This window comes from Nothobranchius furzeri, chromosome 2, assembly GCF_043380555.1.
Source record: "Nothobranchius furzeri strain GRZ-AD chromosome 2, NfurGRZ-RIMD1, whole genome shotgun sequence".
Classification (NCBI taxonomy): domain Eukaryota; kingdom Metazoa; phylum Chordata; class Actinopteri; order Cyprinodontiformes; family Nothobranchiidae; genus Nothobranchius; species Nothobranchius furzeri.
The window spans coordinates 44168507-44240595 of NC_091742.1; the positions used below are offsets into that span (position 1 = coordinate 44168507).

A 72089-nucleotide genomic window follows, 5' to 3' on the forward strand; every position below is an offset into this window, starting at 1 on the left:
TTGAAGATTAAGAATGAATGGATTCAGAATACCCAAAGAATATGGAGGTGGGTGAGGGAAAAAATAGGGGCTCCCCGTACAATATCACGTGTGCTAAAGATCTCTAAGAAGATGGACTTCGGCCCCAATAAAACAGATGTGAAATTTAAAGTATGGGCAAAAAGGGGACTAGTGACGTTACACCAGCTGTTTGAGGGGGAAACGATAAAATCCTTTAGACAATTGCAGAATGAGTTCGGCCTGGACTCCAATGACTTTTTTCAGTTTTTACAAGTACGAGATTATGTTTTAACAAGGGCAGAAAAGGAGGATTGAATGACAACCCCCGGACCGATAGAAATTTGTTGACAAAGGCGGCGGAGGAAAAAAACTAAAGAGAAAATAATATCAAATATATACAAGCATCTACAACAACAGTTATCAGATGATGTGCTAGATCTGGAACAAAAATGGGAATTAGAGATAAATACAATAATTGATGACAAAGACTGGGAGGAGGCATGTGAAAGAAATTTTAAGATTATGAATAGTCCAATTTGGAACAAGTTTAACTGGAAAGTTAAAATGAGATTTTTTAATACACCAGTACAAATTTTCTAAAGAGATAAGTCAAAAACCAATTTGTGTTGGAGAAGTTGTAAACAGATACGGGACCATTTACATATTTTCTGGGATGGCCTAAAGTTATGTGGTATATGGGCGCCCCCCTGGGTGTGGCAGCCTCGTTACAGCAGCTCTGCTCATTCTGAGCTTCTTTTTTCCCTTTTCTTCTCTCCCGTATCTTTTTATTAATATTAGATTCGACAATCATGCTATTCCATCTGGAGCCGGCTCTGGTGGTTTTTTTGAGATTTCTTTACTTTTTTTATCTGTGCTTGGGGAAGAGGAGCAGAGATCCCTTGTCTACAGCAGGGATCAGCTGTTAGTGTTGCGTTCAACAGCGGCACTGCCAGTGGATAGACTCGAAATCCCCGGCGAGCTGAGGAGGAAAAGACGAGGATGTCGTGCTGGGAAGGAGCGCCGTCGCCCGAGAAGGAGACGTTATCGATCATCTCTTCCTTCTGTAATTATTGGAAATGTAAGATCTCTGCCCAATGAGATGGATGAGCTCTCATTGCTAACTCGATCACAAAGGGAGTACCGGCAGTGCAGCATTATGATGCTAACGGAGTCGTGGCTAACACCGCTAATCCCGGATGCGTGCGTGACACTACAGGGATTTCAGATGCTGCGTGCGGACAGAACAAGTGAAAGCGGTAAGAGGAAAGGTGGGGGACTAATGGTGTTTGTGAATGACAGCTGGTGTAATCCTGGGCATATCACAGTGAAAGAACAACTTTGCAGCAGAGACATTGAGGTGCTAGCAGTTAGCATGCGTCCGTACTATCTGCCCCGGGAATTCTCGCATGTTATCGCGATAACAGTGTATGTCCCTCCCTCAGCTAATGCCGAGGCAGCCTGTGAGTCTCTTCACTCTGTGGTTAGCAGACTGCAAACGCAATCCCCGAGAGCCTTCTTTATAATATCTGGGGACATTAATCATGCCTCACTGGACTCTACGATGCCCACCTTCACCCAGTATGTGACCTGCCCGACCAGGGGAAATAAAACACTGGACCTACTGTATGCCAATGCTGAAAAGGCATATAGTTCATCACCTTTCCCTCCTCTGGGCAGATCTGATCACAACCTGGTGTATCTTGCTCCTGTGTATGAGCCTTTGGTGCGAAGGGAGCCACCAGCCACCCGCACAATACAGAGATGTTCGGAGGAGAGCGAGGAGGTCCTTAGGGATTGTTTTGATACAACTGTATGGGGGGTGTTCTGTGAAGATCATGGAGATGAAATTGACAGCCTCACTGCATGCATTACAGATTATATTAATTTTTGTGTGGATAGCATTATCCCTATCAGGACTGTACGGTGTTTCTCTAATAACAAACCCTGGATTACTCCTGAAATAAAAAAAGCCCTCAAGCAGAAGAAGCGGGCCTTCAAACTCAGAGACAAGGAGGAGTTGAAAAGAGTGCAGAGAGAACTGAGGAGACTGATAAGGAATGGGAAGGACACCTACAGGCAGAGGATGGAGAACCAGCTTCAGCAAAGCAATGTGAGTGAAGTCTGGAGAGGCCTTAGAACCATCTCAGGTCATAAACATCAGAACTCTCTGCCTGTGAGGGATGTGAGGTGGGCTAATGAACTGAATCAATTCTTTAATAGATTTGACTCGGCTACGAGGCGGACCTCAACGTCGGCTGCTGACTCTCCCACCCTCTCTACCACTGTTTTACCTCTGACCTCTCACCCCTCCTCACCTTCAGTAACAGTATCTAGTACACACTTTACACAAGGCCCCGGCTGGTCCCTCTCTACCACACAGGTGAGGGGGGAAATGAGGAGGATAAATGGCAGGAAGGCAGCGGGTCCAGATGGTATCAGCGCATGGGTGGTCAGGTCCTGCGCGGACCAACTGTGTGAGGTAATCGGGCACCTTTTCAACCTGAGCCTGAGGCTGGGAAGAGTCCCAAAGCTCTGGAAAACATCTTGTGTAGTTCCGGTGCCAAAGACTTCACGCCCCAAGGATTTTAACAGCTACAGGCCGGTGACTCTAACATCCCATCTGATGAAGACTCTGGAGCGGTTGGTTCTGGTTTGGCTTTGGCGCCTAGTGGGCTCTTCACTGGACCCGCTTCAGTTTGCCTATCAAACTGGCATTGGTGCTGATGATGCGGTCATCCACCTCCTGCATCGCTCGCTCGCTCACCTGGAGACTGTTGGGAGTACTGTGAGGATCATGTTTTTTGACTTCTCCAGTGCCTTCAATACCATTCTTCCCTCGGTTCTGAAGAACAAACTGGTGAACGCTGGAGTGGATCATCACTTCGCTACCTGGATTCTGGACTACCTTTCTGACCGATCACAGTATGTAAGGACTCAGGGCTGTGTGTCGGATAGTGTCATCTGCAGCACGGGGGCCCCCCAGGGAACGGTTCTGGCTCCGTTCCTTTTTACCATCTATACTGCGGACTTCTCCTATAACTCTACTCAGTGCTTCTTGCAGAAGTTCTGGGATGACTCTGCAATTGTAGCTCTCATCAAGGATGGGGATGACAAGGAGTACAGGAGACTGACTCAGGATTTTGTGGACTGGTGCCAGTTGAACTATCTACAGATTAATGCCAGCAAAACTAAGGAGCTGGTGGTAGACTTTCGTAGGCATAAGCATTCCTCGCTTCAACCATTGAGCATACAGGGCATGGACATTGAGACTGTGGACAGTTACAGGTACCTTGGGGTCCATCTGAACAATAAACTGGACTGGACTCATAAGGGCAGGGCGGTGTACAGAAAAGGGCAGAGTAGGCTGTACCTACTACGGAGACTGAGGTCATTTGGAGTTGTGGGCCCTCTCCTGAAGACCTTTTATGACTCTGTGGTGGCCTCGGCCATCTTTTATGGTGTGGTCTGCTGGGGCAGCAGCATCTCTGCGGGGGATAGGAAGAGACTGAACAGACTGATCCGCAGGGCCAGTTCTGTTCTAGGATGCCCCCTGGACCCTGTGGAGGTGGAGAGTGACAGGAGAATGACAGCTAAACTGTCATCAATGTTGGATAATATCTCCCATCCCATGCAGGTGACTTTGACAGCTATGAGCAGCTCCTTTATTGGGAGACTGCGGCACCCAAGGTGTGGGACAGAGAGATTCCGTAGGTCTTTCCTCCCCACTGCTGTCAGACTTTACAACAAATCTGTTGGATGAAGTGTACTCTGTATTTCTAGCTGTATCTAGTATGGTTATTATTTTTAACCCATTCTTAAGGTATAAATTGTCTCTTGTATTGAGTTTATTTTATCTCATTGCGATCGATCTTATTGTATTTTAGTGTTTTTCTCCCTCTGCTGCAAAACTTTTACTTTTACTTTGCTTTTACTTGGCTGTAAACGAAACAAATTTCCCACTTGTGGGACTAATAAAGGTCATCTTATCTTATCTTATCTTAAAAACCTTTTGGCTAAGGATACAGAATGAGATAAGGTCTATATAAGAAATATGGATGCCACTTGATCCAAAATATTTTATCATAGGCCTTCCATTTCAGGGATGGCCGGATAGAAGAGAAGCTCAACTCCTGCAAATATTCCTATTAGTAGCAAAGAAGATGATAACTAGGGCTTGGTTACAAGTGACACTCCCGAGTCTTCAGCTCTGGCAAGGCGGCCTAAGAGATATATACCAGATGGAAAGAATAACTGCAAGAGAGGAGATGTTTAATAGCAGTAAACCACTTTGGATGGACTTGAACCTCCTTTAACCCCCCACACACAGATGGGACGAGGAGTAGAGCCCTGCACGGGCCTAAAATCTGAGCCCGTGTCCGGCCCGGCCCGAGGGGGTGGAGCCCCAGCCCGAACCGGCCCGAAAAGGTTTTCAGGATTCTCTGGCCCGGCCCGAGCCCAAGCCCGACTTTTTTTAACCAACTAAATGAAAACAAAGTGCGTCAATCCTGACCAATGTGTTAAAAGATGTGCAGGATCCGAGCGTCGCAGAAGCGCATGCGGGAAGGTTCCTCCCACTGAAGCGAGTGTTTTCCAAACCCTGTCTCTCAGAGAGACTTGTCACTTAGAAAATGTTCCCTGATTATGAAACTTTGGCTGAATAGCGCTTGTTCCTGTCTCCAATGTGCGACACATCCAGGAGCCGTCTGAGGAGAAGCCCAGAATCTCACATCCTCTTCAGCTCATGAGCGCATATGATTACGCACAAGCGTGACCCAACACGGTCTCACAGTAAGACTGGGTTGGAACTGTTCAGGTTTACGCAGACAATCTTCACATAGAATTGACTTACAGATATAAAATTAATTCAGTAAAATATAAAGCATTTTATTTAAATATCCATTCATTATTTTACAAGCACATCGGCAGATGGATGGAAAAGCCGCGGGTTGCCGATCCCTGCTCTAGTTCAAGATATCATTAAAATTCCAAAAGTGCTGAAAAGATTAAAAATGGGGCTTTCCGTGCATATACAATACATTATGGTAGCCACCGGGATTTCCTGTCTTGAGCGCAACGAATCACAACACAGATTCAGAGACGTGCTGAGTTTGTCATCCAAAATGCTCCGTTTTATAACTTTTGAATGGTTGATCAGATTCAAATAATTCCAACGGTTCCTAAAAGTACATAAAAGCAGCTTTCCAACGATCTATAGCATGAAGCAATCAGAGTTAGAGAAAATATCGCTACGAGGGGAAATCCTGCTGTATAGCCTGATTGAAACGGAGCGCAGCGCTGCGGTGAAAGCGGATAACCTATAAAATGACATGTTGAGGACGCAAACTCAATACATCTCTTTTATTGTGAGGTAATAATTTCTCCGAGTTTTGCGGTTGCGGGCGGGAGTAGACATGCACGCTGCAGGTGCGGGCGGGAGTAGACATGCACGCTGCAGGTGCGGGCGGGAGTAGACATGCACGCTGCAGGTGCGGGCGGGAGTAGACATGCACGCTGCAGGTGCGGGCAGGAGTGTAACACACACGTTGCGGTTGCAGGCTGTAATGGTCAGAAATTCAGCGGGAGCGGAGCGGGATGAAGAAAACAGTCCCGCACAGGGCTCTACTGCTGCGTTTAAGTGTTTTAATTTTTTTAATGATTTCGAATAAAAATAAAGGCGCCCGGCCCGGCCCGTGTCCGAGGTAATTACACAGTCGTTGGCCCGAAGCCCGGCCCGAGGGCCGTCGGGCCGGGCCGACCCGAGGGCCTAGGGCTTCAGTGCAGGGCTCTAACGAGGAGATAAGATGCAAGATGAGGACAACAGAAGAAGGGGACAGATAACTAAATATCAAGCAGTAATGTCTTCAAACATATTTCTGATTTTACTTTTCCTTTTTTTTCTAATAAGAATTGCGGCCGGTTCATAAAGTTCTTATTGTATGTGTTTTACTGCATTTAATATTGTACATGGAAAAGAACGATGTTGTCAAGCATGAATAAACGATGTTCAAAAAAAATGAAAACAGAATTAAATGCAAAGAATCAAAACTACATGTGAGCAAATGTGAGTACGAATCTAAAAGCTGTGAATGAAAATTCTTGTTAATACAAGTCAAATTTCTGACTTAGAAAATTTTCTGCCTGTGGATACGAATTCAGTTTGTGGGTACAATGAAAAAAAAATACATGCCATATATACCACCTTACCTCATCCGATCACATGGCTTCGTCTACCACTGCTATACAGATGACACCCAGCTCTGTCATTCCCGCCGGATGACCACACAGTCTGCACAAATCTCTGACTGTCTCTCTGACATATCAAGATGGATGAAATCTATGGGATTAGATTTGTGCCAATAGGATCAAGAAAAACACTTTGGAGAGCAAACAAATTTTAAGACATTGAGAGAAAAAACATTGGTTTCAAAAGAAAAACTTACGATCTGAATCAGATACTTAAAATGATCAAGAAAAACACTTTGACAGTCAAACAAAAATTAAGAAATTGACAGAACAAAAATATTGACTAAAGGAAAAAAAAACATGTTTCAAAAGTAAAACTTACTATCTGAATCAACTTCTTAAAATGAGTAACAAAGTATGTTTCCTTTTTCTGTTTGCCTCTATGTGTTTTTGTTATCAATTTCCTTAGTTTTGTTCTCGCTGCTCAGAGCTTTGCTCTCACTACCAGATTTGCACTTACACTGTCTGGCTTTCTCCTTTGCAATCCCTGAGTTTTTGGTTGCAGTTCTGACACAACCCTTTCGGGTGGGTGGGACTTCTGAGAAGTCCTCTCCCATAGGACAGTGGTTTCTCTTGAGTGACAGTTCAGTGACCTGGAAGTGATGTAGCCTCCAAGACATTTTTTTTCCACCTGGTCAACAACATGAATTTTGAGCCCGAAACAGGTTATTTCTGCTGTCTGTGGTGTCTACTGAGGATCTAAAGTGAGTATTGATAATATATTTTATCTTTTCTTAGTTAATCTGTAAGTTAAGCGACTTTTTAAGTTGGTTTTAACCAGACGCTAGCTCACTAGCTAGCTGCTAAGCAAGCCATTGTGCTAGCCTCAGGACAATGGTCTACTGTTCCAGAGAGACGTATTAAAAACTCATCTTAACATATTCATTACTGGTTTCATGGAAAAAATTATTGCAGTTTATGTTAATAAGTTTGCTAATTTTTCAGGAACCTGTGGAACATCAGAGACTTTGCAGCTATTAGAGCTAACCTGTGTACTGCTAACTTGCTACAGAGGAAGCAGCAGAAAGCTGAGCTAACAGGCTGTTTTGCAGGTAAATACTCTTTTAGTGGAACTGCAGGACTTTTATGGTATAACTCGGAATCTACATGAGCTATTGTGGGAAGACTTTTAAACTACATTTACATACAGATACATGTATTTTTTATTCCATGTTACTTGGACGGACGAAACAAGTTCATAGTTCTGCCTGCTCCTTTTTCAGTGAAACAAATGGATTTTATGATGTAACTCTGACTGAATAATTATGTAAGTGAGTGTGTTTGATAATACATTTCTTTCCAGTATACAGATCTGACATTTGTTTGTCAGAACGAGACAAATCAGATTCAATGTGCTTTCTGTCACGTGCTCTGTATTCTCCATCAAAAGAATGTTATCCAGGACAGATAATCAATAATGAGTTAAATACATGCTTTTAATTAATTTTTACATAAAATCTATATTTTTGTCTAAAAGCTATTTTTTATTCATTTATTCTTTCTTTTTAGATTGAAAACTACTGCATTGCATTACAATGGAAGTGCTACACAGCCACATGCATCAACTGCAGCTGGTGAGCTAAGACACACCATAGTGTACACAAAGTAGACTGCTGACAAGGGATGTAAGAAAATATCAATATGACAATATTTTTGTTCTGTCAATTTCTTAATTTTTGTTTGACCGTCAAAGTGTTTTTCTTGATCATTTTAAGAATCTGATTCAGATCGTAAGTTTTTCTTTTGAAACCAATGTTTTTTCTCTCAATGTCTTAAAATTTGTTTGCTCTCCAAAGTGTTTTTCTTGATCCTATTGGCACAAATCTAATCCCATAGAAATCTCACCATCTCTAACTCAAACTGTCTAAAACTGAATAACTTGTCATCCCATTGAAACCATCCATATGGCACAATATCTCAATCTAAAATGACTCCCAATCTCTGACTCCTTCAAAGCCAGTTCGAAATTTGGGAGTTGTGAGTGATCTGACCGTACCTAACTCAATGTGCCACCCAGCTCCTGGTGCAATCTACTGTCATTGCCCACCTTGACTACTGCAATGCCCTTCTAACTGGCCTTCCAGCCTGCACTGTGAGACCTCTTAAAATGGTCCAGAATGCAGCAGCACGTCTGGTCTTCAATCAGCCTATAAGACCACATCCCCCCTCTGTTCATAGAGCTCTATTGGCTACCACTAGCTGCACGCATCAAATAAAATTGCTAACAGTAGCACACAAAGTCCTGGATGGAACAGCTCACATCTACCTGAATTCTCTTGTAAAGGCTTATGTTAAGGCCTGGCTGCTCCGGTCATCAAAGGACCGTCAGCTAGCTGTGCCTACACCACGCTCAGGACAATCCAGACTCTTTTCATGTGTCCTTCCACAGATGTGGAATGACCTACCAAACACTACCAGAACAGGGGCGTCCTTGTCGATTTTCAAGAAACTCCTGAACACCCAACTCTTCGGGGAGCATCTTCTAAACTAGCACCATCCCTGCACTCGTCCCCAACTCTACTGTCTACTCATTGTTCACGTCCCTCTACGATTCATTATGCTGCCTCACTGCATCCTAGGCTTGACTGAAAATTGTTTGTTGTTAGCCTCAAGGGCAACCTGCTGGCTTCATTATCACTTGTATGTCGCTTGGACAAAAGCATCTGCTAAATACATAAACATAAACATAATGTCAACACACACACACCATATTTACACATTCTCTAGTATGAGACACCTAGCATTAAAAACATGCCTGCCAGTGCTGCTGGAGTGTCATCAGATTATCCATCCAAGCGGGAAAGTTGCCTAAAGACAACCAGAACAGCTTCAAAAGCCCACCCTTTAGCTCTGCTCTTAACATTCAGAATACAGAAATTGTGTGTTTTTGAAGTGCAGACATGACTTTTATCTTAAACCAGTCCAGCAGCAACTGTGTTACTAGGTGAAACAAAAATGGTCAGTCAGACAGGTGTAGTGACATGAATGGCCTCATTTGTGACCCAAAGGTCACGCTTCCTCAGCTAGGCCGAGCTGTCCTGGCTGTACTTCTATTCACAGATTATCCATCACAGGAGACACAAGTCTGCTGTATCTTACTCTGTTCCATCCGCAAGACGAAGGACACTTCAAGATTTTAAAGAATCATTTTTAATAAACTCTTTTAACTGTCTATTACAAGGTTCATTATAAATGTATTTAATTACTGAAATGAATTATTATTCTTTGGTTAATAATAATAATAATTTATGATAATCAGTAATGTTTAAGGTCATGTGCACTTACACACACCATGCAGGACACAGAAATCAGGTTAAAGATAACTGCACTCACATGTCTTTGCTCCATAACCAAAGCTTTCTATCTCTGAGAGGGCGTGTCCTGAGGTTTGTTAAAACCTAAACTCCTCAGTTCAAGTTCAGTTCTTGAGCTCACCAAAATCTCTGAGGATCGGGTCGGCCGCTCGACCTCTACTAAGCTGTTCTGTCACACTGATAGGATTGCTTCAACAAGAAACGCCATCTGCAACCAGCTGACGCAAAACTCCTTCAGAGTTAATTTAAGACGCAAACCATCCACCTGTGTGCCTGCGGCAACTCTAGGACCAGAGAGTCTGTACCACTCGGGTCTTCTCTACCGGACAGAGTACCCAGAGGCTAAAAACATCCTCCCTTGACCTCCGGATCCACACAGAGGGTCGTCTGAACGGTGAGGTAGAACACAGATTGTGTCTGTATGCTGTTCCCCTTTAAGAAACACTCTGGTTAGCTGCAAAACAACTCTTTCACTCAGAACGAGTTTTCTGTCTCTGATAAAGACCTTCTGAGATTACATTCACACATCCAACACCCACACACTTCATTTTTAGTTCATCCAGATACAGGTTGCTTTAATACCAAGTTTTAATATCAAAGCTTTTATAAATTGTCATCTTTAAATTGTTAGTAATAAATTCTTTACTTTTTAAACCTGACTCTTCTTTGAAATGAAACACAGAGTGGTGTATATTTGGTCACTGAACGAGCAAAAATCTCTTTAAGTCTTCTGAGTTAAAAAATAAACTTTTTCTATTAATTTAAATCTCTTAAATTAAATATTAGTCTTTGGATTAAATATAGACCAAGCCAGTTGGTGTATGAACTTCTATCGATTATATAAATATCCGTGGGTATATTTATATATAATATAAGTTTCATTTGCCAAGTTATTTGATCTTTCTCAGGATTTAGCAAAGCTGATAGCAACAGCGTTAAATCCTAGTTATGTAGATTTACTACGCTACACAGGATACACCCTACACTCTTTTCACTTCTAAAGGGCAGTTGAACCTGAATAACCACTGAATGTAAGTTCAAAGATCTCTACTGGGGGCAAATTCCCTGCAGAGAGACTTTCTGTACGATATGTACAATCAGGTCAGGTGCTGGATTAAAAGTAAAGCCACATTTAAAATACAGTAAAAGAAGACACAGCAGTAACTCCGTACAAAGTACTAGTTAAAACATCTTCACCAGTCAGAAGAAAGAGAAGCACGTCTTTTAGCATGATCACCCCATCAGCAGGAATTCTACAAACACTGTGGTACAAAATAACAAGAGCTGGACGCAGAATACTGTTTCCAGATTCACACACCTCTTCTTTTTAGCTCTGCTCCACCGGGAGTGGAAATGTAACAACACTCTGCTTGCTGTTCATCCCTACGTTACTGTCCGCACAAGCTTCCTATGTTCCTCCTCGGAGGTTCAGCAGGCTGTTATAACTCTTACCAGGATTTATTTTTGTTTAATTGGCCTGCCACTGAGCACAGAAAAATGTGCTTCTTCTCCAAGTTGGTTTTATTGTTTATTTAATTTTTTATTATGTTGGCTTTAGGGTGGTGCAGTGGTTAGAGCTGTTGCCTTGCAGCAAGAAGGTCCTGGGTTCGCTTCCCGGCCTGGGATCTTTCTGCGTGGAGTTTGCATGTTCTCCCTGTGCATGCGTGGATTCTCTCCGGGTACTCCGGCTTCCTCCCACAGTCCAGAAACATTAACATGTTAGGTTGATTGGTCTGTCTAAATTGTCCTTAGGTGTGTGTGTGTGTGTGCATGATTGTTTGTCCTGTGTGTCTCTGTGTTGCCCTGCGATGGACTGGCTCTCTGTCCAGGGTGTACCCCGCCTGATTGCCCATTGACTGTTGGAAATAGGCACCAGCCCCCGACCACTGCCCCCACCCCCCACCCCCACCCCGCGAACCCACGTGGACAAAGCGGGTTCAGACAATCGATGGATTATGTTGACTTTAGTGGATCCTACTGCAGTAGAAGATTAAACAAACACTGCTGTTTCTAATCCTGAACAGCTTGTTTTAGAGTGATCTACAAAAACTGCATATTTGCTGCTTCATCTGTTTTACATTGTTCGTGCTGGATGTTATGCAAGATGGAAAGCTTAAGCATTACATTTGAACAAACGGGTACAAAATGGAGTCAAATTTTGTAGACTTTTACATAAACACTTTTCTTGCCTCCAGTAAGTAAACTGGCATGACATTCAGCCTTCTTCTGTTGTCCTTACACACAGAGAATGTGAATGGTACATAGAAAGAACCGATCGTCACTTCCAGCTGTCATGCTCAGTGCACAGTTAAAGTTTAACCATCTGTTCCCACAAATGACCTTTAATTTAGATGCCTAAATGAGGGGAAAATGAGGAAGCGTGGCTGAATGCTCACTCACATCCAATTGTACTATTGAAGAAACAAATGTTATTTACAGAGACAAATAGCACCAGGGACACATGTTTGTGTCAGCTGGTGTGCACCTGGCCATGTTGAAAAGCTGCCCAGAACCACTGTAGTTATCTGCAGATGGCTAAGGTAAGCTTTCAACCAGTGCTTAATTTGAGCCGGATTTTGCCGGAACAAGATCGGGGAACTATTTTATTTTGAAAGGACAATTCCGGCAACTGTCTGCTAGGATCTGGCAACTCACGCGACAAACTTGTGCTATACACAGGATTTGGATTACAGGTGAGCAAAAGGGAGCTCCTTGAAGCCCTCAACACATCCGGGCGGAGCCCAAAAACGATCCTGGTTCTAATATTACATTATCTATGTGGACTCTCCAGGGATTATTTTGAGCTGACAGGCGCAGAGCTCTGTTCGATGACGCGCTCCAGACAGATGCGTCCTGAGAACGGCCACAGTACCATTCTCAAAGTGTCGCCACCTCAAAAACAAAGTTAACACGCCGGCTCATTTCCTTTTATGATTTCTGTCTTTTATTTGTGCCTGATGCGTTTCGCTGCTGCGGAGCGGAGCACATCACCTGTTTTGTCCTCCGGTGACTTCACCGCACCGATGCGGCCGGTGCGCGGCACACACTCCGCTATATTTGCGGTCGGTAGATCTTCTTGAACTGCAGTTTAAAGGAAACTTATGAGGTGAAAACACATTAAGCCAGGTGGTTTTTCTTTAGGATTGAAAGGAGATGCAGGAAGATAATAAACAGAGACAGGACAGAAAAATAGTCCAATAAAAACAAGTTAGTTTTTGTACCTGGTGGTTGCAGCAAACAGACACAGAAGGTAATCAGAAGTGAGGAACAGAAAATTAAATAATTCTTTCAATGTTTAGAGCAACATGAACTCTGAGACGCTGCAGGAGCACCAGTGAGTTTGCGGCCGCTGCGCAGGGGGAGAGGGCTGAAGCAGGGGAATAGTAAAGATGCAAAAACCTACCGTTGTTGAAAGAGATGTGTTGAACTTAGAAAATGTGGGTGCAATATCAGTATTTGCTTTCCGGGAATATTTGATTAACAAATTAAGCACTGCTTTCAACAACCTTCCCAGCAACCAGCAGCTCACACATGGAGACTTTCTGTACTCACAAAATGCTATATCATGAGAATTCATTGAGGGTACATGACAAAAGAACCATCATACTTCACTTGTTATCAGTGGTGGCTGGTAAGTTGTTTTTTTTTGGTGGGGGGCATTATAACAGGTGTTGTGCAGAAAGGACCATGCCTGCCGAGATTTGCATGCCCTTTTGTGGGAAGGCAGCGTATTAATGCATTTGTACTACTACATGTTTCTTATCCATTTGCTTCCTTACAAAATTATAGCTTATGGGCATATCAGGGCTGTACAGTGCAACATATATGTCGCACGTTCGATGAAAAAAACTGTGCGATAAACTATTTTTAGCCGTAGCACTCGTGCAACACCTTTTCAAGTTACCTTGAACCGAGGTAAGTTGTGTTGGGAATGCCTTATTCTGGAGCACAGTGTGCTATTAGGTGCTGTGGAGGAAAATAGAGAAATCAGCAAAAGACACAAAGGCAGAAACGGTTCAAAGTTTGGGATGAAAACTCTACAAGCGGAAGAAAAGTCCTCACCATCCTTTTTATTCTTAGCTGTCTGCAGCACTGATTTGAGTCTGCTATGCTCCATACACGGCAGAAATATATGGCAAGCCACTGTAGTATTTAATTAAAAAATGTGTCTATCTGCAAACATAATTTTAAAAAGATTATTGCTAACCTGTACATAATAGATATGTCACCACTCCTTTTCAGCAGTAGAAATGAAATATTATAACCATTTCCAGTACCACTGAACATCTTAATGAAATACAATACATTTTACTGATCATAGTTTAACTGTGGATATATTTTTATATATGTTTTTTGAATAAGATGAGTCTATTATGTCCCTCAACTCACAAGAATAAGATGGATAGGAGGGAGTAATAAAAATAGTAAGCGTGAATGAGAATAACCAAGTTCAATACTCTTAAAAGAGGAGTTTATTAAAAGAAATGTAGCTCTCGTCTTAGGTGTAGGGAGAGAGAATAATAAAGAACAAAAATGACCATCCTAAATAACTGGAATAACGAACAAAGGATCTCTAAGTAGACGCTTCCAGTTGTTCATCCGTGTGAGGCTGTAGCATCTGGGCCTTCAGGTGCTTGAGGCGGAATCCTAACAGCAGCAGGCTCAAGCTTCCTGGTCTGTAGTTCAAGTTCTTGGAGCCATGTCCAACTCGTGGCGTAGTTTTCGTTCAAGAGCGTGCTCATTAGCCTCGATGTGTAAACGAGCTAGTCGTAGCTTCAGGCGAGCCCCGACTAGCGGGGAACGAGGAGGACTCTGACCTGGTGAAGACGAATCTAAGGAGAATGTTTCCGTTATTTTTCTTTTTCGATCCTCTTCCTCATGGGTCACCGGAGGTGACGAGGGGCGAGACACGGTTTCTGAAGACGGAGGGAGGATATCATTTGACACCAGGAAATCCACAACGAGCTGACGTAGGGCGTCTTTGGTCAGTTGCTTCAGGACGAGCAGACTGAAGTGAGCGGCAACCTGCTGCAGGTTGGATTTTCAACAACTCTCCAGCAGCTGGCGCGAGGGAGCCTCCACAAATGCCTGCACGTCAAAAGATGCCATGAAAATATCTGCTTCGCCTCTAAGAGACATAAAACAAGTTTAGTCCCAAACACAGTAAAATTAAAAATGTATTTATAAAACCGGGATTTAAGGTTAATAAGAGGAACAATTCCTGGATGAGCCCCCACTTTATTACATCCCTCAGCTTGCTGAAAATCGATGGATATTAGGGAGTAATAAAAATAGTAAGAGTGAATGAGAATAACCAATTTCAATACTCTTAAAGGGGAGCTTATTAAAATAAACGTAGATCAAATTCTGGGTGTAGGGAGAGTGAATAATAGATAACTAAAATGACCATCTTAAATAATTGGAATAACAAACAAAGGATCTCTAAGAACAAAAAGTGCCAGCTCTCAGGACTGGGATAAATAAGAATTAACACAAAGCCCACTACAAAAGCTCCAACCAAAAGGGTGAGCAGAGTCTCTCCTGAGGAATACAATAAAAAAATACTACCTCAAAGTAGTCACTTATCTTCATCAGCTTTGTCTCTTAACACAAAAATAGGCCTTTATTAGTTGGACTCAAAACCACTCAGGTTACCAAGAGCTCAGACTATTAAGTCTACACACGAGAGGAAGAGAGGAGTGAGAACACTTCCATGCCCACACTCTTCTGGTTTCTCCCTGAAGCATCTCCAGGTGCTCCCTTTAAACAGGGAGATCTGCAATTGTAACCTATGGCACCTGAGACTTTGCTGGAGAGGAAGGCGGGGCTGCTGCTGAGGCCATCTAGTGGCCTGAACAGGTGGCGTCTTTAACAGAGTGATATTAATACAAACCTAAACTATGTCTGTGAAGGTTCTCAGTCACCCAGGTCATTGTAGTCTAATGAGCTTTGAAAGAAAAGCGTCTGGACTTCTTTGAGTTGCTTGAAGACGTTTCACCTCTCATCCGAGAGGCTTCTTCAGTTCTAAGGTCAAATGGTGGAGAGTCCCAGATTTAAACCCAGTGGGAGTTTCCCCCCGAAGAGGGAACAAAAGACCCCGTGATGATCTTCTACATCAGACCTGGGCATTTTACGGCCCGCGGGCCACATCCGGCCCTTTGGTTGACTTTGACCGGCCCGCATAAGGTTAATTGGAAATTACAAAATAAATGTATTTTCTCATTTTACCTCATGCATGGGCTAAGGCTGCATTGCTTTTATTTTGAAGTTGTTTTTTACGTGCACAATGACGCAATACGTATAGCAACAAGTGCCCGCGGTTGACATGGTGATTGTAGCCTGAGAAATGTCCGCTCATGCAAAAAAAAAAAAAAAAAAAAAAAAAAAAGATGCCGAATGCAGGATTTTCAACAAAAATTGGACTGCTAAGTATTTTTTTTACTGAAGTCGGAGGTAAAGCCGTGTGTTTGGTTTGCGGGGAGGAGATTGCCGTGTTTAAGGACTACAATTTGAGTCGGCATTACGACAAGAAACACTCGGAAAAATACAAGAACTTGTCTGATGCTGAGAGCTGAGAGGGCACGGACATCCGAAGCTTTGCTTGCAAAGTTGCAAAAGCAGCAAGGCTGTTTTACTAAGCTTCACACATCCAGGGATGCAGCAGCCAGGACCAGCTTTGTGATATCCCACAAAATAGCTAAAAACAGCAAGCCGTTTTCGGAGGGAGAGTTTGTCAAAGAGTGCATGGTGGACTCTGCCGCACTAATATGCCCTGAAAAAAAAAGGCGCATTTGAGCAAATCCCGCTGTCCAGGCGAACCGTGACCAGGAGGATCGAGGACATTGCGGGGAACCTGGAGCTTCAGCTGCAACGTGAAGTGGCAAGTTTTGACTTTTTCTCATTAGACGGGAGCTGTGATGTCCGCGACACAGCCCAGCTGCTCGTATTTGTCCGGGGATAACGGACTTCAAGCTCACAGAGGAGCGGGCAGCAATGCGGTGGATGAAAGGGACAACGACAGGGAGTGATGTTTCTACAGAGGTAAATGCGTGCACGGACACTCTGGGATTGAAATGGGAGAGACTGTCAGGTGTCACAACAGACGGTTGTCCAAATCTTAAGCCGGGCGTACACTGTGCGACTTTTTCACTTTTTTGAGCCGATTTTCCAGTCGTGCGAGAATCCACGACATCGGGGCGAGTTTTGCGCCGAGCGGTCGTGTAGTGTACAGGGGGTTACGAGAGGCGATTAACACCACGTGACCAGCCGCCGATCAGCAGTCGTGAGGTCGCACTCTGGTGTGTTTAATATTTCGCTCGTCCCTCGTGAGGGTATCGCACTGTTGAAGCGGCGCTGCGAGCAGCTGCGACCCAAAAAGTATCAGAACCGCTCACGGCGCATGCGCTCGCAATCCTGCATCAACGCCGGTCGCTCGCTATTTCCCTAATAACACACGCTGTTCGTTTTTGTTCCTACACGTTTTTTTTACTCACAAAGATTGTCAAGAAAGCGTGTTTGTCGTGTTCATGTCAAATTAAACTGATCACAAAACACAGATTTACTTTCTTTATTTCGTTTTCCTCATCCAACCCCTATAAATCCCTGTGTGTCCTCCTGCAGCACTCCCGAAGGACAACAGGCAAGACAAGACAAAAAACTCTGACGTGTTGAGTAAAAACTGCTATTTTTAGCACATTTTTAGGGCCGACGTGTTGCTACCAGACGTACAGTGTGAGCAGTCAGGTCGCATCCGAGAACTGGGTCGTACAGTGTGAGCACACGACTCGTGAGATCTGCTCTGCGAGGAAGTCGTACACTTTGAGCTGAAGCTGAGTGCTGCGAGTGAAAAAGTTGCACAGTGTACGTCCGGCTTTACATGGAAAAATGTCGGACTTTTGAAACGCATGCAAGATAAAGTGACAGAAATCGATGCAGATCAAAAATAGGTGTTTTTGCATTGAATTATACACCAACATGTGTTGTGCAAGTCAGTGCTAAAAATCAACCATGTTACTGATGTTGTTACTAAAATAATAAACTTCATCAGGGCGCGGGCGATGGATCACAGACAGTTTGTGGCTCTTTTGGAGGACTCCACACAGCTGTCAGCTGGCTCAGCCTGGGGAAAGTGCTGAAGAGGGTTTGGGACTTGAAAGCAGAGATTCAGGATCTCTGCTGGATTTCTACTCTTCTCTTAAGGAGGACTTTCCAAACCTGAGGAGACATGCTCAGAAGATGTTGGTTCTCTTCGGCTCTACCTACATTTGTGAACAAACATTTTCAATGATGAAGTTTACAAAATCCAGGTATAGATCCTCTCTCACTGATGATCATTTGTCAGCTGTGCTTCGCATCTCCACCTCAGACATTCAACCTGACTTTGATGCACTCGTTAAAGCCCAGCAGAGACTAGATTTCTCTCACTGAATAAGAAAAAAATCACTTAAAAACACAAAATAAGGTGTTTGGACCACAAATGTAGGCAACTAGCAGTGAACTGGGACACTTTTTTTAAACCTCTTTCTCAAGATCACAGTTCAGTGATTTTATTTTACAGACAATACTGTGTGTCTGTAGAATGCTAAGAACCTCTTTCCAACAATATTTGAAACTCAGAATGTGTTTTGGAGTGAATGTGACTGAAACTGTTAACTAATATAAGTCACACATGTTTAACAAAAACCAAATGTGCACACTTTGTTTACCATTGCCTTGGGAAATTTGAATAAATCACATTTTTGTAAGACAACCTCACTTTTTCCTTTTTGCTCATTTATAACATATAGTCTACTCTTACCAGCTTGAAGAAACAATGGTATTTACTGCTTTTTATAAAGAAATACCATTAATATTATGCATAATTGACTTCAGCCTTTTGGCCTGGCCCTCCACAATATTTTCTATTTCTCATGTGGCCCCATGGAAAAAATAATTGCCCACCCCTGTTCTACATAAACACATGAGCCAAGGTGTGAGGGTGGGTGTGGGTCCTATTCAGCCAGAGTTTCGGGTGAGCTCATTGTGAAGCCTGGCCCCACCCTATCATGTGAATTCCTGAGGTCAGGTGGCCCAGGATATGCGTGGGCGTTGAGGCATCTGGGAAGGGATCTCAAAACTGGATTATAGATGGCAGACAGTTGGTGTCGTAAACCACCGCCTCTGTTCAAAGATGGTTGCTCACAGTGGACATAAATGACTTCCTTTACTCCTCTTTCAAACCATCTGTCCTCTCTGTCCAAAATGTGAACGTTGGCATCCTTGAAAGAGTGACCTTTGTCCTTTAGATGCAGATGAACTGCTGAGTCCTGTCCCGTGGAGGTGGCTCTTCTATGTTGTGCCATGCGCTTGTGAAGTGGCTGTTTGGTTTCTCCGATGTACAGGTCTGGGCATTCCTTGCTGCACATTGTTCAGTTTGTGTTTAGGAGTTTTGTCTTTCGGGTGAACCAGTTTCTGCCTGAGTGTATTGCTGGGCCTGAAGTACACTGGTATGTTGTGTTTGGAGAAAACCCTCCTGAGTTTCTCTGATACACCGGCTACATAGGGGATGACAAGGTCGTTGCGTCTGTCTTTCTTTTCCTCCCTCGCTGGTGTCTGGTCTTCTTTTCTGTGCATCTTTGCTGACTTTATAAATGCCCAATTAGGATAGCCACATGTTTTAAGTGATTCCTTTATATGTGTGTGTTCCTCTTAGGTGTGTTCTTACTGTGTCATAGTTCTAATTCTATGCTTTCGTTCTTTTTTAAACACAGAAACAGTTTTGTTTACCTGTTTTGTAGCTACAGTTTCGCCGACGGCTGCCGGCTTCTTCGAGAAGGGTCTGGCTGCGGCCGCTCCATAGCAACCGTGTGTTCCTTCTTTTTCCCTTCTGGCTTAGAGGGAACATGTTCTGCCCGGTGGTGTAAGGTCTTGATTACTCCAAGTTTGTGTTCCAGAGTGTGATGTGAGTCGAAGGGGAGGTACTGGTCCGTGTGTGTGGGCTTCCGGTACACTTCAATGTTGAGGTTGCCATTTTCTTCAAGGTGCACAGCGCAGTCCAGGAAAGGCAAGCAGTTGTCCTTTATGTTTTCCCTGGTGAACTTGATGTTTTTGTCCACGGCATTGATGTGCGTAGTGAAGGATTCCACTTCTTGTGTTTTGATTTTGACCCAGGTGTGATCCACATATCTGTACCCAGCCACTGGTACAGATATGGTACTTATTTGTGCCTGATGCGTTTCGTTGCTGTGGAGCGGGGCGATCACCTTGTCCTCCGGTGACGCACCCAAGGCCAGATTAACCATATGGGCAACTGGGCAATTGCCCAGGGCCCACAAACTCTAAAGGGCCCAAGGCAGCAAGGGCACGAGCAAAATACTGTAGGCCTATCTGTAACCTCCTGCTTTATATTAAACTAGTGTGACCATACGTCCTGTTTTCCCCGGACATGTCCACTTTTCACTCTCTGCCCGGGCATCCGGACTGGGGGTTCTTGTATTGATGAAAATGTCCGGCTTTTCATCCAGGAGCAGGGATCGAATTATGGGGGAGCTGTATATCCTACACATCCAGGGGAGCCGGAAAAAAGTTTTCTACCTATATTACATCATTTATGGACTCTTTTGAGCAGAGAGCAGCACAGCGTGTTGTTGTGCAGCGCTCCAGGCTGCTGCGTCCAGCGCAAGGCCCATTCTCAAAGTGGCGCAACCAAAAAAACTATCATTAGCACACGATCATTCATGTCCGCACATGTTCTCTACTTTCTGTCTTATTTGTGCCTGAAGCGCTCTGCTACTGCGGAGCTCATCACCTGCGCTGCGGTGATTTCACCTCACTGACGCAGCATCGAAACGCGCTCTCCGCTTTGCGGTCAGGAGATCCCTTTGATCTGCTCAGAAGTAACTGATGAGGTGAAAAAGTAAGAATCCAAGCAGCAACTTTTCTGGAGAATTAAGAGGAGATGCAGGAAGATGAGAGACAGTCAGGACAGGAAATAGTTAAATGAAAACAAGAAAACAAAACAAAGTGTTGAAAAGTAAAATAGATTTATCTCCACTACACGTTTTTACCTGTATAAAACAACAAGTTATACACATGTAATATTTACACATCTGATACAATTCAGATCACCTTCAAAACTCAGTCACACACCCAGGGCCGTTTCAAGGCATTTTGGGGGCTGAGGCAAAACGCCCCGCCCCCCCCATAACTGGGCTCCCCAGAAGCCTCTGTGCAATCCAAACCCCTCTCCAGTAGTGTTAGTTATACAGTGTTTGTAAAAGCCCGTCAGACATGACTGACATGTTCTAATATTATCAGATGAAATACTACATTATCAGACATACTGTCTCATCTGCTGCTTTTCTAAACTTGTAAAAAGTAACAAAACCATGTGAAAGCCACTATTTGTGGATTCTCTGAAAGTTTCCATGGAGTGTGTGACAACTTATTTTTTCATTGATCCTATCGTCTAATCTCACAGCTGAAACAAGCATCCTTAATAATCTGTGCACAGGAAGCTTACCGATGCTGTAGTAAAACAAAAGGTATAATAATTTATTATTAATAAAACCTTGTTGCAGCACTAAAGCAGAAAAATGAGATTTTCCAATAAATATGCAAAATATTTACATATGAATTGTTTTAGAGCCCTTTTATTGGCAGAATGATATTAATTTAGTTCTTACAAAAAAATGGGTCCCAACGTGGTTTGTGTGGCGTTGCCATATGTGACGTCATAGGCACAGATCCCCTGTCCTCTTGTTTAGAAATGGAAATATGATCACCCTATATTAAACAAACTGTCCGCCCGGGCTTTTGCGCTGCACAGAGACGCTTCGCTGCCTATGACTTTGAATGTCAGTTGAGAGTCAGTCTCATGCAGACTGACCAATGGCGTCAAGTTAAGACTCTCTCCTCATTGGTCAGTCCACACAAGTTGTGTCAAAGGTTACCCTGAGCGGGTTACGTGATGTCAGGTATTCAAGTATTGAGTATATTTACTGCATATTACAGTAGAATATTCTGTATGTGACCATATTATGGTGATCCTCGGGTCGTGATGATGGGGCCCTTGAATATTGTTGCCCAGGGTACAACAAAGTGTTAATCTGGCCCTGGATGCACCTCACTGATGCGGCCAGCAAGCAGCGCGCACTCCGCTGTTTTTGCAGTCGGTAGATCTTTTAGAACTGCAGTTCAAAGGTAACTCATGAGGTGAATATATATGAACCCAGGTAACAGTTTCTCTTTAGGATTGAGAGGAGATGCATTAAGATAATAAACAGACAGGACAGAAAAATAGTCAAATAAAAACAAGTTAGTTTTTGTACCTGCTGGTTGCAACAAACAGACACCATTGAAGGTAATCAGAAGTGAGGAACAGAAAATGAAATAATTATTTTAATGTTTAGAGCAGCAGGAACTCTGAGAGGCTGCAGGCGCATCAGTGAGTTTGCGGCCGCTGCGCAGGGGGAGGGGGGAGAGGGCTGAAGCAGAAACTACCGTTGTTAAAAGAAATGTGTTAACTTAGAAAATGTAGGCGCCGCTTCAGGTGTATGACGTCATCAACGACTAGTCAAAGTCGTCTCAATTTTCATTACTTGACAGTCAACTTTAAAAAAAATTAAGTCATGCAGCCCCTAGTTTCCAGGAGTCCATGATGTGTCCAACTGGGTCTGTCCCAGAGGGGCATCTGGGAGCCCCTTCTCCCGTTCTCATTGTTGAAAAATATTATCAATTGCTTGAGTGACCAACTGACGAGATCCATTTTAGTGATTTCAGTTTCCAGAAAAAAATGCAGAAGCAGCCGTGCACCCAGCACACAGAGACAGACAAAGGCCGTGAGGATAAGATATGGAGGAGAGGAGGAAAAAAGCGTCTGCACCCTCCAAGAGCCAGAAAACGGTCATGCATTGTATTTACTAGTTGAAATGATTTCTATATATTTCAATACATCAATATTATAAAAAAGTACAAGGGAAATAGTGACTTTGTGAAAATCAAACTAAACAAAACACTTTGTTTTTTAACTAATCAGATACTTTCAGATAATGAAATATAAATCTTAGGAATGATTTGACATGATTTGACATTTTTTTAAGAATAGAGCAGTAACATAACTTTTTGAGAACACGGGGGCACCTGACCTGTTCCTGTTGAGTCCCTGACCTTGTGCCCTGCCTAGAACCAATGTCAGTTTTTCATAGTGTTCAGCTATTTTGTCATAATGAACAAAAATTTGAGACTACTGTAGAAAGCCTTTAAAATAACAATTTAATTCCAAACATTTCAAGTAATTATGTTGTCTTATGATTATTTTTCCAAACATACAACATAAAAATGCTTATAAAATGAATAAACCTGAAAATAATTTAAATAAAAGACAAGCTAAATGCTATGAAAAAAACTAAATTCTAAACAGTCTGAACTGAAGAAAAAAAGTGTAAAAACATACATTCTTCCTGCATTCCTGATATACTGAATCATTTTTATGGTTTTTTTTTTTTTTGGTCATGAAAGTTAAGTTTTGCTTCAATAACTGCAGGTAAAATGACACTTTGTTGCTTTTTTTGTTGACAAAATTCAAATAAGGTTGGAGGTTTGTCTTTTTTCTCTTTCTCTGAATCAGCTGATGGTTGTGCAACACGAAATGAGAGAGAGAGAGAGAGAGAGAGAGAGAGAGAGAGAGAGAGAGAGAGAGAAATCGTGTTTTACTAAATCAGGAAATGAGTTGAAACTGGAAATTTGTTAAAAGCACTGCATCACAGGAGAGGTCCAGGATTTGAAGCCTGTGTTCATCATGTGTTCATAAACAAACAGCATTTAATTTGTGCTAACGAGCTGTTATTGCAGATTGGATTTTATTGTTGCTCAGATTATTTTACTGAGGAAGTTATTCTGAAACCAGGTCTGTATCACCCTGTCCCATATGGAAGCATTCTTCATCCACCTGCAGCTGCTGAGATCAGCAATGGGAATCCGTGCTGCAGCCTGAGAAATTACACTGCATATTTCCAGTAGAACACGTTTGCCAAAAGATTTGTTTGAAAATCAGATTTTTATTTTATTTCCACCAAATGCACATTTTAGATTAGATAACACAGAAAACAGGAAATGCTTGCCATCAAATTTAAATGCCATCCGTCGTTAATGTCAAGTCAGTCAGGATGGCTCGCTGGCTGCTTCAGGGCGAGCAACTATCAAGTGTGTCGACCTGGTGGAGACCCCTGGTGTAGGTAGGTGACCACAGCGGATCAGTTCAACAGACAGACAGAAGTACAACAGTCATGTGACTAGAACTTATTCCAAATTACCCTCTATTATCATTACACAAGCGATTGGAGTAGGCAGTCAAGGTCAGCTTTATATCTATAGCACACACTGTTGCTCACGCAACCCAAAGTGCTGTACATAACAATATCACATAAAACACAACCAAAATTTAAAAAGATGAAAATTTTAATCTGTAAAGCACTTTGAGCTGCATTTTCTTTTGTATGAAAATGTATGATTTGATTTGAAGTTTGATAAAAATAGACAATAAAAATAATACAACTATGAGAAAATGGTAGGTTGAGAGTAAACAACAACTACATGATCAAGTAATAAATGCTCAGTAAAACTAGATAAAAGTAAAAGAATAGCTACACAGATCAACCAACATTGAAAGCCAGGCCAAAGAAATAAGCTGTTCCAGAGCTTAGGGCCTGCCATGAAAAAGCTCTATCTCCTCAGGTCTTGAGACGAGCCTTTGGAATAAATAAAAGGGACTAAGAACTAGACCTACATTGTCCTAGGATTGTCATTCATTAGTCCAACAGCAGAGGGGAAAAAACTGTTCTTGTGGCGAGAGGTTCTGGTCTGAATGGATTGTAGCCTCCTGCCAGATGGGAGCGAGTCAAAAAGACAGTGTCCGGGGTGTAACACAGCAGAACGTCTTTGTTTTCTTGCTGCTACATTTTCAATAGAAACAAGTTGTGATAAACTTATGGCAGGCTTGATACGGCGGTCTATAAAAAATTGTGTCTTGTTAAATAATACCAACACTTTTGAGTAGTTCTGTGAAAATTTTAGAAGCTAGAAAGAAAAGACCAAAACAAAAGCTGCCTTGTTGTTCATTGCCAGCGATGAGTGAATTGACCTAAATGAAGGTCATGCTGTTGGGATTGTTGTGTTCAGTGTCTTAGCTTAGCTATGTGTGGCCAGTGGGGGAAGAGAGGTTTCAGGGTCACACACATGCCTCTGGAAATGTGTGTAATGAAGCTTTAGACGCAGCTGGTGCTTGCCAGGGCAAGCCTCAAGTTACAACCACAAATAAAAGGTCAACTGAAACCAGTGTAGATTTAATGAGTGGTTTTGCTGCTCTGGATGAGGTGCACTGCTTTTTCTAATGATAAATATACTGCGGGTTGACCTTAGTTTAAGGTGGTCTTCAGGAGAACCCAAAAACCAGGAGAAGATGACAAATGACTATGAAAGAGTGCTTTTGACCACCAAACCCTTTTATCAATGTATCCCCATGCACAGCACTGCTGAGAAATGCAGGGGAAAGCACAGCAAAGCACATCTCATCAATGTATAGCGCCAATATCAATGAACAATGAATGGTAGCCCTGGGGTAATCAATAATTTGAGCCACCAATCTGTTCCAGGTGCTTTATGATGTGACTAAGGTAATTATCACCAGGTCAATAAAAGAGTTTGTTGTACAGATGAATAGGAGAGGGAGGGGTAATTGGTTTCTCCTGCTACATCCATTTTATGCATGTATTCTGCTAACCTGAAGATAGGAGAAATTACTCTCCCTCTAGTTGGAGAAATATTCTCTGTCCAAAACTGAATTTCGCCTTCTGGGTTTGGCAACAATGTTCCAAGATTTTCATGGGTTTATTTATATTCGCATGCACCATTAAACACTCACAAGGAGGAGTGTGTGACTAAGAATGTAGGCTACTAGGTGAGTGAGAGAGTGAGAGAGAGAGAGAGAGAGAGAGAGAGAGAGAGAGAGAGAGAGAGAGAGAGAGAGAGAGAGAGAGAGAAATTAGGGAAAATACTTTCTGTTCATTCAGAGTGTGGGGAATAATGGTGCTTTTTAAGCGTCCCTTTTGAACAGAGCAATGAGCAAAAAACTCATACTCAGAGCACAAGAGAGACACTGTGACCTGTCGTTCTCTTGGTCAGCTCCATTATTTGATAACAGCAACAACAAACATACACATGCACACACAAACAAAAAAACCCAAACGACTGTTTTAAACCTCCACCAATAAAACTGTCATATTTAATGGTGATACACTCTAAAAGATAGGAAAAACCCGTTAACTATAAAATGATCTAAAACTGTTGATTTTACGGTAAGGTGCCGTGTATAAATTAATTGTTGAAAACAGTCATTCGTGCTTTTTTTTCTTTGTAAAAAATACATAATTTTGCTGTAAAGCACTCTTCCATTGTTTTTTTTTTTTTTTTTTTTTTTTACAGAAAGTTTCCTTAAAGTTTATAATGTAAAACACTATAATTTTTACATTTAAATATTGGAAAAAATACAGCTTTTAATTGCATGTAATTGTGTAAGGAGTTGACTTCCTGTTTCCCAGTGTGTTTAGCAGCATTTGATCTGGATAAAACGCTACCACAGAGGTAATCGTCTGCTCTTGACCTGACTCATGAATGCATGTGAAGGCTGTTCAAAACTGATGTCATTACTGACTCAGTGCTCTTGACTGCTATAGTTTTATACACAAGTACAGTAGCAAGACATAGCAGAAATCAAACAGGCCTTAATGTCCTGCTTAATGGCAGTTAATTGGTTATTTCATTGTATTAATTTATTGTATGCAGTGAGAGAAAGTCTTTGAATGGTTTCTTTTTTTCAGTCAAGAAAAAAATGTTGTTTATAGTGGCACAGATTTAATTTTCTGGTTCATTTTACGGAAAATCTATGTTTTATTTTTCTAGTAAAAACATTTTTTCTACAGTAAAATGCAGACTTCAGTACCATTTTTTAACCATAAAAATTATTGACATATTGACATATTAAAATACCTTCTTACCAAAGAAAAAGGTTTTGCCTGTAATTTTATGGTACCATTCCGGAAACCCCAGTGCCAGCATTTTACTGTAAAGTAAAAAAATTTTTTTACAGTGTGCAGAGTAAACTTGCTGACAAAATTCTTCTGCATTGGGGATAAAACACCATGCGTCCTGTCCACAAAGACACACGTAATGACTACGGATGAGCTGGATACTAGTTTTAGACGAGTATCCGGTACGGATAAAGAATTTTTGACGAGTACGAGCATGAAACGAGTAAAACTCGTAAATATCTGTAATCGTGCTGAAGGAAAATGCTCACTGTCTTCACGCTCTGTGATTGGCCAGTCAAATAGAGCGCCCGCCCCTCCCTACAAAGAAAACTCTGCAGCCGGGAGCTCATAGCTCAGTCCGCGTCTGGTCCATCCACACACACACACACACACACACACACACACACACACACACACACACACACACACACACACACACACACACACACACACACACACACACACACAGTAACGGATCTCTCTGTGCTTGCTTCACTGTTCACGTCTCTTCAGTACTCCCTATGTTTTCTTCACTTTGCTTCTTTTTAAAGTTACTTTAAAGTTATTTAAAGTTACTTTTTTCGTAACATACGTGATGCATTTGACAAGACAGAGCTTAAAATGGGTCGTGCTGCGTCAGTCACTGCCTCCGCTCCGGTAGGTTTTTTTTTCCCTCTCTCTCTCTCTCCTCTTCCTCAGGATCCACTCCCTCTTTCCTATTCACTCTCTCTCTTTCTTTACATTTTTTAATCACAATTGTCTATTTTCTGCTCATTTTAAATATATTTTATTCATTTTCTAAATTCTTTTTTCTATTTTACATGTTTTGTTTTTGTGAAGCGCCCTGTGATTTTTATCTTGAGAGGCGCTATAGAAAAGATCTTTTCTTCTCTCTCTCTTAATTCATGCACTTAAATATTAATGTTCTGATTTTATTGAAAAACTTGTTCTGTAATAGTTCCTTTACTATTGTGACCAAAAACATTTAATCTCAACTCTGAGGCTGCTCTGTAAATAGTTTTTTTTTTCTTCGTGTCCTGTCTGGCTGTGAAGCAAACAGAACTGATGTCTGAATGCTGGTGACAAGTCTTACAGATTTATTCTCAGGTGGAGCATCAAAGCGTCTGCTTTTAATGTCACACCTGATACTTAAAACTTTATTGTTGTTGTTTTTGAATGCTTTGTAATTCTGACCAGACACGGAGTCAGAGGTGAAAGAGAAAGGAAAAGACAAAAGGTGGGAAGATAGGGGGGAAGGGGGGGATCCACAAAAATAAACAATAATGAACAACAGTCTGCTTCTAGACCTGCAGAAAGAGAACGAATAGAAAAAAATGGGTCACACAACAACAGTGGCGGGCAGTGCATTCCACCCCTGGGCCTTCAGTGATTTCCTATTCAGTCCAATCTAAATTAACACACCTTAAAATACCATCAATAGGACATCACAGCTGGAGAAACCTCTCTCTCTCTCACACACACACACACACACACACACACACACACACACACACACCAGTGGCTGGGCAAGACGTCATTTCCGGAGCCTTTAAAATCAAACTCGCATTCCCAATTGAGAGTAGGAAACTAAGACCACGGATACTGTCAAATCTCAAAAATGAAAGACGAGTTTAAGAGATGAGACAATAAAATAAATAAGTAAAGCAAACACATTATTTGCATTTGTTTTGGAGAAAATTGCACCGCGAAACAATTGAACATGTTGGCGCAGCTGCACACACCACGTTATACACAATATAAATTGCATAGAAACAGAACACATAGAATTATTTCATTTAGCCATTTATTATTAACAAAATGAAATGACAAAACATAAAAAAATACTAATAAATGTTTCTACTCACCAACATAAATGTCCAGCATGGATCTCCTCCTCTCCTGCTCATTTGAAAATAAAATCCATCCTTCTTTCTTTCCTCAGGAAAACCTCAATGGCTCTGTACAGTTTATCTGTGCGCTTCAGGTCCATGAGTGGATCCTTTTCTATGGACATGGAGGCTAATGCTGAAAGACTTGTCTGTCGGGTCGTGTTTCTGGCGTACGTTTTAACGCGCTTTAATGCTACCAAATCCATCTGATGCCAGCAACAGGCATTCCCAGCAGAATAACCTGCAGCGGTTCTCTGAAGCTGTTAGCCATGGGTACCGTTCATAGTTGCTTGCCTGAAAATGACGAACAAATCCTTTCCCCTGCTGGGACAAGCCAGCTAGCGTCGGAGTCGGACGACCTGTTCTCACAAGATCCATTTTTTCTTGAAAGGTCTGTCTGGAAAATGGTGTGGCAAGTAAATCTGCCACCAAGTCGTCCCTTCTCCTCTTTCAGCCATCATGTGTTCAAAAATACACCGATAGCTGCCTATAGATACCAGTGGTGGGCAGTCAGGGCCAGCAAAGCCTTCTCTGCTGGCCTAAACTTACTCAAAAACGTAAGTGTATTTTTTTTTTCCTTTGGTAAATATTTTTTCAATAAAAATATGTTCACTGGTCAATTTTCTTTTTATCCTATTATACCCACTTGGTTGCGCTGCTTCTAGTGTTGAAATACCAAGGTTGGGTGTTATCCAATCAGATTTAAGCTAGCTTGTGTTTTCAGGCAGATTAAGTCTGCTCTAGGCCTTCAGACTCAATCGAGAAGCCCACTGTCCGCTGTAAGTGAACAGAGACGAGCCAGTTGCGATAGCCAATCAGCTCACGAGTCAGCGTGGCCCAGGCCAGCTAGCTGGCCTCACGCAAAAGTTGACATGAACGCATCATGTGATTGGATAAGCAGTAGTTTGAACTTTTCTAGCGGCATGAAGCAAAATATCAAAACTAAACATGGAGATAGGCAGCTATCGGTGTATTTTTGTACAAATGATGGCTGAAAGAGGAGAAGGGACGGACTTGGTGGCAGATTTACTTGCCACACCATTTTCAAGACGGACCTTTCAAGAAAAAATGGATATTGTGAGAACAGGTCGTCCGACTCCAATGCTAGCTGGCTTGTCCCAGCAGGAGAAAGGATTTGTTCGTCATTTTCAGGCAAGCAACTATGAACGGTACCCATGGCTAACAGCTTCAGAGAACCGCTGCAGGTTATTCTGCTGGGAACGCCTGTTGCTCGCATCAGATCGATTTGGTATTTGGAGTTTTACTGGATTTGCCAATTTAAGTTGTTTCACCAAGGCAGCAAAGAGACACCAAAGCACGGCTGGCCACTTACAAGCTACGGTGCTTTTAAAAACCTTTGGGGACACCCGAGTGGATCTGCAGCTCAGTGAACAGGCGCGCAAGGACACGGAGCTCCACAACGAAAAGGTGAAGAAAAATAGGGAGATATTGAAAAGGCTGATGGATTGTGTCATATTGTTGGGTAAACAGGAACTTTCATTTAGGGGACATGATAAAAACCCCCAGTCATTAAATAGAGGGAATTATGCGGAGCTTCTATCTTTTCTTGCTGAACATGACGCCGACTTGCATTACCACCTGACCACCAACAGGGTCTTTACTGGGACATCAGGCAGAATACAAAATGACCTCATTTATGCTATTGCAGAAGTGATGGGAGATGAGATCAAAAAGAGATCAGAAGAGCCCCTTTTGTCGCCGTCATGGTTGATGAAACCACAGACGTGGGTAACGTGGCACAGCTGGCACTCGTCCTGCGCTATGTGACAGCCACAGGTGTCAAGGAGTGTTTTGTCAAATTTGTGGATGTAACTAGTGGCAAGCGAGCTGATGACCTTGCCGCGCTTATTTTCCGTATTCTTGAGGAATATGAATGCTGTTTGGACAAAGTTGTTGCACAGTGTTACGATGGTGCAGCGGTGATGGCATCTGGACTAAACGGGGTGCAGGCTAAAATTAAGGAAAAGGCACCTATGGCCTTATTCATTCACTGTTATGCACATCGTCTTCATTTAGTGCTGACTCAAGGGACCTCAAAGCTTAAAGAGTGCAAGGTCTTTTTTGCCAATCTGAATGGCCTCGCTGCATTTTTCTCCAGATCCCCGAAGCACACACAGTTGCTGGATGATGTGTGCAAACGGCGTCTTCCTCGTGTTGCGCCAACACGGTGGCAATATTCATCAAGACTGGTGAATGCAGTCTTTGAGAATCGAGTTGCTCTAAAGGAGTTGTTTGGTCACATATTGGACCATCACGACGAGTATGATGAGGACACCGTGCTTTCTGCAGATGGATTTAACGCACGGCTGGACGATTTTGAGTTTTGTTTTTTGCTCAACACATTCAATGGGCTTTTTGAGTATGCTTATGTGCTTTTTGGAATACTGCAGACCAAATCATTGGATGTGCAATTCTGCATGGCCAGGCTGAACAAGTTTTGTGACAAAGTTGAGCAAGAGAGGGGCAATTTCAGTGAGATATATGAAGAAGCAATGCGCGCCTCCGGTGGTCCAAGTGTGCGCAGAGGCCAACGCACGGCGCAAGGTGATCTCCGTGCACATTACCAAAAACTCCACAACAGCATTCTGGACAACATTCTTTCCCAGACAAGGAATCGATTTCAGGACCATGAAATGTTGATGTTTCTCTCCCTTCTTGACCCCCAGCACTTTCAGACATACAGAAAAAAATTCCCGACAGCAGCCTTCTCCAGCTTAACACAGAGCCACGGACCACTGTTTGATCTTCCCCGACTTAAAACAGAACTGACTGTAATGTATGCTATGGCTGATTTTGAAGGAAAAAGTCCCGCTGATCTACACGATTTTCTTCTCAGCAAAAACCTGAGTGAGAGTATGGGACAACTTTACGCACTGGCCTGTTTGGCTGTGACTATCCCGGTGTCCACTGCCTCTGTTGAGCGCTCATTCTCAGCATTAAAGCGCATAAAAACGTACGCCAGAAACACAACCGGACAGACACGGCTTTCAGCATTAGCCTCCATGTCCATAGAAAAGGCTCTACTCATGGACCTGAAGCGCACAGATAAACTGTATGACAGAGCCATTGAGGTTTTCCTGAGGAAAGAAAGAAGGATGGATTTTATTTTCAAATGAGCAGGAGAGGAGGAGATCCATGCTGGACATTTATGTTGGTGAGTAGAAACATTTTATTAGTATTTTTTTATGTTTTGTCATTTTATTTCATTAATAATCAAGAAATGGTAACGAAATAAAATGGCTAAATGAAATTATTCTGTTTATGCAATTAACATAACATGAAAAACCCACTTTTTTATCCGTTAACACAGTGTGTTTCACATTTTAAGTGTCTAAGTGAGCAAAAAGGCTTATATTATTCACTGGAGTTGCTATTTAGATATTTAATAATTAAGTTTTGGGCATATTTGTCCACCCGTTCAGTTTTTCAAATTATCTATTAAATCAGTAATTTATTTCGTCAGGATAACTACCAAATATGGTAATGGCCCTCGGCTAAACACAGAGCCAATCCGCCATTTTTTCATCTCGCTAAGATTTTTTGTAGTCCTATTGGAAAAATGCAGAATGTCTGGTTATTTTAGCCACACACAGCTCAAAACTGTTCCTCGTTTTAAGGAAGGGTGGTGTGGCAGTATTTAAACCCAGGAGCTGATGACACTACAGCTAAAAAAAACAGAAGAAAAAGTAGTGTGTGTGTGTTTGTGTGTGTGTGTGAGCGCGCGTGCGCGCGCGCGTGGTTCGTTCGTGTCTCCTGGCTAGTAAGTACCGAGGGCTTCATCTATCTAAAAGGAGTCATTCCCATCTGAATGTGACAGCACCGGGACACAGCAGCAGAGCGGTAAGCTTCATATCACTCTAAAATGTCGACAAACTTTACTTTAGATTTACGGGCATTAGCAGCACTAAAGCGTTAGCATCCGGCTTGCTATCGCTAGCACATTATGCTAGTAAAGTTAGCACCCAGATTAATGTGGATTTGGCTGATTTTCGTGGAATAAAACGTGATTTCTGATCAACGCCTTCTTTTACACCAGATGTACATCCACTGATTGTAGCAGCAGAGAGCCTGTGTGTTATTTTACGTGAGTGTGATGTAATCTTAGCATCCAGTAAATAAAGTCCCATATCAGCTAAAATGCAGCGTGACAAAGTCATTAAAGTGTGTCAACACAGTGGATTTAATAGTTTTAAAGAACAATCTCTGAGTGAAGTGAGGTTAGTTTTTTGTCTCACTGCAGATATAAAAATGAACTCTGCATCAGTCAGACGCAGCAAAGCTCACCGTCTGTATGAGCGTGAGCATCGGAAAGCTGATCAAATCAGCTGTAAAATAATTAAAACAACAGTAAAAATGCTCCTTTGCTTTTTAGAGTCCACATCCAGAAGTCTGGAGCCGTGTTTCACTGACAGGCTGTCAGCCTAACGCCCTGATGAGCTCAGCTGGGACAAACTGGTCTGATGTTTAGGTAAGTGAAGATCTGCTTCTCCAAGTCCTTGAGATGCTAGTAAAAATAATTTAGCCAGCTTGCTAATGTTACTTTTCTTCTCCTCTAAGGAACACAGAACGCTCAGATGTTGGAGCTCACGTCACCTACTGAGGAAGGAGACCCACCAGTAAAGAGACGGTCTGGACCAGACCAAAGTGAGTAATGACACCTCAGCCACCCTCATCATTAAGAACACCTCACCCCCTGAATCACTCCGTCTGATGACAGCAGAGTGATTTATTTGATGTTTTACTTGTTTAGTCTGTTTAGAAATTATTGAATTACATTATTTTCTGTAATCGACCATCTGATCTGGATGTGTGCAGAATAACTTTCCCCAAATTCAGCAGCAGCTGGCCTACAAAAACAGCTGCAGCATGTAGTAAGTCTGTCTGCACTGCTCTCTAATGAGCTTCCTTTCATAAGGAACCATTTGTATAATTTTAGTGTCACTATTTTATTACATTTGTAAGAATATGAAGTCACTGCAGCAACACAAACGTGACTATAAACATGAAAGCTAAAGAAACAACTTTCCTAAAGCTGCTTGTAAACAAAATATGTCATTAAAGTTACTGTCTATCATTGCAGAATATGGCGATGACATCATGGAACTGGTCTTTGGAAAAGTTTTCCCTGAACCAACTCCGTTTCTAGATGAGGTAGAGAAGATCTGCATCTCACCAACTCTCTGGTCTCAGTATTCAGACAACGGAGGTCTCCCACTGTTATCCAGGACCAGTTTGAAGCCCACATACTTCCCCTCCCTCATCATCAGGAAACATCAATCCGTATCCTGAGGACAACAGAAGACGGCAGGAGGACAGGAACTCTGAGACCTAGATACCACCAGCACCGGGACACAAAGCACCTGTGTGCAGTGTGCACAACGCCTGTTTAACTACTAAAGCCAGTTTATTATATAGTTCTACTTATTTGCTGTGAGGTTAATACTTAGAAAATTTGTATTTTAATGTAAACAATAAAAAAATCACTGATTGTATGTTTTCTTTTAGATGTAATGGTCCAAACTCAGCCTTGTAGACATTTATTGCATCCTGTAGGTAAATACACAGAACAGGCTCAGATCCAGGATGACCCAGCATGCTCTTCTTCCATTCTGGCTGTTAGGGATTGTATCAATAACTCAATGCCTACTGATGTTTTCACCTAACGGTATTTATTTAGAATGCAGGTAAGATTTAACTATATTTGTTAGCAAAGCAGACTGATCTTGGGAATTTCACTGCAGCACTGATGTCCACCTCTCTGTACACATTAGAGAGAATTACCACTTTACAGCTAAACACATTTAATAAAGATATAGGCTACACATTGCAGACAATAAAAACAAAGTTCTAAGCATTAGAATTATAATGATCACATTAAAGAACATTTGGAGGAATGTTCTTTATTTTTGACTAGAATCTCAAATCTTTAAATTAAAATGTAACTGCTTTTTATCCATTTTCAGCCATTAAGATACCCAATATTAAATAAGACTACTTATAAAATTATTTATAATTATATGTATGTATATATATAGATAGAGATCTTAATAAAATATATTTTAATGGTGTTTTAATGAGCTGTATCATTTTTTAAAACATTTTTATAGAAATAAATAAGCAAGCAGCATTCCTTGTGTGTGTGCGCGTGCGCGAGCCTGCTCGCTTGTCTCGTCGGCCGTGACGGATGTGTGTGTGTGTGTGCGCGCACGTGCCTGCTCACTTGTCCCTCCGTCGGCCGTGACGGGTGTGTGTGAGTGACTACAGACAAATGCATGAGAGAGTTAGCAGCCTTGAAACAGCTTGATGAACTACTCTCCCCACATGTTTTAAAAATGCTAATATGCTATGCTAAATCTGCTATGCTAAATAATGATTTCTCTATAGAACTACAAAGTCCGGCTGGGGGAGGAGAGTACAGGTCTGCACTATGGAGGGGGGCGGAGTTTACAGCTCCTCCTCCAGTTTAAAGAGACAGTACCCAAAAACGGCTCGTTCTCAAGACTCTCCTCAGAACAGGGGTAGATGAGGGTCTGTAGAGCAACAATAATGAGGAAATCAGACCAAAGAACTGCAGTTCCACTGTTTTTAGACCCCCAACTGAAGGATTTAGATGTAAAAAGGAATAACTTAAAAGCATGTTATGTCTCCTTTAATATTGTGTACAACGTGGTGTGCGCAGCTGCGCCCACATTGTTTCGCGGTGCCATTTTCTCCTAAATAAATGTAAATGTGTTTGCTTTACTTATTTATTTTATTGTCTCATCTCTTAAACCTGTCTTTCATTTTTGAGATTTGACAGTATCTGTGGTCTTAGCTTCCTACCCTCAATTGGGAATGCGAGTTTGATTTCAAAGGCTCCGGAAATTACATGTCTTGACCAGCCACTGGTGTGTGTGCGTGTGTGTGTGGGAGAGAGAGAGAGAGAGTGAAAGAGAGAGGTTTCTCCAGCTGTGATGTCATATTGATGGTATTTTAAGGTGTATTAATTTAGATTGGATTGAATAGGAAATCACCGAAGGCGCAGGGGTGGAATGCACCGCCCGCCACTGATAGATACAAATCTCTGTGTTTAGTTTTCATATTTTGCTTCATGCCGCTACTGCTTATCCAATCACAGGATGCGTTCATGCCAACTTTTGCGTGATGCCAGCTAGCTGGCCTGAGCCACGCTGACTCGTGAGCTGATTGGCTATCGCATCTAGATCGTCTCTGTTCACTTACAGCGGACAGTGGGCTTCTCGATTGATTCTGAAGGCCAAGAGCAGACTTAATCTGCCTGAAAACACAAGCTAGCTTAAATCTGATTGGATAACACTCAGCCTTGGTATTTCAACACTGGAAGCAGCGCAGCCAAGTGGGTATAACAGGATATAAAGAAAATAGACCAGTGAACATTTTTTTTTATTTAAAAATATTTACCAAAGGAAAAAAAATACATTTATGTTTTTGAGTACGTTTAGGCCAGCAGAGAAGGCTTTGCTGGCCCTGACTGCCCACCACTGCACAACAATACATCAGGATCAAGCTGCATCAGCCTGATGATGAAATATATAATCAACATTGTTTAACTGAACAGTCACACGATAATAAATCATAGTGCATTTAGCGGCAACGACAGCTTTAAGACATGTGTTGAACGTGCCCAAGCCCATACTTTTGAGAGCACCTGTGTGCACATGCTAGAGCCCTGCACGGGCCTAAAGTCTGAGCCCGTGTCCGGCCTGGCCCGAGGAGGTGGAGCCTCAGCACGACCCGGTCCGAAAAGGTTTTCAGGATTCTCTGGCCCGGCCCGAGCCCCACTTTTTTTTTAACCTTTCATAATGTTTTAGCGTGATCGAATGCTCAGCATTCTAATTATCTGTGGGAAACGTTTTGCGGTTAAAAAAAGAAAGAAAAGAAAGAAAAACAGCATTCAATGCAGCTTTTTTTCGAACAGAGCGTATTTGTCGAGCGGCAGATGAAATTTACAAACACTATATTAATTGGGTGCGTTTGTAAATTTAATCTGCTGCTCTGAAAATGCACTCTTGTGCAATTAGAAAAAAAAGCAGCATTCTAATTTTCTAAATGCAGAGCGCATTTTCAGAGCGGCAGATTAAATAAACGCCCCCAATTAATATAGTGTTTGTAAATTTAATCTGCCGCTCTGAAAATGCGCTCTCCAGTTAGAAAAATACCAGCAAGGAATGCTGTATTTTTTTAAACTGCAGGGCGAATTTTTTCACAGAAAAATAGAATGCTGGCATTTTCATGAGAATAAATAAATGGTTTCTGACATATCAAAGTGGACATAAAATGGCATATTAGAATAGGGGCACATGTTTCAATCAGCAGTTTGAGAATTTGTTTATATAGGCAGATTTATAAACCACACAGACCTTAACTGAGCTAACGGGTGCCGGTGTGTGAGAAGCAGGCAGGTGCTGCTGCGTTCAAGTGTTTCAGTTTTTTTTTAATGAATTCGATTAAAAATAAGGGCGCCCAGCCAGGCCCGTGTCCGAGGTAATTACACAGTCGTCAGCCCGAAGCTCGGCCCTCGGGCCGGGCTGACCCCCGGGCCTAGGGCTCCAGTGCAGGGCTCTAGTACACGCGCTTGTTTATGTAAGGTTTCTCTATTAAAGTGTCCAATAGAGAGTGTGAGGGACCACAGATCTGCCCCCAAAGATGTGTAGAAGACGGAGGGAGCTCCAAGTCCCAGAGATCCAGGCGCTGACCCAGAACACAGGAAACCCAAGGAGACTGCAAACAGAAAGGCCTCCGCCCCCCTCGAGAGGCACAGAGGATCGCCCCGGGGGGCCACAACCAGCAGCCGGCAGAGTCCCGGGAGCCTCCCACCCCCTAGCCGGCCGAGCCCGGAACCCAGCGACCCGGGACTCAGGGGAGACCATCCCCGCTGGGGACCCAGACCCCACCAGACAGCCACCGGGATTGATCAGGCAGACGCCAAAAATCTTAAACCCCCTGACCCGAGAGCCACAAACACTCAGGCAGACCAAGGCACCACACTCAACACCAGGTGTGGCACGGGGAGGCCTATGCCAGCTGATGCTACCGCACCACCTCACTTGCACCCACAGCCCTCGGTGTCTAAGTGCAGTATAAAATTGGAAGTGGGCACCGGCACTCGGGAGGAGGCTGAGAAATCCCCCTGCCAAGTGCCGTTGAATGTGCTCACTCCCAAGGCCCTAAGTGTGTGTTTGCGTGGAATGTCTTTGGTGGAAGTGTATAAGGTGCAAATACAATTGGGGGGCAGGTTGCCACAGGAATGCGGAAATGGAGTCCATACCCTCTCTCCCTGACTTGTCCACCCCCCAACGTCCTATGTGCATGTTTGTGTGATGATGTGAGGGAGCTGGAGGAGAGAAATATGCAGGGATGGGGAGGAATGGCTGGTTTGGCTTAGCCCTCCAGGGAGCCAGCTCCCCCACTGGCCCCAATAGGCACCTCTGTTGTCAAAATGCCACCCAGGGCATGGAGACCCCAGCCCATCTTGCCAGGGCCCAAAGCAGCAGCATTGCAGAGCCTCACGGAGACCGAGGGCACCAACCCAGCTCCACCCCAGCAGAATATCTATGCCCATCCCTGCATTTGCACAACTTCCAGAATATATAAGACATAGGACATCCAGGTAAGGTTGGGTCCTTCCCCTCCTGGACCTCCCCCTCCCCTGTGATGGGACAGCAGAGGAGCCAAGGTCTACCCGAGGCCACTGAACCCGGGCCAGGCACTGCGGCATGTTCCCGCCTTCTTCCTGGCAGCATACATGCCAGGACCCAACCCCCAAGGCACCGCCCAGATCCCCACACGGGGCCGGCCACCACCACACCCCGAGCCCCAGGCCCCCACCCAGACCCGCCCAGGGGCAATGCAGCTTCCAGACAGCGACCCATGGCCGCTGCCAAGACCACCAAGGGGCCCCACTCACAACCGCCAGTAGTCCACCCCCCGAGGCAACCCAAGCACCTTCAGAGGGGGGCAACGGCCCCCCAGTCCCAGACATCCCCAGGGAACCCACCCCCAGGGAACATCTGGATACTCCAAACTCAGACCCTCCATCCAGACCCACATCATCCCGCAGGACAACATCTATGGTCCCCCATCATCGCTATGTGATGGAACCGATCAAAGGAGCCCAGAGAGATTGATTTTAAGTGGAAGCAGAGGCTAAATCAAATGTAATATGATCTAACAAAAGATTTCTATACTGGTTAATGCAGAGAGTTTCTCTATTTTTCCAATTCAAGAGGATAGTTTTCTTAGCGATGCATATGGCAGTCAGAACCACGTGAACCAAAGATGTTTCAATCGGGACATTGTCCAGGTTTCCCAGTAAACAGAGAGGGGGTGGTTATGACATTTCAGAGACTTTGACAGGTCTTCACATACTCTACCCCAAAATTCCTGGACAGGTGGACAGGACCACAGTGCGTGAATGTAATTGTCAGGAATGTTGTTTGTGCCGTATATACAGGTGTCAGACGACACAAACCCCATCTTGAACATCCGATGACCTGTATAGTGTATTCTGTGTAGAATTCTGTACTGAATTAATTGTAAATTGGAGTGTCTGATCATTTAAAAATTTAAAAAACAAGTTTGGGACCAGAGTTCTGGTCAAAGCTGACTGATAGATCCACCTCCCATTTTTCAATAGGGATTGCTATTCTATCGTCTATTTTGGACAGTGTCTTATATACTTTAGACAGTAGTTTGGGGCGTTTGAGATTATAGAAGTCTAATACCCTTGGTGGTGTTTGTAATTCTATTGTATTGAGCTTAAATTTTTGTTTGACTATAGATTTAATTTGGTGGTATTCTAAAAAGCTATTCTTATCTATTCCAAATTGGGAGACTATTCTATTAAATGGGATGAAGTCCAATCCTTCATATATGTGTTCCAGGTATAGGATTCCTTTATTTTTCCAGTCCGGAAGGTTCATAATTTTATTATTTTGCAAAATATCAGGATTATTCCAGATAGGTGTGCGTCTGCATGGTACTAGTGAAGACTGTCATTTTAAGATACTCCCACCATGCTGTCAGAGAGGTGCTGATACTAATACGTCACACACACACGTCAAAACCATCTCTGTCATGGTTCTGCTTTTTCTCTGTGGCTGTGCTCCTAAGTGTTTGCAGGTGAGCAGGTTGGAGAGCCACAGCTGCAGCTGATTATCATCCAGCCAGGCCAGAGGATATAAGGAGCGGTGTTGCCACACTTCAGTGCCGGTTGATACTCTATTGTTGGTACCAGCCCTGGATTCTTACCCTCAGCTTCCTGCAGTCTGAAGTGGATATATTTCCCAACGCCGCTCAACTCCTCTGGTCTCTCGCTCTCCACCTCTCAACTGTCCTGGATTACTCCTTTGCCTGCTACTCCTCTCCACCAGACCATCTCCAGCTCAGACCTGACTTGCTTCCCTCTCCAGCTCAGACCCACACTTCGTACAGTAAGACTCCACCACCATTACTCCAGTGTTTTCTTGGTTCTCAGTTTTCATTTTTTGCTATCTTCTGTTTTAGAATCAGAACACCCTCCTGGCCCAGTTTGGATCAGCGCTTCTTGTTTTCATTAATTTTCTTTATAATAAAAACATTATAGTTTACTCACCTCTCTCCTCGTGTGATTCTTTCATGTGGGTTAGAAAACTTCAGCCCAACATGACAGAATCAACCGGCCAAAAGACAAAACCCATGACTGAATCACTTCCTCCGTTGTTAGTCGACACTTTAACCCAGCATGAACGATCCATTCAGTCCATACTTGAACAGTTAACCCTCTCTAACCAACGTTTACTCCAACTCGAAGCTGATAATAACCAGTTACCCATGCAGCTAAACTCTTCTCTTCCTCCTGCTGTTCAGTCTCCGCCATCACTTCCGGTTCTCCCACCGCCAGGTTATTTCCGGGTCGCAGACTCCCCAACACCACAAACTTTCTCTGGTGAGCCCGGCCAATGCCGGAATTTCCTGCTGTTATATGACCTTGCATTTAAAAGATCGCCAGATACTTTTACTGATTCCATAAATATATCCTTTATTGTGGGTTTGCTTCGCGGTAAGGCGTTATCATGGGCCGAGGCTAGGAGTCGCCAACCTAGTTTCCTACTCGGACCACTCACGGATCTTTTAGCTGAATTTAATCAGATCTTTGACACCCCCGACAACCCCGCTGAATTAGCCAAACAGATTTGGAGCTTACGACAGGGAAATCTTTCGGTACCAGAATTCGCCATAGACTTTAAAACACTAGCCTCCCTTGATGACGTTTCTCTTAGAGCCGCTTTTTCACAAGCATTGTCAGACAACATTCAGGACCAGTTAGCATTTTGTCAGGATTCTGAGAACCTTGAAAACCTCATTTCCCTAGCCACCCGAATTGAGAAACGCCTTAAAAGCAGACGTAAGGCCTCCCAGCACCAGCCCCCGACTCCCATCCCTGAGCTACATAACAGAACTGCAGCTAAACCTCTTCCTCCAAACGCAGCAGTTGAACCAATGCAGATCGGACATGCCCGGCTAACTCCTGAGGAAAGACTGTGGCATCAAAGGAATGGTCTCTGCCTCTATTGCGGTCAGTCGGGTCACCAGATCTTGGCTTGTCCCATACGGCCAAAAGATCGTGCTCACCAGTAGATCCAGGGTTACTGGTGGGTGGATTTGCCAATCATAAACCCCTGTGTTCCATTAAATGCCAGGTTTCCTTCAACAACAGGACCTTCTCCACAGCTGCTTTAATTGACTCTGGATTTGAGCAAAATGTGCTGGATCAGAGGGTGGTGCAACAACTGGAGATTCCCACTGTATCCCTGGCTACTCCACTTCGTTGTTTGTCTCTGGACTGAAATTCCCTGACTACCATCACCCACCAGACTGTCCCCATCAATCTACTAGTATCCGGTAACCATCACGAGATCATCACATTTTATGTTTTCCCTTCTCCTCAGTCACCTGTTGTCCTGGGCCATGATTGGTTGACTACTCACAACCCACAAATTGACTAGAAATCAGGAGGTATCATAAATTGGAGCACTTTTTGTTTGTCTCAGTGCCTGTTGTCTGCTTCTATCCCTGTCCAGAACTCCAAAGCCAAACCCTCAGAACCACCTGACCTGTCTGGAGTGCCCTCCGAATACCACGATCTCCAGCAGGTTTTCAGTAAGGATCGTGCCTCCGCTTTGCCACCCCACAGACCGTTTGACATGCAGATTGACCTCCTTCCCGACACCACCTTACCCACCAGCAGGTTGTACAATTTGTCCAAGCCTGAACAAGAATCCATGTTGCAATACATTTCAGAGTCCCTCGCTGCAGGCCTCATCAGACCCTCCACTTCACCTCTGGGAGCCGGATTTTTCTTTGTATCAAAGAAGGATGGCTCCCTACGCCCATGCATTGACTACCGTGAACTGAATAACATAACAGTCAAAAACAAATACCCACTTCCACTACTCTCATCCACCTTCGACCCGGTCAGTAACGCTTCTGTGTTTACCAAGCTAGATCTTCGTAACGCATACCACTTGGTCAGAATCAAAGAGGGAGACGAATGGAAAACCGCATTCAAGACCCCTCTCGGACATTTTGAGTACCTGGTTATGCCCTTTGGACTTAATAATGCTCCCGCCGTTTTTCAATCTTTGGTCAATTCCGCGCTCAGTGATTTCATTAACAAATTTGTTACAGTCTACCTGGATGACATTCTCATTTTCTCTAGATCCATCACCGAACACCAGCACCACATCAGAGCGGTACTCCAGAGACTTCTGGAGAACCGTCTGTACGTCAAAGCTGAGAAATGTGAATTTCATTCCACCTCTGTCAAGTTCCTCGGTTTCGTTCTGGAGAGGGGAAGACTGAAGGCTGACCCAGACAAGGTCAACGCAGTTAAGGAGTGGCCCACGCCCACTACTAGGAAACAGCTACAACGGTTCCTGGGTTTTGCCAATTTCTATCGCCGGTCCATCCGTAACTACAGCTCCATTGCCGTCCCTCTCACCCAACTCACCTCCATTAACAGACCATTCTCATGGACATCAGAGGCTGAGAAGGCTTCCCAGACCCTGAAGGATGGTTTCACCCAGGCACCCGTCCTCACCAGACCTGACCTCAATTCCCAATTCACACTGGAGGTGGACGCTTCGGATACTGGTGCAGGTGCAGTATTGTCTCAATTCTCCACCTCTGATAAGACACTGCATCCCTGTGCCTTTTTCTCCTGTCGCTTCTCCGCAGCTGAACAGAATTATGATGTGGGAGACCGCGAGCTACTAGCCATAAAATTGGCCTTGGAGGAGTGGCGTCATTGGCTCGAGGGGGCAGAGCATCCCATCATAATATGGACTGATCATAAAAACTTGACGTATCTAAGGGAGGCCAAGAGACTCAATCCTCGTCAGTCCTGATGGTGCCTGTTTTTCTCCCACTTCAACTATTTTATCTCTTTCCGACCAGGAACCAAAAACTCTAAACCTGATGCTCTGTCCCGACAATACGCCTCGGACAAGGAGGTTGAGCCTACCACTATCCTTTCCCCCTCTTGCGTTGTTGGCGCCATCACCTGGGACATAACCAACAAGGTGCTGGAGGCCCAGCAGACTGACCCAGACCCAGGTACGGGACCTCCTAACCGCACATATGTTCCTGCCTCTGTTCGCAGCTCCCTGATTAAATGGGCACATGCCTCCAAGTTCTCCATCCACCCAGGCGTAGGAAGGATGCTAGCCCTCAGACGGAGAACGTTCTGGTGGCCATCACTCTATAAGGACGTTAAGGAGTACATCAGTGCTTGTCAGGTCTGTGCCAGGAGCAAGACAACAAATCAGCCGCCTTGTGGCCTCCTCTGTCCCCTACCGGTTCCATCACGCCCATGGTCTCATCTGGCTTTGGACTTTGTCACAGGTTTGCCTGTCTCCCAGGGTTTCAATTCCATCCTCACCATAGTTGACCGCTTTTCTAAGTTGTGCCACCTGGTTCCCCTCAAACACCTTCCTACCTCTGCTGAAACTGCCAACTTGCTTATTAAACATGTTTTTCGCCTACACGGGATCCCCTCTGAGATCCTTTCGGACCGTGGCCCACAGTTTGTCTCTCGCGTGTGGAAGGAGTTCGCCACCCATCTGGGAGCCCGGGTCGCCCTGAGTTCAGGTTTTCATCCTCAGACCAACGGCCAGTGCGAGCGGATGAACCTGGAGTTGGAGGCCATGTTGAGATGTGTCTGCTCTTCCAACCCCTCTGGATGGAGCAGCCAGCTCACATGGATCGAATACGCTCCCAACTCCCATGTTTCTTCTGCTACAGGTCAGTCACCATTTAAGATCTTCCTTGGATACCAACCACCTCTATTTCCCTCTGACTCTGATCCTCCAGCCACCACACCTCAGTTCATCCGCCGCGCTCGGCGCACCTGGAACCAGACCTGGGCTGCCCTTCAGCGGACTGCTGACTGCAACCGCCCTGCTCCCGCCTATGCTCCTGGTCAGCAGGTGTGGTTGTCCACCCAAGATATTAACCTCAGGAACTCCAACAGGAAGCTCTCACCCCGGTATATTGGTCCCTACACCATCACGGAGGTCCTCAGTCCAGTGTTGGTCCGTCTGTCTCTATCGGCGTCCATGAGGATCCACCCCGTGTTCCACGTGTCCCTGCTCAAGCCTGTTGTGTCCAGTCCCCCGTGTCCTCCTACGGATCCTCCTCCTCCGGTTCGTCTCTCTGATGGCGGTCTCGGTTACCGGGTTCAGAGGATTTTGGATGTTCGTCCCCGGGGTCGTGGACGCCAGTACCTGGTTGACTGGGAGGGGTATGGCCCCGAGCATCGCCAATGGATCCCGGGGTCGTGGATCGACGATGTCTCCCTCATCAGGGATTTTGAGTCCTCCTCCTCGGCTCGGCCGCCAAGTGGCGTCCCTTGGGGGGGGGGGGGGGGGGGGGGGGGGGACTGTCATGGTTCTGCTTTTTCTCTGTGGCTGTGCTCCTAAGTGTTTGCAGGTGAGCAGGTTGGAGAGCTGCAGCTGATTATCATCCAGCCAGGCCAAAGGATATAAGGAGCGGTGTTGCCACACTTCAGTGCCGGTTGATACTCTATTGTTGGTACCAGCCCTGGATTCTTACCCTCAGCTTCCTGCAGTCTGAAGTGGATATATTTCCCAACGCCGCTCAACTCCTCTGGTCTCCCGCTCTCCACCTCTCACCTGTCCTGGATTACTTCTTTGCCTGCTACTCCTCTCCACCAGACCATCTCCAGCTCAGACCCACACTTCGTACAGTAAGACTCCACCACCATTACTCCAGTGTTTTCTTGGTTCTCAGTTTTCATTTTTTGCTATCTTCTGTTTTAGAATCAGAACACCCTGGCCCAGTTTGGATCAGCGCTTCTTGTTTTCATTAATTTTCTTTATAATAAAAACATTATATTTTACTCACCTCTCTACTCGTGTGTTTCTTTCATGTGGGTTAGAAAACTTCAGCCCAACATGACAATTTCCCGCTCTTGTTTCTTTCAACTGAGAAACATTTCAAAAGTCCGTAAACTGGTTTCTACTGCAGATCTGGAAAAAAATCATCCATGCCTTTGTGTCATCACGCTTAGACTACTGTAACGCTCTTTTTACTGGTCTCAGCAAAACCTCCCTCTCATGCCTCCAAGCCATCCAAAATGCAGCAGCCAGACTCCTAACCAAATCCAGCAGACGAGCTCACATCACTCCAGTTTTACAGTCCCTCCACTGGCTCCCGGTAGAATATAGAATTCAGTTTAAAGTTTTAGTCCTGACCTATAGAGCTCTTAACAACCAGGCTCCAAGCTACCTATCTGAGCTTTTATCCACACACACCACCTCTCGGAACCTTAGATCCACATCTGAAAACCTCCTGGCTGTTCCTCGAACCAGACTGAAAACCAAAGGGGACAGGGCCTTTCAGACTATTGCCCCCAGACTTTGGAACAGTCTACCTTCAAATCTCTGTCTCTCTAACACTGTAGAGGTCTTTAAAAATCATCTAAAACTTACCTTTTCATCCCTCCCTAAATGTTCAAAAAGATGGCTTTGTTCGGGTTCACACCTTCCCTTTGTTTATACTCATGATTTTATTCTATTTTTCACTGCTATTTTTCTGATGTTTTTATTGGTTAGAGGTATTTGCCCTGATCTTTATCATGTTGTACAGCGCTTTGTGATTTATATCTGTGAAAGGCGCTATATAAATAAACTTTTTCTTACTAATACTTTTGAAGCCTTCATGTTTTCTTATGCTTGAGCTAATAAATGGTAAGTCTGAAAGCTCTATCGTATTGCAAAGTCTGTTCTATGTCTAACCAAGACTCATCTAGTGGGTTATCTTGCAACCATCTTGGTATATATTGCAGCCTGTTGGCTAAGAAATAACAAAAGTTGGGTAGATCCAGTCCTCCTCTGTCTGTGGTCTTCTGAAGCGTTTTTAAGCTAATTCGTGGAGGTTTATCCTGCCAAAGGAATTTGGTAATTGAGGAGTCCAGAGATTTAAACCAGTCAGCTGGTGGTTTGTTTGGGATCATTGAAAATAAGTCATTTATTCTGGGTAAGACCATCATTTTAATTGTAGCAACTCTTCCCATGAGTGATATCGGTAAGGATTTCCATCTTGCAAGATCATCTTCTACTTTCTTTAAAAGTGGGATGTAGTTTAGTTTGGTTAGATCTGCTAACTTGGGAGAGACATTAATTCCCAGGTATGTGATATTCCCTGACTCCAACTGTGTATTAAGTAAATTGACAAAAGAGAAATTAATTGGTAGAACTTTGGATTTTAACCAGTTTATAGAGTAATCTGAAACTTTTGAAAAGAGTTTATCAGTTCTAATGAATAAGAGAGAGAGGATTGAGAATTCTGGAGAAAGAGTAAAGCATCATCTGCATAAAGACTGATCTTATGTTCTATTTTCTTACACTCTATCCCTTTATTTTTTGTTTGCCTAATTGCTGCCCCTAGTGGATCAATAAAGATAGCAAACAGTGAGGGGGAGAGTGGGCATCCCTGCCTGGTCCCCCTCTGAAGACAGAAGCTAGCTGATATTTGGTTGTTCGTCCTGACATGTGCAGTTGGTTAACGGTATGTTTGTAGCCAGTTTATGAAGAAGTTCCCAAAACCAAATTTATGTAAAGTTGCAAATAAGAGCATCCAGTTAACTCTATTAAAAGCCTTTTCTGCGTCTAGAGATAATATACTAGTTTCTATGTTTCTACTGTAAGAGAAATCTATCAAATTAAGTAATCTACGTGAGTTAGTGGATGACTGTCTACCCTTGATGAAACCAGTTTTGACAGGGTGTATTATGAAGGGGGTTACCTTCTCTAATCTTTTTGCCAGGGCTTTACAAATTATTTTGAGATCAACATTAATAAGGGAAATTGGGCGATAGCTGGTAGGAAATGCAGGGTCTTTGCCTGATTTTAACAAGAGACTAATATTGGCTGAGTTCATGTTTGGCTGTAATCTGCCACTCTTTCCAATTTCCCTCACCATTCTGAAAAATGTTGGAACCAGAATGATCCAGAATTCTTTGTAGAACTCTGCTGGAAACCCGTCTGGACCTGGAGCTTTCCTATTCATCATGGATTTAAGGGCTTCCTGGAGCTCCGCTGATGTTAGTGGTGAGTCCAGGACTGTAACTTGGCTGTCTGATAATTTAGGAAGTGTTATCCTGTCAAGGAACTCATTGATCTCGTTATCTGATGGGTTTATCTGTGGTGAGTACAAAGTTTGGTAAAAGTCTGTGAAAGTGTTGTTTATGCTTTCAGGGTCATAAACTATATTCCCGGTTGAGTCTTTAACACAGGGCCGGCTCTAGGTAGTTTGGTGCCCAAGGCAAGAGTGCCCATCAACAACTGCATTGAAGAAAGAAATTTCCATTCTCTTCAGTGCATCACTAAGCTGCTCATCGGGAGCCTCGTAGGAAAATTGTCTTTTGGTCACTCTGAGCCTCATCTGTTTTAGGGTAGCAACAACATTCATCTCCTCACACAATTCTTTTGCAGAGGATTGTGCATCAGCAAAACCAGTGTTTCTGTAACTGGCAAAGGAGACATCAACTTTTTTCAGGAGGTCTACAGCAACATCCAAGTGCACGGTTGCAGACTGCAGCAGTTTATTGACATTTTGGACTGTTACCAGAATGTCATACCAGACAACAGTGCAAATGCAGAAGCGGTGTATGAACCAACTTCTTCAGCCAAAGACTGTGCTTCTACTTTTATGATTGGGTCTGCAGTGCTGTCTCTCACCTCAATAAGGGCATCTCTAACTTTGGCAGCCTGAAACCTTACAGCTGCCACACTGTTAATTTGGCTCTCCCATCGTGTATCTGCCCAGGATTTCAGTGTTGTGTTCATGTGCTTTTGTAGAATTGACCACCTTTTAGTGGAAGCAGAAAACAAAGTGAACAGTTTCTGTAGGTAGCCAAAGTATCCAGTTGCATCTGCAGAGCTCTTTGCTGCATCTGAAATAACTAAATTAACAGTGTGTGCTCCGCATGGCACAAATAATGCTCGGGGGTTTTGTTCTAGTAATCTTGCTTGAACACCTGCATTCTTACCCTTCATGTTAGCACCGTTATCATATGACTGCCCCCTGCAGTCCTCAAATGGGATGTGTAACTCTTGAAGTCTCCCTAAAATTAGTTCTGAAAGGCCTTTTCCAGTTGTCTCTTCTGCTTCAAGGAACCCAAGGAAGTGTTCTTTTATTTGTGGAATACCTTCAATTGAAACAATTCTCAGAATCACTGACAACTGCTTTGTGGCTCAAATCTGGAGTGCAGTCTAAAATTATTGAAAATTATTTTGACTGTAATTTCAGACACAATGGACTCCACAATCCTTTCACTGATACAGTCAATGATTTCATTTTGGATGATTTTTCCAAGGTATGATGTGTGGTTCGCTCCTCCTTCCACTTTGGCAACGTGCTCCCTTAGGACTGGATCAAACTGAGCCATGAGCTCCACTTCTTTCAGGAAGTTGCCATTGTTGGGAGCATTTAATCTGTCAGTGGTTCCCCTGAGAGCAATGTTGCGCTCGGCCAACGACTGGATGATGGCAACCAACCTGGTAAGCACCTCACGCCACCTTCTTCTTTGTGTATTTATTTGTGCCATTTCCACTTTGTCCATTGTTTCGCCTGTTCTTTCACGGCTCTCTAGTTCCTTCCACGATCCCATGTTCTTGGTGTGTTCTGGACTATTTTCATGCATTTTAAGAGTCTCACTACAGTTTTCCCAGTAGTTAAACCTATCCCTACTTAATTTAAATGCTTTCTGGGAGAAGAGCTTGCAACAGAAACAGTATAAACTATCCCTTTTGGGCGAATACATCAACCAAAGTTCTCTTGATTTTCTCCCCATTCACTAACTGTCTGTGGACATAGTGGTGATGGAAACTTCTTCCGTCCTCATTTTTGGGGAAAGTGAAATCTGGTTTTACCTCATAAGGTCCTTGACTAACTAATTCACTTTTCACTGCATCAGTCAACTGCTGTGGCCAGTCAGCAGGATCCATGGGGCCAGCTCGTACATGTTCACAGACATCTCTAGAAGCTTATGATGATGTCTCTTCATGCTGTTGGATTGGAGCAGCACTGAGTCAGCTGGTGTTGGGTTCTTCTTCTGTGAGAAAAAGAACACACACACACACACACACACACACAAAGCAACTTAACCCTCTGATGCATGAATTAAGAACAGTGCCACTTTCACATTCAGTATTCCTCAGTCATGTGCAGTGATGCTTTTCATTATTTTTAATGTTACTGGACTTTTTATTTTATTGATCTTTTTTAATCTGTTCTATGAAAACATGAATAAAATGATCAAAAACAGGTGGAAGTGAGAGCATCCATGGGGAATATTTGAAAAGACTTATGTCTCACTGTCAGGTGCTCTTCAGCATCAAATAAATCGTAGAATATGAGGAAGAAGAACTGGTGATCTGAGGCACTCTGAGGATTTCATTTATTAAACAAGAAAACGCCGACTAATGTCACAAAAATTAATGCCCATCCTTTTTTACAAATTTACAGCGTAATTGACAATGACATCCTTAAGTAAGGAGACAATTTCAGATGTGTATGTTCAGATTATTTAATATTCTCCATGCTAAATCAATGCTGCACTCATTGTGCCAAAAACAAGTGTCTGGTGTGGATTTAAATAAATTAATTTTGCATATCGATATATGTGATAACCCTTTTAATTTGAAAAAGCCCGTTTCTACTGCTGATTACAAATAGCCTAACAAGTAACTTACTCACCTGGTTCTAGATGCTGAGATTGTAGCTCAGTAAATGTGCTGCTGCTGCGTGATGCCTGGATAGAAGATGCTGCAGCGTAAACAAGAAAGAGACGGCATAAGATGTCATGCTGTGTTTAGGCAGTGCGATAGGAAGTTGTCACTCCCCGCCGCGGCGCCGCCCGCCCGATGTGTCGGACAAAGTGAAAGTTTGCTGCACCCACACATTCTACTGATATACAAATATTACATTAATATTACATTAATTGGAAAAACAAATTATACAGAGATTTTGTCAGATACCGAACCAAAGCCACAGAAATGAAGTACAAAATATACAAAAATAAATTGACATCATTAATAAGACAAGCAAAAAAAGATCATTATAATTTAAGGCTGAAGGAAAGCATAGGTGACATGAAAAGAACATGGAGAATTCTGAATAGTGTCATAAGATCCAGGTCTCAGCATGCCCGTTATCCAGATTTCTTTACTAACGGAGATAAGATCTTGAGGGATAAAGCTGAGGTGGTAAATGAACTTAATTCATTTTTTGTAAACATAGGACCAAGTTTGGCCAAATCTCTGGAAACACAAACTAATGAAGTTGGAAAAATACAAAGAGGGAGCAAAATTTTACAGTCTATGTTTTTAGGGGATGTAAGTGAAAATGAAGTTTTGACGATAGTTAGGAAAAGTAAAAATAAAACATCCACAGACTGTGACGGGATTGACATGATGATTGTAAAGAAAACTATTGATTATGTTGTCAAACCATTCACTTATATCTGTAATTTGTCTGTTCAGAGTGGTACATTTCCAGAAAAAATGAAAACTGCAAAAGTAATTCCAATTTTTAAAAATGGTGATAGACATAAGTTTGATAATTATAGACCAATCTCAGTGCTTTCTCAGTTTTCCAAAGTGCTTGAGAAATGGTTTGTTCAGAAACTAGATAACTTTATTGAGAAGGAAAACCTCCTGAGTGAGAGTCAGTATGGGTTTCGATCACATAAATCTACATCCCTGGCTTTATTGGAATTAAATGAAGAACTTTCATCAGCAATAGAAAAAAAACAATATACAGTGGGGTTGTTTATTGATTTAAAAAAGGCATTTGACACAATAGATCATAGTATTTTACTCTCCAAGCTGAGGGATTATGGGATACGTGGAATCGCCCATGACTGGTTAAGTAGTTATTTGACAAATAGAAATCAATTTGTACAGTTAGATGATGAAATTTCAGATTCACTAGAGATTACACACGGTGTCCCACAGGGGTCAGTGTTGGGCCCTAAGCTTTTCATTCTATATATCAATGACATTTGTGATGTGTCCAAAGTATTACAGTTCATATTGTTTGCTGATGACACGAATATATTTTGTTCTGGAAATGATTTAGAAATTATTATTCAAAATATGGTTTGTGAAATGTCTAAACTTAAGAAGTGGTTTAATGACAATAAATTATTTCTCAATTGGAATAAAACAAAATTCATGGTTTTTGGTAACAGAAAAACTAATGATTTAGTTACATTGTCTATTAATGGTTTTTTAATTGATAGAGTAAATGAAGTCAGATTCTTAGGGGTTCTCTTGGACCATAAACTTACTTGGAAATCCCATATAAAATATATAAAACAAAAAATATCCAAAAGTATTGGAATTTTAAACAAAGTCAAAGGTTTTCTAGAAATTACAACGCTTCAGACATTATATTACTCATTTATCTTACCATACTTAACTTATTGTATTGAGGTTTGGGGCAATACATATAAAACAAACACTAATCCTTTGTTTCTGTTACAGAAGAAAGTTCTGCGAATTCTACATAAAGCAAATCCAAGAGAACATACTAACAAATATTTTGTTCTATCTAAAATTATGAAATTCAAAGACTTAGTTAACTTGAAAATTTTACTAATTATGTTTAAGGCTAGAAATAATTTGCTGCCAACTAATCTACAAAGGTTCTTTGTTTTAATCCCAAAAAATGATAAGAGTAGAAAGAAACCAGAGTTTAAAAGGATATTTGTTCGTACTACATTAAAGCAAATGTGTATTTCAATATATGGTGTGAAATTATGGAATAACCTGGATGATGAATTAAAAAAATGTGCAACTACTGATCAATTCAAAAAAATGTATAAAGATAAAATGCTAAAATCGTATGATTTGGTAAGTTGAGGATGGAGGATTAATGTTTTAGTAGTGATATTATTTGTGGAAGTAAGAGAGCGGTTTATTTTTTGTGTATAAGGCTATTTTGTACTTTTTGTTATTTATCTTGTCTTAGTTAAAGGGGGTAGGTCATATAAGATTTTTTCTTCTTCCTCCCCCTATTTCACTTGAATGCTTATATTCTGATTTGAAGTTTGTATATTTAAACTTTGAGTGAAATAAAGAATTGAATTGAAATTGAATATTGTATGCCTACTTAAAACTTGAAACAAAGTTCATAAAAAGCCTGCGATCATACTCCAAAAACCAGTAAAAAATCTTACATTCTTCATCTTCACAGTGAGGCTCAACAGGTGTAGAAGACAGTCCCGCCCCCGTGGTGTCAACAGGTGCCTGTCGTGGCTGCAGATATTGTCTCATTGCATCTGGACACGATGATTCAAAAGTAAAATTAATTGGTTAAAGTTATGAGATACTGTATTGTGTATGTAAACAGCTAGCGAGGGTCCGTCCTTGGACTGTGTGTGGCAGGAGAGGCAGTTAGCTACAATGCTAACGCAAAAAGTTCCTTTGCCAAATTTATAAAGTCTACATATCTCTGCTTTGGACCCGTTTTTTTCCTTCCTCCTTCCGTCGCTTTCGGAATGCTGATCCCGATGGCTTGGGTCTTCTTTTCATCGTAAAATATATCAAATGTTTAAACGCAATGACAACATGATGACCTTCTACATTGCCAACCACACACGTGATCTACGGCACCCTTAAGGTCAAAAGCATCGGAGAGGACCAGGAGCTCATCATGCAGCCAGATCATTAGAATTTAAATATTGATGTTTTAATTCCATGTCATTTCAGAGCAGAGGGAAATTTTGAGTATGCAGAGGGCACATTTCATATTGCAAACATAAATTTTATCAACTTTTTTTTTTTTGCGCCCTGTCCATCAGATGGCGCCCCAGGCGGCCCCCTGTGTCGCCTGTCGACAAAGCCGGCCCTGCTTTAACAGCAGATATGGTAGTTTTCTCTTTATTAAATTTTAACTGGCTAGCCAAAACTTTACCTGATTTATTACTATGTTCAAAGTTTTCTATTCCTAGTCTTTGTGCTACAAATTGTGACATTTGTCAATAATTCCATGAAGTTCTAATTTAGCTTTACGTAATTTGCTCAGTAACTCTTCTTCTGTGGATGCCTCTAAAGACTTAATGATTTCTCCTAACTCCTGAATACGTTTGTTTTCTGTTTTTTTTTTTTATGTGATGAGAAAGAGATTATTTTACCTCTCATCACTGCCTTTCCTGCCTCCCAGAGAATAGATGCTGATATTCCAGGCAGGTCATTATGTTCTAAATATAAAGCCCACTCCTTTTTAAAAAAATCAATAAAACCTTCATCTTTAAGCAATGATGTATTAAACCTCCAGTTTTTGTTTGGTGGGATTGTCTTCTTGTTTACCAGAGTTAATGAAACCGGAGCATGGTCGCTGACAGCTATGGGGTGTATCTCAGTGTCTGAAATGTCAGCCAAAAATGAGCTGCTGACTAGAAAATAATCCAAACGTGAATGAGAGTGATGGACGTGTGAGAAAAAAGTATACTCTCTACGGTTAGGATGAAGAGATCGCCATGCATCACAAAGCCCATAATCACTCATGTACTGTTTAACTATGTTAGTGGATTGCCAATTGAGTCCCAGCTGTACTGAGGCTGTCTGTTAAAGAGTTCATCCAAAAATTTAAATCACCTCCAAGTATAAGTGGACAGTCCAAGTGTTCAGAGAGTACAGAGAAAAAATTATGAAAGAATGAAGGGTCATCAATATTTGGACAGTATATGCTGACAATACATAAGCTTTGGTTCTGTACAGATATTTTTAACATTATAAATCTACCCTCTGGATCAGAGACTGTGTCCAATACTGTGAAATTGATGTTTTTGTGTATTAAAATAGCTACACCTCTTTGCCTAGAGTTATAGCAGGCAGAGAACATGCTGGGAAACTCAGGTGTTTTAAGTTCATCTGCGGATGTGGCAGATCTATGAGTCTCTTGTAATAATATTACGTCTGCTTGCACTCTCTTTAGCTGATCAAAAATCTTTTCTCTATGGAGCCAGCTCCATGTACGTTCCATGAGACAAACCTTAGTGCACCCATAGATGTGTGTGTGAGTAGCTAAAATATGATGCCTTCATGTGAATAAGATGGAATAAGTATCTAAATGTATAAAATAGTATGTTAATAAATAACAGAAAAGTAAATAATAACAATAATAATAATAATAATAAAGATCCAACAGTGTTTCTGGTTGTATTATGACACATAAATTATGATATTGTGCTGTGGATTATATATATATATGTATATGTATATGTATATATATATGTATAAATAAATATATATATATATATATATATATATATATATATATATATATATATATATATATATGTTATTTTAAGTCTGATCAGAAGTTGCTATGTGTATTGTTTATTTGAAAACTATTTACAGAGCAGCCTCAGAGTTGAGATTAAATGTTTTTGATCACAATAGTAAAGGAACTATTACAGAATAAGTTTTTCAATAAAATCAGAACATTAATATTTAAGTGCATGAATTAAGAGAGAGAGAGAGAAGAAAAGATCTTTTCTATAGCGCCTCTCAAGATAAAAATCACGGGGCGCTCCACAAAAACAAAACATGTAAAATAGAAAAAAGAATTTAGAAAATGATTAAAATATATTTAAAATGAGCAGAAAATAGACAATTGTGAAGACACATGTAAAGAAAGAGAGAGAGTGAATAGGAAAGAGGGAGTGGATCCTGAGGAAGAGGAGAGAGAGGAAAAAAAAAACCCAACCGGAGAGGAGGCAGTGACTGACGCAGCACGAGCCATTTTCAGCTGTGTCTTGTCAAATGCACCACGTACGTTACGAAAAAAGTTACTTTATATAACTTTAAAGTAACTTTAAAAAGAAGCAAAGTGAAGAAAACATAGGGAGTACTGACGAAACGTGAACAGTGAAGCAAGCACAGAGAGATCCGTTACTGTCTTTGTGTGTGCGTGGATGGAACGGACGCGGACTGAGCTGTGAGCTCCCGGCTGCAGAGTTTTGTGTGTAGGTAGGGGCGGGCACTCTATTTGACTGGCCAATCACAGAGCGTGAAGACAATTAGTTAACCAATGAGGATTTTCCTTTAGCACGATTACAGGTATTTATGAGTTTTACTTGTTTCATGCTCGTACTCGTCAAAAATGCTTTATCATCCCTACACTTAGCAGCTGAGTAGTGAAAATGTAAAAGCATTTCTGCTAATGCATTCAAATTTTCAAATTTAACATTTCAAATGGAATTTTGCTACATTGTTGCTAGAGTGTTATATGAAAATTTAATCTTTTTTTTCTTTATACTTTTTATAATGGCACAGATTATCCCTCATACATCCCCCCGTCCACACAGGCACTCGAGCGTACAAGCTGTCGATGGGGGGTGGGGCGGGCTCGTGTTGGGGTCCTCTAATCCCCCCCCCCCCCCCCCCCCCCCCCCAAGGGAAAAAAACACAACTAGACTTGAGGCGCATGCACACTCGAGTTACAGGCTGTGAGGGCTGTGATTGCATCATCATCGTCATCAAACCACACCCCTCAACATCGCACATAAAGGGCTTGCGGTGAGCAACCGTTTCAACCCCGCAGACTCTCCTCTCCCCCCACAGCCATGGAGGTTCCAGAGACAGCTTCCGCCCGCGCACCATTCAGACCCTGCATCGAAGAGACTCCCGTGAGTCCGGATACTCAGTAGCATCCTTCGGAGGCGTCGATCCCTGGTCCGCCTCATGTTTCGCGCAAACCTGCTCCGGAAGACAGCGTGCAGCAGCCCGAGCAGCATCAGCCCGAGCAGCAGCAGCCCGAGGAGCCTGAGGAGCCCGAGCAGCAGCCTCAGCACGAGCAGCAGCCCAGGGAGCAGCCTCAGCCCGTGGAGCCTGAGCAGCAGCCCGAGCCCGAGCAGCATGGGCAGCAGCCCGAGGAGCAGCCTCAGCCCCCGGAGATCCTGAGCGGAAGCGGAGCAAGTGAGGAGCCTCTGTGGTTGCCTATGTGGGTGTTTTCAGGAGAGACTGTGGACCGAGTGAGGATGGCGCTTCTTCGTTTGGTCGACGTGGCGATCGAAGATTTCGTACCCCCAATCTGTCCCACGTGCGTTGAGAACCCCGTTCACGGTGAGCACTGGTGTTTGTACGTACCTGAAATGACCAATTTTACAATTTTTACTTTCCCGACATCATTCGCAGAGTTTTAACACCTAAACTCGTTCCGGCTCTTCAACGTTTCCTGAGTCTGCACGACACGCAGATGGACATGCTGTTCACCATGGCTGTCACGCAGCTGCACGAATTCAGGCGCGTGATGCCCATTCACAAAGCCATTTCTCTGGCGTACGACCGCTTCACCCGCACCGCACTGACCTGAATGCGCCGACTCTGTAGTGAGCCGCAGGCTCTGTCTCTTATTTTTTTCCCCTTATAAACATTTCTAGTGGTTCGACTCTGATAGCTTGATTTTTTTTAACAGTTTAATTAGAGGTTAGATTTTATTCATTACATTTGGCTAGACTGCACTTTTCACTCTCTCTGTTTAGCATCATTGTCACGTACTTTATTGTGTACAATTTCTGAAATAAAAAGAAATAATGAGAATGAAAATGCATACGGTGTTTAATTTTTTTATTTATTTATTTTTTGTTTCACGCGTTTGCCAGAGCTGGAGGATCAGGAAGTAATTAACAAGGTTTATTGTACACCATCACACACCGGTAGTTATGGGCTTACCCTACTGTCCCGCGCGCATGCTAACAAGCAAGCAAACAAAAAAACTAACGAACGAACGACTTTAAACGCAAAGACTTCTTTGCGTGCTGCGTGGTGGGACACGGTATTAACGCCCCGTGGACTTTCCCTGGGGAAAACAAAATAACCAAAACAAAAAAATATTACAAAACAAAGCTAAACGTGCGCAGCTATAGTATTTAGCCATAAATACACACATAGCTATCAGCGGCAAGGAAGATATGGCCCGATGTCTTCCGCTAGCAGCGGTGAAGGCGCGACTCCCCGCGGACAATCCCGCGCGGCAGCCCCAAGGTCCCCTGTACCTTCGCCCGGGCCCTTTTCTGCATGTGCCCAACTACGAGGAGGACACCACCAACAACCCGCTGCCGCTGGGGAGTCTAGTTTCAAGGCACGAGGTGGGCGAGCGCAGCCGTGGTTACGGAGAATACGGAGAAGTGAGCGAGGTAGCCGAAAACAAAACCAACGACGAGGACGATGAAGATGAGGAGGAGGAGGATGTGGAGGAGGACAATGATGAGGAGGACGTGGAGGAGGATGATGAGGAGGAGGACGTGGAGGAGGATTGTGGTTTGCGCGAAGAATCCCAGGGCGGTCCGACGGAGTACGCGCTCGTTCGTGCGAGACGAGCTGTTTAGCTTCTTGCTGTACTTTCCAAGCGACGTGGAGGACTCGGTGATTGCGATGACCAACCTGGAAGCGTCCAGGTGCAGGCCGCCCATCACCGGCTGGAGCGCGATGGGCCCCGACGAGTTCCGCGCCTACCTCTGCCTGTTGCTCCTATCCGGGGTGTACAGGTTGCGAGGCAAGGGCTGCGAGAGCCTGTGGGACGCGTAGAACGGTCAGTCTTCAGAGCCACCATGCCCCTGAAGACCTTCGGGGCATACTCTAGCGCGCTGTGCTTCGACGACTGTGGAACCACTGGAGGAGATAACGCAAAGAAGGATTCTCCAGAGAATCAAGAAAATGATGGACAACCCTGAGCATTCTCTTCACAAGACTGTCCGACAACGGAAGGGTATCTTCAGTCAGAGGCTTCTTCAGTTTCGCTGCAACACTGACCGCTACTGGAGATCCTTCCTGCCAACAGCCATTGTAATATACAAAAACTCTTTGATGACTTGATTATTATTATTATTCTGAGCTACTACAGCAATCAATTTCACTCTGGGATTAATAAAGTATTTTTGAATTGAATTTGAATCGAATTGTAATGGTCCGTAGTGGGTGGGGTACTCGTATACCCCTTCCCTCTGAATTTTGTATGTGGGGTACTCCTAGACTCTCTCTCTCGCTCTCTCTTGCTCTCGCTCTCTCTCTCTCTCAGTCGCTGATTGAGTGAGCGGAGCGCGCCACACGACGACCCGCTCAAATTAACATAATTCACGGCCCAAATCCAACAGAAACGATTGGGCTGATTTGGTTCGGGTTTGGTCTCAGGTTATAACTCCAGCGCTCAGCCCTGCAGTACCACATACATGCAGACCAAAGTTTCGTACTCGGTAAATGTGGAGAACACTACTCTGACAGATGTGGATGCTGCGCTGGTGCCGTCATTAAAATAACAAAACCACATTCCACTATAATTGATTATGGTTCTCTTCTATGATGCAGAATCGTTTATGCCTGCATCTAATGCATTGATTATTTAATTATTTTCCTCAGCTCTATCCTAAACCTCCCGGTTGGCCAGCAGGGGTTAGGGTGGGGGGTGCGCACAGGGTTTGGGGGCCACAAAGAGAGGGCTCTCAGGCTGGACGTGGCCCGCGGGCCGCCATTTGCGGATCACTGCAATAGGGTCTGGCAGCAGAAGTGAGCAAATCCTCATTACTCCCATGTTAAAAATGCCCATTTCACAGCAAAAATAAACATGTTTACTGCCTGTTTCAGATCTAGTTTACATTAATGACTATGCGGGGGGTGAAGTTCATTGTAACCCTTCTAGTCAAGTGGAATTAAATGTTTAAAATATGAATAATTAATAAGCATCCATGTGACTTCAGAGCTAGCTCCGAAGAAAGGCCTCAGCCTGGACCTCAGACATTTTGACTCGCTGAAGTTTTTTTCTGTGTGTTTGGATGTTAATTATGAAATTTGGACAAAAGGGCAAGATGTGGTTACTAACAGACCATCCAAGCAGTTTCTGCTTCTTTTTATCAGTAAGATCATTTCTACTTTTGTATAATTTTGTTGGTTGAATGGGGGAAATGCTGTGTCATTTAACTGCTTGGTCAAACATTTAGTGGGACTGCATAAGAACCTTGAGCGGGTGCCCAGGTTCTCCTGTCTCCTGCCTGAGAATAGCAAGACTTTAGTCGTACTAGATCTCTGAGGGATACCACACACACACACACACACACACACACACACACACACACACACACACACACACACACACACACACAAAAACTTTGACTTTTATACAGAATCCAAGTAATACCTGAAGCAGCAAATAAGTGGAAAGCTGGAGTGCACCACCAGTGAAACCAGGAGTGCTGGTGATGAGAACAGGACAGGAGGGAAGATGGTGAGGGGCCATGATGAGTTTAGATAAGTGAGAATTAGAGGTGGAGGATGTTGGTAATAGAGGTCTCACTAGGTTGGCTGGTGACCTGGACAGGGTGAAATTGTTTGCGTTTTTTATGTCAGACCCCTTCTAGAATAAGGGCTTCCATCAGGTGAACATTTATTCAAGTCGGCATTTCTACCTCGAACTGGCTTTTCGTGCCTTTAGCTGATAATCTTTCTGACACCAGCCTTCCCCTGACTCACACTACTCTGTTCCACATGATTTTTCATGCAGACTCCATTTTCTTCATGTTTCTGCTCAGTTCCTTGTGGGAAGTCTTTGCTATCTGTTCAAGCCACTTGTTTTCTCTCCCTTGGTACTCATGACAAACTTAATGTCCTGCATAATTTGCAGTTGCTTTGTTTTATTAGCCAGAGTGGTGCTTTTCAATCAATCAATCAATCAATCAAAGCTTTATTTATAAAGCGCCTTCCGCAACCCTGTCAGGAAGCCCAAAGCGCTGAACACGGTACAGTTGCAAGCAAATATACTGAAAAAATCAACAATAAAAGAAATTCAAATTACAAAATACAAATTACAAAATACAAAATGGAAATTATAAGATAGATGAAACATTCTGGTAAAGGACAAATGTGTGAAACACATTTGGATTGAGTGGATGGATAGAGTGTACCAATGAAAACTGTGGAATGGATTCAACATAAAAGAGGGCCAAAATCAAACATGTTCTGGAAACGCCAAGCGGAGGAGGTGTGTTTTTAGGTGATTCTTAAAGACTGGCAGAGAAGGGGACATTTTAATTTCCATTTAGAAGATGTGAATTACAAAAAAAAAAAAAAAAAAAAGAAATGTGGGATGTGTTTGAAAAGTGTAACAAGATCGTCACACTAAGAAATCTAATTAGCTATTGAAAATCATTTTTGTTCTTGACCAGAAAAGGCTATTTAGTTAGTGGGTGATGGTAGAATGGAGCAAAAAAAAAAAAAAAAAAAGGGGCAGAAGAAGGGTGCTGGTGTCTGAAGAAGGAGCTGTGCCAAACCAAACTCATCATCTGTAGTATATTTATGATCCAGCTCTCTCCCATGATGTCTAGATCTGAAATGTGACCTGATGATCTTGATCCCAGATATGAGGGGCTGATTTGAGGTTCTTCTTTAGGGAGGCTGGACCTGTCGATAAAGATTAGTTGAAGAGTTTTTCTTTCAGAGTGAGCTATGAGTACAAGTAGTCTGGGAGACACCTTGTCTAGACTAAGCTTAACGCTTTTTAATTTGTTAGAGCTTATGGTTAAATTCTGAGGGATGTTAGCCCAAGTGTGGACGAGTGAGGGAGTAGAGGGGGGTGTTGCCAACTCCTCCTGATAGAAAGTAGCTGAAGTTGACTCAGAAAGTCACCCAGATGTCGCCAGATTATGTCAAATGCTAATTTGCAGATTTATGGCATCATCACGCCAGATTGGCTTTCATTTGAAGATTTTAAAAACATGTTGGTCTTTTTAGGACTAAAAGGGAGGAAAATAAAAACTATGTTATGTGTTAAAGTTATTAATTAGTATGATTAAAATGGCCCACATTGCTAAGATATGTACAATAAATTCCAAAACTATCAATGAAGTGACATTAAGACAGATACGGTGTGGTGATCCAAACAGTTTTGTTGTATGATATAACTCAGACCTCCTGCTCTCCTCATTCTCACAGACGTTTTCCTAAACATCTGGGGTTTTTTTTTTACACCTCATAGTTCTCAACTTCTCTGTTGTGTTTTCTCTCCATCATGATAATAACGGCGCACCGAGCAAAAGGGAGCGGGTGTCTCATAGTGTAACCATCCTTGTGTCTCTGAAGAAATTCAGATGAGCCACAGAGCTGTGTGTGTAAACGGGACGGTAGTTGAAACTCCCGATGACTTTATTTGCCAAATGCAGGAAAAAACCAGTGTCTGACAGCTGCAGAACCAGAGATGGCAGGTTGACGCCTGCGCCGTCTCTAGTAGAAGCGTGAGCCTGCAGCAGCAGCAGACGTAAGTCGGCGATCTCCAGCTCTGCAACTGTACCTTTGTCTTCGCCCAGTAGAAAACGGTTTATGATTGGTAAGTCCTCGTGCACATGTGCAGATTATCGTTCTCTTTCCTTACTTCCAGAAGAAGGGTTCAGGGTGCAAATGGTTTCTTTGCTGCTAATCTGTAGGGAATATCTACAAGAAAGTTTTATAGAAAGTAGCAACGGGTCCTGAGAAATGTCGCTAGGTTTGTCGCTAGGCGCTTTTTGGAAAAAAAGTAATTGAGAGGGGTCAAAAAGTCGTTAGGAACTGCGACAAAGTCCCTGAGTTGGCAACATTGGTAGAGGTACAGCGGGAAATAGAGTTCTCCCTGGCCCTGCCTCCCACATGCCTCCATCTATGGTATGATAGGTTGTGCTGAGTTATCTCTGTAGTTACGCCGCTGTAGACTGCTGAGGATTTACTGACCACTTTCTACATTCTGCGACTTTCTTCTACCACTGCTCTCTAATTGCATTATATCCTGTTACTTCAGCTGTTAACATTATTTTTTCTCTGTAAGTGTTTTTCTCCTCAGAAGAAGCTACAATGATGTTCTGCTGAGCTGTTGTGGCCTCATGGAAGGGGCCATCGGCTGGCACACTGCTGCCAACCACAGAACATTCTTCCTCTCTTGATGTTAACTTTTTACTTTCTTTAACACGCTGCTGCTAGTTAGGGCTGGGCGATGGAACGAATTAATCGGCCATCGGCAATGGACGAAGACTTTATGGTTGTTTTTTACAGGAGGCAATTTGTTTATTTATGTATTTATTTTGCCCGTGAGTTAGTTTGTTAATGACAAATATTTTACACATTACACACAGAGAACTTCGCTGAGACAATCGAGAAAAGATCTCCATCAGCACATCTGAGCATTTTCTAACCATCTCTGTCTCTCACAGCTGACAGTGCCCATAAATCTGGTCGTTTGGTAAGTAGCAGCAACTTTGGGGAGAGGAGATTATGTGGTAACGTCACATATGCGACACACTGACTTCATATGTGAAATCATAGCACAAAACAAGCAGAATTAGAAAATAGAGTTTTTAGCCCCACTGACTTGCATTCATTTTTTCATTCTTCTGGGGGCCCATGGTCCGGAAGTAGGTGGGCGTGACTCAGGCTCCCTATGGCAGCTGAACAACTACAGAACACCTAACATGGCAATCTCAATAAAGTTGAATTTAGAACTCTTAATTTTGCTTTTGTTACACTCAAACTAATGTGAAAATACTAGAAGCCACAGCTGTGCATCATAATACATATAGTGGCTTCGAATACATACGTTTCATACCATGGGCATCGCACCCGTGAGGGATGTGGGGGTTTCAACACCCACACTTTTCCAGCCGTTTTGCACACCTCCACACCAGTCTGGTTTCTTTATGTTGCACTCACTCTGTTTGCCTCCTCTCCTTCTTCCCCTCCCTCTCCTGTTTCTCCTTGAAACCCGACATCGGTAGAAACCTTTTAACAACGGTATTTTTTGCCTTTACTGGTTATAAATAATAATAAATATAGCGGAGTGTGCACCGCGCGCTGACTGCAGGTGAAGTCACCGGAGGACAGACAGGAGATGCGCTCCGCAGCAGCAAAACGCATCACGCGCAAATGAAAGACAGAAATCATAAATCTTCATTGATCAGAGCTCTGCGCCTCTCAGGTCAAAATAATCCCTGGAGAGTCCTCATAGATAATGTAATATAAGTAGAACCAGGATCATTTCGGGCACCCCTGGATGTGTTGAGGGCTTCCAGCATGGACATCACTAGGATTGAGATATAGGGGGGCTTAGCCCCAGGAGCTTGACCTCGAACGTTTTTTGTCACACCCTGCAAAAACTTTGTCAATTAATTCATTATATGAAGAACATTTAACAAAACCTATTATTTTATCACTTTCTTTTCCTTTCCTACTTTTGTGCATTTTCTCTCTTCTTTTCATAAAAAATAACACTTAATCAGTTCATTAGTGGGGTCTATGTTGAAGAAAGATTTTATGTAAGTCCATTAAAAATGAGATATGTTATATTTCCAAATAAAGCTATTCATTTCAGTCTACTGCACTTAACAGGGGGAAATGTTGTAGTCATTTATTTAATTTGTTTACTTACAACTTGTTTAATTATAACTGTTACTGAAATATGACAATAAAGAACTAATTAATAATTGTAAAACTTTTATTCTGCCAAATGAGTGTGCAGTTGACAGTTTTAATATATGAATAACACTGCTATGATATGGAATAAAGGAGTGTGTAATTAACTATTACAAGTAGGGATGAGTACCGAATTCGGTACTTTTTAAGGTACCGACCGAATTCCATAGTACCGACCGAACACCGATTCACGTCATTTCAAACGGTGCCTCGTTTCGGTACTGCCAAGACAGTTGCGCATGCGCAAGAGCGTTATGTTGCCGGTCCCTGCGAGCCCGTTGTAAACAGAGCAAGCATGGTAGAAAGAACGCACGCTAAAGCTTGGGTCCACTTCACTAAATGTGATGGGTAACTGGGTGATGAAACTAGCGACAGACAACGATCTAAGTGAGACATCCTCATCTTAATCTGCTCCAGTAGGTAAATAAAATGTTTAAGATAACGTTACCTTGATTTGTTAGCTTCCGTTTCGCTAATGGTGCGTTCGCTTTCTCCTCGGAACTCCGAATTTCCGACTAGAAGAACATGAACGCGCTCTAAAGTTTGGCTTTACTTTACTAAATGCGACGGGTGAATGGATGAAGGTAAAACCAGCGACAACGATCTAAGTTTGAGGCATCATCGTTTTAATCTGCTCCAGCAGCTAAATAAACTGTTAAAGATAACGTTAGCTTGATATGTTAGCTTCCATTGCCACCGTTGTTTCCAGCTAATGGTGCGTTCGCTTTCTCCTCGGAAATTCTAACTTCCCAGTAGGAAAAATCAAAAGAAAAAGGACGGCAAAAGGAATGAAGATACACAGTAAATTTAGTTCACAGTAAAGATGTTTGCTTCAGTTTAATTATCAGCTTATAAAACTACAAGGACGATGTTAAAATACAAACTTGTATGTTATTTATCGTGATATTTATCAAATATGGTTATATATATATATATATATATTGAGAAAAATATATATTTAATTATAAAAGAGAATTAAAATAATAAACACTCAAAAGTATCGAAAATTGGTACCGTTAAGTACCGGTATCGACTCGTAGGTACCGGGAATTAGTACCGGATCGATTCAAATGTCAAAGGTACCCATCCCTAATTACAAGACAAAATAACAGTATATATAAAAATATCCAGCAAGTAGTAGAACTTATAATACAGAAAGTCAACTATACAGATACAACTTGACATAAGGTTGCAGGCCAGATGATAATTATAGTTATTTTTTTCTCAATGTCTCTTACATGTTCACTCCTAAATAGAAAACTGTTCAATTTTGCTTGGGAACTTTGTGCTCAGGTAAATGCTCATAACGGTGCGCTCGCCCCTGTTTTCGCTGTAGATCACTGACCTTGACCATGCAGATCTCCTCAGCATCAAACACCTGGTCTCTCTCCTGTTCCTCACTCACTCTCTTAAAAAAGTCTTCGTATATCCATCTAGCCAACACATTGAAAAACATTTTCAATTTCTAATGCCAAGACAAATGCTACTATGCCATTCAGTTTTCACTCACAATAACTGAAACAGCCATTGGTGGATAAATGGTACAGAATATGGACAACTGTTAGCCTAATATAGCCCATGTTTGGTTGCTCATGATGATGGCATTTTCCATAACATCACATCGAGCTGCCAAATTTTATGTTAAAGTTAGATGAGTACAATATCTCCTTTCTTTACCATAGGTAAACATAGGAAATATTAAGCAATTGACAACCCACATGGAAAGAATTCATATAAACATATAGGTTTTAATATATGTTTTGATGTAGCTTTTGAATATATGTGACATATATAAAACTGGCTGTTTACTATATTATAGATACATATATGTACCTATAATATATTATATATATATATATTATAGAAAAATATATATAATATAGAAAAATGGTCAATAATATACACATTCGGCCAGATTCTGATTCAGGTTTTTAGTGTGGAGTGATTTTTGTGCCACCAACTGGAGCGTGCAGTGATCAATCTGCAAGAGCACAACGTCGTATGCAGCCCTCTCTCTGCATGCTCAACTCCGTCTCTGCCTGCACAAATCTCCCTGCTGTTGCTCAATTTGCAATTTACAAAGCAATGTAGCCTCTCTGTCAGCCAATCAGAGAGCTCTCCATTATGCAATCAAAGCATGTCCAGGAAATACTGGCAGGAAAATTGCACTTTTTTCAGATAAAGAGGACTTTATATAATTATATTTAATTAGGTTGATTAACCCTCCTCTTTTCCTGGGACATTTCCACTGTTCACTTCCTTTTACACATCAAGGGATCATTTATGTCTAACCAAACAGAGAAGAAACACTTTATATGTTGAAATTAAAAGTCATTTTTAACTGAAAAGAGTGCAATTTAACAGTTTTAGGAATAGGCAATGTGTCTTTTCTGGAAGTCAAATATGGTCACCCTAATCATGACACATGAATTACAACAAAGTATCTTGCAGGCAGTGGATGGTGACTGGTAGCAAACCAGCAGCAGAAAGCAGTTTAATAAGCTGTTAAATGGGTGTTTTTCTGTAAAGCAGTGTTTCCTGGACATGCTTTGGTTGGATAAAACAGAGCTGTCTGTGATTGACTGGTGGAGAGGCTACTTGTTGAGGAGAGCAGGGAGAGATTTGCATGTGCAGAATTGATCCCATAGAGAGGGCTGCAGCTGCTGCACACAAGCGCAGAACAGGTTCTGTTTGTGCAGACTCATTACTGTACTCTCAAGTTGGTGGCACTAAGTCACTCAATGAACTGGCTGGCTGGTTAATCATGTCACTTCAGGGGAGTTTTCCGACCATTTTACTTGACATCAAAGCTTTTCATTATGGTTTGCGGCATGTAAACATGCTAGCGGAGTTAGCATTAGCATGTCGGTGCGGTAGCATTTTCCTCTCTCGTCTGAACTATAACCTTGAAATATTAACGGTGTGCTGCTGTTGCTGTCTTACCCTAATGTGATGTTGAGTGACTTACATGAGCGCTGAGCAGGGTTTGCTCATCTATATAAAGGTTTTTCTGTATCGACCCGCCCCCTGACTTGTCAACAAAGCTGCGGGCTTAAGGAAGTGGAGGAAGTCCTTTCTTGATACTTCCTGTGTGCGACGGTGTAGTTCTATATTCATTAATTATTATTTCTGTTTCAGACTAAAAAACTCATGTACCAATTACACGTGTCATGATTGTGTTCAGCATGTAGATGTGAACAAATAAAAAAAGTTAACTGAAAAAAATAAAATAAACCAAAATGATAGGGGGGCTTGTGATTATTTTAGGGGGGCTGAAGCCCCCCTAAAACGGACCTAACGACGTCAGCGGCTTCCAGTGTCATATTCTGTGTCCCTTTGTTCCCCAGCCCCTCCAGTTCCCACTCCAGGTTCTCCTTTTGTGTTCTCATGGTGCCCTCATGTGTCCTTTGTCTGCGTCTTTCCCCATGTGTCTCCTAATGTTTCTCCATCCCTCTCTGGATACCCTTTTGTGTTCTCTTGGCGCCCTCATGTGTCCTTTGTCTGCATCTCTGTTGTGTGTCTTAAGTTGTAGCCCCAGCCTCTTGGTCCCCAGTTCATTGTATGTGTGTATGAGTTTGTGTGTGTCAGTATGTGTATGTGTCTGTGTGAGTTCTTCCCTTAGTCTTTAGGTTTAGTTTTGTGTTCTATATAGTGTTAGGTTTATCTGCCCTCCACTGGTTCTCTTCCCCATCCAGATAATTGCTGTCACCTGCCTTCCCTCCAGCCTCACTCCACACACCTGCTTCTTGTTTCCCTAATTGCTCCTCCCTGTCTATATAAGCCCTCATTGTTCTTGTTGGTCCATTGTTGTTGTCAGCGTGATTTATTCTCAGTCTGCTCGTTCCTCTTGTGTTTTTGGATTTCCTGATTTTTGACTTTGCCTTCCTGCCCTTTTGGATTTTATGTTAGTTTTGGGGTTCTTCCTAAAATAAAAGGATTTGTCTTTATACATCTACTCCTGCCTCGTGTCATCCTGGGTAACTGCATTTTGGGTCCAAACCATCCTCTCATCGTGACATCCAGGAGCTCCCTTTAGCTCACCCGTAATTCGAATCCTGCATATAGCACAAGTTTGTCACGTGAGTTGCCGGATCCTAGCAGACAGTTGCCGGAATGGTCCTTTCAAAATAAGACAGTTCCCGGATCTTGTTCTGGCAAGATCTGGCTCAAATTAAGCACTGATTGGTGACTATTAAGCATGTTTTTGGAAGGACTTTGTTACTGTGAATTATGCGCGGACCCATTACTGGATTTAGGTTGAGTTTCAATTTACAGCTGATGACATCCACAGACAACATCTCCCACACTTTTGAAAAGCTTGCAATGCGCCTGTTTCATACTAATAATTTATCTTCAAACAACTAAAATGATCCTACAAAATGGTGGCAGTAGAGGCCCATTATAAACACACCTAACCTTAGCCTTAACACTTAACCTTCAGAAACCGTTAACGTTTCATTACAATGTTTCTCCATGAAGATACGTTCATTTACATCTTTTTAGGACCAAATTTAAGTTCAGCTATTTAACTTTTATAGACATACCTGTGAACAAACGAGGGAGACACGTTGTTTCTTTTAATTCTGCCTGCGCAGAATCCCTCTATGCCCACAGTGGCACTATCGCCCTCTGCTGGTGTGACTGAGCACAGCAACCTCAACTTTATATAATGCAAATAAGCTTTATAAAACAAAAATAGAAGGGGGTGTCTGTTTTCATAAAAAAACATATTAGATAGCATTTTACAGCCTACTGCACACTGAGGAGGAGCTCGGAGAGTGTCGGTGACGCACTCGACATTGTGCACAATAGAGCAGTATTGAGTAGTGGTGTTTATCTCTACCTTCCTCACGATTCGATCCGATTCCGATTATCTGCCTAACGATTCGATTTGAGTCTGAAATGCATCACGATTTTTCACACAAAAATTTTCATTACTTAATAAAAGCAGTAGAATAGTTTTCAATTTCTTTTTGATTTCGAAATCCCTGAAAAACAGAACATTCATCTATTCACTATAGTGAGCAATAATGTTTAAAGTGTGCTGCCTATAATTACTTAAATAATAAAAGAAATAATGTTTTCGGTAGAGCAGCTTTAAGATAGAATATTACTGAACTTAAAAATAGTAAACAAATACTGTGTTGAGTGATTCTTTCACATTCAGGATCCCAAAACCGAAATTAGCCCAGACATCCGATTTAAATGTAACGGGTACATCTTTGATTACTGGTAATGTTGGCCCAGTATCCCTGTCCACCTTTTCTGTTTTAAATTGGCGCTAGGGCAACGCAGCGCGCATGTCATTGCAACTCTGCCCCCAGAAGTAATTGTAAAACCTCAAAACTTTATTGTCCTCGTATAGACATAGACCGGGGGTTGGCAACCTGTTCCCATCAAAGAGCCATTATTACCCGTTTCCCACTGTAAAGAAAACACTGGGAGCCACAGCAGCTGCGGCGTTGTGGGCGGGGCCTACCCTCAGACAGCAGAGCGCTGCTCACAACAGGTGACAGCAGCCAGTACCGGTCGCTCGTGTACGTCAAAATTATCTTCCATGAGACGATAATCAATAAAACGATTTATATAAAGTGGATCCAGAAGTTGTAGCCCGTCTCTGCCTACAATATTTTGATATTTTTCACTCTGTTGGTGGTTTTACTGAGCAGGTGCCACTTTTGTCATACGTTTCTTTTTAAAACATGTTTAGACTGTTCAGAATACAAATCCAGGCTCTGTCAGGTTTGATTGTTGTAATTAAACTTTGTAGGTGGGGAAGGTCAGAAAAAGATACGATCATTTTGTTTTTCCCTCATTTACAGTGACGGAGATAACGGTGCAGTGCGCCTGGCTCCGGTGTTAATCAAGTTTAATTATATCTCTTTCCAACAATTTTCACAAGAAAACAGAACAGTTAAAAGCAGGGCTTGTGTTGACCGGACAGTTCCCGTATTTGACTGTTTATTTTGATGGAGAAAGAATAGAAAGAATTACCCCGACGCATGCAGATGAACTGACATATTATTCGTTTCGCGCAGATGTAGCTAAATCACTTAAGAAATGATTCCCATCTGAGCTGGACACTGAGCTCAGCGCAGCTCGCTGTCAGCACGTACGTACGGCGCACAGCGAGCTGAAGATGTGGAGAGGGGCTTGGAGCATGTCGCAGAATCAGAGCGCATGCAGGAAGATTCCTCCCACTGAAGCAAGACTTGTCACTTAGAAAATGTTCCCTGATTATGAAACTTTGGCTGAATAGCGCTTGTTCCTGTCTCCAATGTGGCGACGCATCCAGGAGCTGTCTGAGGAGAATCCGAGAATCTCACATCCTCTTCAGCTCAGAAAGCGCCGATATGATTACGCACAAGTGTGACGCATCAACCCGGTCTCACAGTAAGACCAGGTCGGAACTGATCGAGTTTACGCAGACAATCTTTACATTTAGAATTGGCATACAGATGTCAAATTAATGCAGTAAAATATAAAGCATTTTATTTAAACATCCATTCATTATTTTACAAGCACAGAGAGCCGCATCAGATGGATGGAAGAGCCGCATGCGGCTCCAGAGCCGCAGATTGCCGACCCCCGACATAGACATAGGGAGAGAATCTCATTTTGTCACGTTGCTGCATCGATGCGGAATCATGCACGGCTGAATCGCGATGCATCTTAGAATCGATCATTTTTCCCACCTCTAGTATTGAGTGGAAAGTGGAAACCCTTCTATCTTTCAGAGAGTCTGGAGGACTTCTGGTTATTGCATTTGGAGAAAATTTCCTGTTTTAAAACTTTGACTGAATGTAGTGGGAGTATTTTCTGTCCTGATTAATGGAAGGTGTTGTCAGTTAGCTCTGGTAACCAATTACCAGCTGGCTGTACGACTATAAAGGGCCAGTTATGTTCAGCAGTGGTAGAAAGCTGAACTAACTAAAGGGCACGCCCCCTCGTCTTGTCCTGCAGGTAATGTCGCTAATTTTGTCGTGTGACTTTCTTTGCCTTCCATCACTTATTACATATTGTTGTACAGATTATCTTGTTGTGGGTCCCTCTGGTTCATTCATCTGGAGTAGAGCTGGTATGTCTAATTTGGTTTTACGTGCCTCTCGCTTTGTTTGTATTATGCTTGCTTAGTATGAGGATTGCTGTATAGTCACTGACACTAGTCAGTGACTTGATGCAATTTGCTGGGTTCCTTATATAGGAAAATTTTTACTGATTGGCTTAATGAACTGACCCGTACTGGAATGTATATTATGTGAAGCGCCTTGAGACGACTCTTGTCGTGATTTGGCACTAAATAAATGCACTTGAATTGAATTATTAAGTCTCCTCTTTGTGAATATGCCAAACACCAGCTATCAAGCTAAAACACACACATTGCTTTTTAAGGAACTGCCTGATTGGTATGTAGCTGGTAGAGATAGGTGGGGCTAAACCCCATGAACATCATGTTGAACAATTTTTCAATCATGAAAAGACTTCATCAATTAATTTTTATTTGCAGAACGTTTAACAGAACCTGTTATTTCATCACTTTCTTTTCCTTCCCTGCCTTTTTGCATTTTCTTTAGTGTTTTTTACTTAAAAAAAAAACGTAAATCAGGTCATTAGCGCGGTCTATGTTGAAGAGAATTGTTATAGGAACCCAGCGACCCGGGAGGTTTTTCTGGTTACAGCCTCCCTGGGGTCCCTGCTCTCCGGGGCAGCTCCTGGATCTCTGGGACTTGGAGCTCCCTCCGTCTCCTACACATCTTTGGGGGGCAGATCTGTGGCCCCTCACACTCTCTATTGGACGCTCCTATAGAGAAACCTTACATATGCAAGTGTGTGTACACACACAGGTGCTCACATGGTGCTCTCAATGGTATGGACTTGGGCATGTTCAACACGTGTCTTAAGGCTGTGGTTGGCACTAAATGCACTATGATTTATTATCGTGATTGTTCAGTAAAACAATGTTGATTTTATATTTCCTCATCAGGTTGATGCAGTGATAGCTTGATTTTGCTGTATTGTTGTGTGTCCCATTCCCAGCCAGCATACATTGGTGGGCCCCACGTGATATATAAATGTGCAAATTACTTGGGTCCCAAATGGGCTTGTCCACGGTTTTTATGGTGGACCTATAAGGGTTTGCCCACATAGATTATGACGGGCCCTGGAAGGGCTTTCAGTGGAGCCCAGATGGTCGAATTACAGGACACCCATGCGTGCCCCATCTAAGTGCTTTGAGGGATGCTTAACTGGGCCTTACTGAGGTCTCAAGTGGGCTGGAATATGGGTAACATGTGGGTCTGTCCATGGTTTCCATGGTGGACCTACAGGGGTCTGCCCACATAGATTATAGTGGGCCCCAACTGGGTTTTCAGTGGAGCCCAGATAGTCGAATTACAGGACACCCATGCGTGCCCCATCTAAGTGCTTTGAGGGATGCTTAACTGGGCCTTACTGAGGTCTCAAGTGGGCTGGAATATGGGTAACATGTGGGTTTGTCCATGGTTTCCATGGTGGACCTACAGGGGTTTGCCCACATAGATTCTAGTG

General features: G+C 42.7%; 3 long non-coding RNA genes across 3 annotated transcripts; 2 read left to right on the top strand and 1 right to left on the bottom strand.

Moving 5' to 3' along the window:
* The first annotated feature begins 6464 nt into the window (after positions 1–6464).
* Positions 6465–7821, top strand: LOC139066287 (uncharacterized). The gene is made up of 3 exons (XR_011519217.1): positions 6465–6947; positions 7189–7295; positions 7753–7821. It is a non-coding gene; the product is annotated as an uncharacterized lncRNA (long non-coding RNA).
* A 6190-nt stretch (positions 7822–14011) lies between these two features.
* LOC139066371 (uncharacterized) lies at positions 14012–15601 on the bottom strand. Its single transcript, XR_011519265.1, has 2 exons — positions 15451–15601; positions 14012–14645 (listed from the first exon to the last, which is right to left on the bottom strand). It is a non-coding gene; the product is annotated as an uncharacterized lncRNA (long non-coding RNA).
* A 17321-nt stretch (positions 15602–32922) lies between these two features.
* Positions 32923–33805, top strand: LOC139066372 (uncharacterized). The gene is made up of 3 exons (XR_011519266.1): positions 32923–32998; positions 33088–33174; positions 33611–33805. It is a non-coding gene; the product is annotated as an uncharacterized lncRNA (long non-coding RNA).
* The last annotated feature ends 38284 nt before the right edge of the window (positions 33806–72089 follow it).